This window comes from Phascolarctos cinereus, unplaced genomic scaffold (assembly GCF_003287225.1).
Source record: "Phascolarctos cinereus isolate Bilbo 61053 unplaced genomic scaffold, phaCin_HiC Scaffold_726;HRSCAF=1367, whole genome shotgun sequence".
Classification (NCBI taxonomy): Eukaryota; Metazoa; Chordata; class Mammalia; order Diprotodontia; family Phascolarctidae; genus Phascolarctos; species Phascolarctos cinereus.
In genome coordinates this window covers 39718249-39788980 of record NW_027556098.1, presented here as the reverse complement: position 1 = coordinate 39788980, position 70732 = coordinate 39718249, and the positions used below count along the sequence as shown (strand labels likewise).

The window sequence follows — 70732 nt, the reverse complement described above, 5'->3', positions numbered from 1 at the left end:
ATAATGGGTTCTGTTTTTATTGCCTTCTCAATGAATGAAGAAGTTAGGAAGAGGAGAGAATCTGGAACTTAGAAAAAATCTGTGCTAAAAAAAACCCAACAACTTCAGTACTCTGATTAATTCAATCATAATCCATAAGTACAGAGAATTGAAGATGAATTAGGCCGCTCACCTCTTCCCAGGGAGGTAAAAGACATAAAAATGCAGTATGAGACACATTCTGAATTTTGCTAAAATGAGAATTTGTTTTAAAGAGCAATGCTTGTTCGTTGTAAGGGATTTTTTAAAAAATTATGATGTGGTGTGTCAGCGTGAAAGGAGAGATAATAAATATACAACCCAGGTCCTTCTTGCTTGCAACTGCTCCTCTCCACCCTGGAACTGTGACTCAAAACTGGTAATGGGTGACATAGCTGCCAGCTGTCACTAGTTCTTTCTCCCAACATTGTATGAAGAGTCTCTGGGATCTCTTTCTGCCCTGGTGGTTGCTGGCATTCAGTCTCCCACCCTCTTATTGTCCTTAAATGCTGGAATGGTCCCCACTGCTGTCATTGGACTGCACTCCTGGCCAGTCCCTACAGACCTTCCTGTCTTCCTAGGGTGCTCTGGGCTAGAAAAATGACTCAGTGGCTTTTTCTTTGCTTTCTCAATCAGAATTTGGTCTGGTGTGTTTGGTAGGTTTTTGTGGAGGAGTTGTGCTGGGTGAGCTGGGTAAAAATTCTGACTCTCACTCTGCCACATTAACTCTGTCCTAAATAAAAATTTTAAAGGGAAAAATGTGGACACTCTGGAAATAGACTAACATCAAAGTTTTTTTTTTCAGTTTCCTGTTTTCTTTTAATTTTAGATGCATTATTTTATTTGTGCAAAAAAATTTTAGGTAATCAAAATTATCCATTTTACCTCCTGTGAGCCTCTCTATCTCATTTGGTCATAAATTCTTTCCTTATGCATAGATTTAATAAGTCATTCCTTCCTTCAAAGTTTTTTTTTCTCTCTACCTTGTTTTCATTGTGTAAACTGTTCTAGCTCTGCTTACTATGCTCTGCATCAGATCACAGAGGCCTTTTCAATTTCTTTTTAAATTATTCATTTTATTTCTTACAGCACAATAATGTTCCAATACATTCATATTCCACAATTTGTTCAGCCATTCCCTAATAGGTGGGTACTCCCTCCACTTCTTGGCTATTACAAAATAGCAGTAATAAACTTTTTTCTTACAAAGATAGCTGCTCCTTTTCCTCCTTCTTTGATTTCATCAGGGGCAAAGATCTAGTAGTGGTATAGTTGGGTTAAAGGCATACACTGTAAATAGTTCCAAATTATTTTTCAGAGTGGATGGACCAATTCACAACTCCACTTAAAATACATCAGTGTACCTGTTTTCCAGTAGTCCCTCCACTATTTGTCATTTTACTCTTGTTAACTTTAACACTCTGATAGGTGTAAAGTGGAACCTTTTATGTTTGTTTAATATATGTTTGTCTTATTAACAATTATTTGGAGCATTTTTTACATATGGTACTTCCCCCTCTCCTTTCAGCTTTCATTTATGTGTTGGCTTCCCTTTTAGAATGTAAATTTCTTGAAGACAGGGACCATCTTTTTGCTTGTATTTGTATTCTCAGTGTTTTGCATAGTGACTGGAATACAAGTAAATTTTTGACTGACTGATTAAACCATTTTGTTTTTTCTCCAATTCCAATGACTTCTCCTCCTATCAGATGAGAATTATGCCTTATATTTCAGTGAAAAAAAATTGAGGCCATTCACCCAGAATACCTTCTTTTGACTTCCTGCTCATCTAATATCATTCATATAACTATTGTCACTATTTCTTCCTTCACTCCTGTTAACACATAAAGAGGTTGCCCTTCTCCCTGCCAAGCTAACCTTTTTAAATGAACAAGTGATTCTATTTCATCCTGTCTTTTCCAGCAGATTGCTCCCACTATCATCCTACTCACTCAAGTATCTTCAATCTTTTCCTTTATGCTTCTCTAATGTCTACTAATACACTCATGTTTCCCTCATCCTCAAAAAAAATCCTCTCCCTTGAGGCTTGCTAGCTAACATCCTCTATCTTTCCTCCCTTTTGTGGCTAAACTCTTTGAGAAAGCCAACTATAATAGGTGCCTCCACTTCTTTTCCTGACTCTTAATTATCTTCAAGCTGGCTTGCCATCCTCTCCAAAATTGCCAATCTCTTAATGGCCAGATCTCATGGTCTTTTCTCAGTCCTAATCCTTGACATCTCTAGGTCCTTTGACATTATCAATCACCCTCTTATTGATATTCTCTTCTCTCTAAGGTTTTCATGATACACTATCTCCTGATTTTCCTACCTCTAAGACTGCTTCTTCTCATTCTTCTTTAATGAAATGCCTAATAACCATGAGTGTTCCCAAGGCTCTGTCTGGAGCCTTCTTCTCTTTTCTCTCTATACTATTTTTACTGGGTGATTCATTAGCTCCCTTGGATTCAATTATCAATCTCTATGCCAAAGATTCTCAGGTCTACTTATCAAGTCTCAATGTTTCTCCTGACCTCCAGTCTTACATTCCCAACTGCCCACTGGATGTCTCAAACTGGATATTATGTGTGTGTGTGTGTGTGTCTACATGTGTGTGTAGTGTATATATCCAGTTCTGAACATGTTGAGTGTGTGTTTGTGTGTGTATATATGCACAAATGTATATATATATATATATATATATATATGTATATGCATATTCAACATGTTCAGAATTACATTATCTCTTCCCCCAAAATCCTTTCTACCTACTATTACTGTCAAAGGATCTTTGTCCTCACCCAGGCTCACAATCTAGGTGTCAACTTTGACTCCTCACTCTTGCTGTCCATGTCCGATCTATAGGTAAGGCCTGTCAATTGAACCTTAATGGTATCTTTCACATCTGACCTTTTCTCTCTTCTGACACTGCCACCATGCTGGTACAAGCTCTTATCATTTGAACCATTTATTGAAATAGTCTGCTGTTTGGGCTCTGTCTCAAGTCTCTCCCCATCTTCTATTGAGATGTGAAATTGAACTATTTAAAGTACAGGTTTGACCATGCCACCCCTCTATTAAATAACCTCCTGTGGCTATCACCTCCAGGACCAGATATAAAATCCTTTGTTTGGCTTTTAATGCCCTTCATAACCTGGCCCTCTCTTACCTTTCTATTCTTCTTAAAATTTACTCCTCACCATGTGATCCAGTGACACTCTTTTGCCACTCCTTGAACAAGACATTCCATGTCCCAATAGTAGGCATTTTCAGTCTTACATGCCAGTAATGTTCTCCTTCCTCATCTCTGCTGCCTGATCCCAGATAAAATCTCCCCTTTTACAAGAAGCCTTTCTTGATATTATTTAATGTTACTGCCTTCCCTCCAATTTATCCTGTCTATATTTTGAATGTATATAATTGTTTGCATTTTGTCTCCCCCAATAGATTGTGAGCTCCTTCAGAGTGAGAGCTGTTTCTTGCATTTCCCTGTGTCACCGGTGCTTAACACAGTCCCTGGCAGATAATAAATGCACAATAAATGCTAGTTGACAGAGTAACTGAGCTCTTTCAGTTTATGAAAATCCATGCTACTGTGTTCACTTGCTTCAGAACGTTGTATTACCTAATATGTTCTACTGACTGAGCTATTTTTAAAATCAGTGTAAAATTAGTGTAATCATTTCTTCTTTGTAGTATAGACTGAGAGCTGGTACTTACTGGCAAACCATGTTTTTTGTTGTTGATATCATTCCTTGAAATTCTTGGTTTTTTCTTCCCCTATAGGAATTTAGTTCTGTAAAGTAATCCTTCGGTAGTTTGATTTGTATTGCACTGAAAAAGCAAATTAATTTAGGTCCCTTTTGACATATTGTAATATTTAATATATTGGCTTAATCTACCCATGAACAATCACAATTCCTTCAATTATCTGAGTCTATATTTCTGCTAAGAGTGTTTTAGTACTGGATTATTAATAGTTTCTGGATATATCTTAAGAGATTCACTTCGGTAGTTATTTTGATTTTTTTCTCATTCTGGCTTTTGTTGCATTTTGGTAACATAAGGAGTATTGATTTGTGTTGATGAATTTTATATTCTGTAACTGATGAAGTTATTAGATCAATTAATCTTCTGCCATCTACTTTTATGTGCCCTACCCTTTTTCTTGATTTTACTTAAATAATGAATTTTCTATTTATATTTCACCCCCTACTTTGCCCTTCATCTTTCTATGATGAATTAAGTATATAGTTCAAAATAATTTTTTTTTTGCTGCACCATTTTCCTAGAAATTTTCCTTTGCTTTGTCCTCTTTTTCTTCTTTTTAAGTTGTCTGATTTTTGTTCTCCAGTTCATAGACTTTCTTCTTTACTCTGTATCCCCAGGGTAATTTCTGGAGCATCAAATTTGAAACCCCTCTTTTATCCCATTTCTTTGCTATTGTATCTTACTCCATCTCCCTCCCCCCAACTTTTTTTTTTGGCTGTGCCTCATTTTGGAAATATCAATTCATGAGGCAAGCATCTCTGTGTCCTGAGTAATGAAGCCCAGTCCTACCCACTGCTTTTATCATAATCCCTCACCATTTCTACAGGCAGGTTATCCTGCCTGATTTTAAGTTCCCACCACCACATTGGAAGCTATCTGAGATTTTGTATCTTTTCTCTTAGGGCGCAGTTGAGTTCTTTCCTTGTAAATGTGGTCTCCCAATGGGAAAATTCCCCAGGTGAAACCTGTCTCTTCCCACAGGCATACATGACTCCAACCTACTCTTTTCCTTTCTAGGCAAAACATCTCTTACTCACCCATCCTATTCCCTTACTTTCATTACTTTTATTCTATTCTCTCAGAGTTCTCTCTCAATCTCCCCTCTGCTCCACCACGCCTCGCTCCCATTCAGATGTGCTCTAGGAGGGAGTGAATTTCCAGCTCCTTTCTGTACCTTAATCTCTTCTCTCTCCATTTGTGTATTTTGCAACTATTACCTCTTCCATGAAATATTCACTTACAAATATTCACAAATATTTCAAGAAATATTCACAAATTCATGGAATTTTGCCCATGGAATAATATTTCAGATTTTCTTTTTCTACTCTTGGTTCTCTGAGGTCTCTGTAAGTCTTCAGTCCTTGAGGTCCTCTTTGTTCTTTGATGAACCTTCTTTATTATTTCTTCATCTGTTGGTTCAATTACTTTTTTAAAAAATCCCTAAAAAGTTTTTAAATTTAGGGAATAGATTTTATTATTTAGTCTGTTCTTGAGAAGTATATTTACCTTTTTTGCATTCCTCTTTGGTGTGTCTGCAATTTAAATGTTCTGCTTACCTCTGGATTTTTTTTTTAAAGAATGCCTGAAGTGTTTCCTTTCTGTTGGAGTTTCATCTTTTTAAAAAATGGTTTTTTTTAAATTAATGATTAACATTGAAGCCTGAATTCTTTTGCTTTGGGGAACATATGATTACACTCTCCTTTTTGATCTGTCATGACTGTGGAATAATCTTGGTTTGTTCAAAATGGCATTCACTTGCACTTTCTTTTTCTTTTCCCCTTGAAACTGGGTCTCCCTATCTTAACCACACTGGGACACAGGCCCAGATCCTATTACTGAATGGCATGGAAGCTTTTGACCTCTCTGTTTCTGACCCAAGTTGGTTTTCTCCTCCTTAGGACGCTATGCGACTCCTGAGGGTTCAACATACTAGTTTTAGTCTTAGTGTGGACATCAAATTGTCTACAGCTCAGAACTCCTGACCTCAAACAATCCATGAGTCTCAACCTCCCAGAAACAGAGATAACAGGATTGCTTAGTCACAACCAATTATTTACCCACATCTGAAATAATTTCTCCTGGCTGATTGCAAAATGTATACTTTGTTACTAAAACGATGAAATTAAGCACTACCAGCCGGAAGTTTCAAGTTTGTGTTTTTTTTCCTCTGGTGGCAATTTGAGGATTCAATTAGTACTTTGTTAACTTTGTTCAAAAGATCTGAGCAGTTTTCTTGCATTATTTCCTGTAGAATGATTTTCGGGGATTCTTAATTTGTCATGTTCTCCTGGGAGACCTCTAATTTTTAAGCTATCTTTGCGTATCCTTTTTGAGGTAAATTGCTTTAGTTTGTACAGAATTCATGCAATCATTTAAAGTTGTTGCCTTTTGCTTCTTTTCTGCCAAACTGCCTACACATTCAGGGTGCATGGGGTGTTCAAGGATGATTAGCATGTCTGGTATGAGAGCTTGCCAAGCCTTTTTCAGGGTTTTCATCCACCTTTGGCCAGTTCCAATTGGGCAATGCAGCTATTTCCTTCTCCTCCCTCTCTTCCCCCTCTCCTTCTTTTTCTTCTCCCTGTGCCTATGTGGGGAGTCACAACCTTACATGTGGGTACTCTGTCCAGAGGAATATAAATTTTGGTCACTTACATTTTGCAAGGTATTGGGGGCTAGTTTTTCTTCTCTACTTATTCTATTTTTTTTAACTGGGACAAACTTTTGTCGCATGTAGTTCTTCATTTATTATTTCTTGAAATTTAGCTCTGGAAAATCAGGCTTTGATAAAGCCCTTTGGGATTTAAATGGAGCAACTTGACCATGCCTTAAACTGATTTCACTGATTGACCACCAACAGGTCCCAGCCTACACCTCATTTGCTCATTGTTTGGGTTTTGATGGTTCAGAGTGAATATACATAGCAATTATTTTTGTTCTGGCCAGAAACTCTGAGGGTCTTCCCCTCCCAGTGAAGGCAAACTAGGTATCTTTTGCCTTAATTTTTACCTAGCCCTTAAATACTGAATGGGCATTATCTCAGGCAAACTGAGACCTAGGAAAGACCTTAGCTGAAAAAGGTCAAGGTCTCCAACTGTATCCAGGGCCAACGACAGTCAACCTGACCTATTTCTTGTCACTGAACTCCAATGACTCTGGAGGACAGAGTGAGGCTAACGACTTTGCATAGCTCTGTCTCACTTGCAAGTCAAGACTTCATTGGTCCTTTTCAAGAATGAAGAATAAGCAACAATAAAGCTGGTAATCAACTCTCACCTGTGGTTCCAAGAAGCCACATCTATTCACCTGCCAGTACTATGACAAAAAGCCCATCATTTTGGGAAGACTTTAATATATTAAAGACATAAAATAATGTGACAAAGGAAAAAAAAAAGAACAGGGACTCTGCTGAGGAGGGAGAGGCTGGAAGAAGGGGGAGGCCTTTGAGTATATGAAAACAGTGAGCAGAATTCCCTGCATGCCCTAGTTTGGGACAGACTACTTTCTGCAAAATTTACAGCAAAAAATAAAATAAAATAAAGAACAAGAAGGCATCTGAAAACGAGGGAAATTTTACCATAAATTCTCTCCTCATTTCTGCATTGACATGCCAGCTCCTGGTATCCATGGTTTTTCCCATTTATGGTAACATCCAGGAAGTAGTATTTCCTGAGACAGGTCCATTCCAGTGACATTATCTCTTAAACAACCCTCCCTACGTTTAGACATTTATTCACTTAGATGGACACTTCAGAATTTTAACCACAAACGCCTGGCTGAAGTTTGAGGAAAAATTGCAAAATATGTGGCCCATGTATCCATTTGTTTCAATAATGGGAGTCTTTGTAATAATAATAGCAACTCCCATTTCTATAATGATTTAACATTAACAAAACACTTTTCCTAAGACAAGCTATAGGGGAGATCATAGTACACGTATTTTTCTCGTCAGAAGGAAACTGAGGCTTGGAGAGATGAAGAAACTCCCATGGTCACACAACAAATGTCAGAGCTCAGGCTCAAACTTATGCCTTCAGACTCCAAGATCACTAAAACAAACAACACTCTTTCCCCGAGACCTATCGCCACTACCATCAAGATCAGATATGGCTTTTTACATCTGTCAGGGCCCCCACTCCCAGACTACTCCTTTTTTCACTCCTCTTTGCTTATTATTAGGAGACACCTTGTTTTCCAAGGCTAAGGCCCAGCAAGCAAGCTGTGCCCGAGCTTGGCGTAACAATAGTCCTTTGCCCTCATCCTTTGGATGTGCTCTGTTGCAGCTAAATTACAGAACAGGCTCAAACCAGCCCCAGGTGGTCCCCGAGCTTGGGCAAGCCCCTACAGGAATCACATCCTGGTCATGAAGTCCTGCTGTGAATAGACTTCTTTGTCCCTAGGCAAAGCACTATTATGTTAATAACTAATTATTAATCATGTTCCACATTTTTTTTTCTATTTTCTGTAAAGGCCCAACTACTGTTAAGGTTAGTCTCTGAAGGACATGCTGATTGATGACATTGCTCCAAGCCCTCAAGGAACATGCTCAGCGATGCTGAGTTAGGGTATAAACAGAATCCAGGCTGGATGAGCCCTTACCCTAGGGAAAGGAATTCCTGTCCTTGATCTCTTCCATTAGTGTTTAGGATTACCCAGCTCATGAAGGAGAAAACCAGCCAGAGGTCCAGATGGAAGTGACTTCCCCTGCCCAGCATGTTGGAGGCAGGAATGTCATGCTCAGGCCACATTCTTAGCCCATCTGCTCATTAAATGTCCACCAATCAAGGTTGAGTTTCACTTGTCAGGGGAATTCCCTTTCAGAAATGATTTAAGGTGTTTCAGGGTCTCCCTTAGCATCTTTGGTTAGTGAGAAAAACCACTGACCATCAATTTATTGGTTGTAGGCTAACTTATTTAATAAATTGATTATTGATTACCAGAAACTGTCAGCATAATGTGCAGGGGCACATCCCAGTAAACTGTGTTAGGAAATGGGCTAAACCAAGTGAGGATAACCGTTACATCTCAAACCTATAGGTGAGTTAGGGGAGTGTCTACCCCAAAGCATGTGAAGACTTCTGGTGGAATGGGTGGATGAGAACAATTTGTTCCAATGGCCATGAAGGTGGCTCAAGAAGCTGGGGAGCACTTAGAGCCTGGCCAATCACTGAAGATATCAAGGTCATACACATTGCATTCCAGGCCACAGCCAGTCATCTTGACTTTTATTTTGCCACTGGATGACTCTGGAAGAGAGTGAAGCTGACAGCTTTATGCAACACTGCCTCACTTAAATCCAATTCAATTACAAGTCAAGCCATCATCCTGTGATGTCATTTGTCCTATAATTTTTACATTCTGAACCAGCAATTCTCTCAAAGCCTTCTTTGGAGAGATCATCAGTCATGTCTTTCAAGTTCCGGACCCTAATGTTTCTTCTGCATTTTCATTCTGCATTAAAAGTGTATGACTTGTGACCTAAATGCATTCCAGGTCTAGGAATTTTATTTTTTACCCTCTCTTCATGTTGACAATACTGCTACCAAGGTGGTAAATCAAAACTGACAGAGCATACTGCAAGAAGTTAGTCAGCTTCACAAAGTGACAGAGTATAAGAAAGACAAGGATTCTCTTTATGCTCAGAGGGAAAGGCCCTATAACTGGAAGCAGAGAGGCTGTGGTGGTCAAACACATACAATTTTTTTTTTAAAAGGCTAAGACCACAAAGATTGTGTGGCAATTGAATGTGTCAACTCCAACTGCAGAGGTAAGAGAATGTTGCCCATTACCAGTAAACATTTTGAACTATGAGGAGACAAAAGTCCGAGTGATCCAGTTCTAAGCTTCATCTTTTTGTTTTGCTTTCATAATAAAGACATTTAAAATGTTGGACATACACTATTTACATAGTTTGGCTTCATATTAAATGTTTTGGGAAGAAAAAGGCTTAAGTCAACCAAGCCATACTATGTGAAACTTTTCCCATATAGAAAAAGTTAATCAGTGCTTGGAGATGTGGCTGAGTATGCAACTTTTTTTTAAGGCAATCACACACCTAGAATGTGTCACGTGTTTGGTCTGAGGCCGGATTTGAACTCAGGTCCTCCTGATTCCAAGGCTGTTGTTCTATCCACTGTGCCACCTAGCTGCCCCCGAGTATGCAACTTTGAACATTAGATTTGAATTTGGCTCATACAAATGTGTGCTAATATATCCTAAAACTCAGTTATTGACTGCCTATATGCTCAGGCAACCTGGGGATGATGGGGAAATAGGGACATAAAATAGTCAAGATACATATAGTTTATAGCTTAGTTCCATTGGAGTCTAGCATACCTGTAGTGAATTCATCAATTTCAGGGTTGCCCAATTTCATGCTATCTTAATGTAGTGGCTACTTCTCACAGGTACTCAGGTCAAGTGGAGAACTAGTTAATAGTAACCTAAATACTTTGTAGTAGGTCATTAAAGGGATGGTTTGCTAATTGAGAATTGCTGACGGGTTAATTATGTGATTAGGGGTGGGAGTGGCAACTCTTTAAAAAGATAACTTGTAATAGAGAAGACTTGGAAAGTTACTGATCTTATACTAAAACTTCATTCTATAATTGTTATTTTATTGTCATTAATACTAGCCTATGAGCTCTATGAAGGCACAATGATGTCTTTCTTAAACTTTGTATCTTTCCCCAGTCACTAGCACATTGCTGTTTAGATAGGAGGTACTTAATAAGTGTTTGAATTAGCTAATATTGTTAGCCATTTAGGAAGGTTTTTGCATACAGAATTCTCTTTTTGACCAGGGAGTTCTAATTTTTTTTTCAAAATATATTTGCTCATAGTCTTCTGGCTTTTCTTTAGGTTTTACTTGCTTTTAATTATATCTTTATGAGCTTCTTTGTTTGCCTGCTTATGAGCTAGGTTATTATGCTTGCACAGGTGTCTAAAACTGAGTATCTTCAGTCTCCTTGTTTGCAAGGCGGGCTGTGTGGGACCTTAATCAGGGTCCATGTCCAGAGTAAAATACAAGGAAAGAAAATTAACCCCAGCTGTGTTTCCAGTATGTGATAGGACCAACATCTCTCAATATTCCCTCACGAAATGGGTTAGACTAAATTTTTTCCCCCCTAACAAGTAATAAAGCTGTCCCCAGACTTGACTGGCCTGTGGGGTCAAGGCTCAAGCTGTACCTCCTTTCAAACAGTTTCTTGGTGGTCTGTAGCCATACTGACAAGCCTTCCTGTCATCTAAGGACATAAAAAAGATCACCTATAGGGAGGGTCAGCGCTGTTCAGATTTGGTAGAGGAACCAATGAAGCAATGAATTATCATTAGATTAAAAGACAAAATTTTAGTTAGAAATTTAAAAAAACTTATTTATTCATAAATAAAATTCAACAATGATTTACTGTATGAAGATATAGCTACAAAATATGCAGGACTATAAAACAGCTCTTTTTTCCTTCCCTTCACAGCCATTTTAATCAGAATTTTAAAGCAACTTCAAGTGGTTGATGTCAAAAGGAAAAAGCATCACCACTTGAAAACTAGGGCATCAGTATCAGAATAGCTTGTTGGAAATTCTGGTATACACATCAATGAATAAGATTAAATGTTACTGAATTCTGTTATTTTCAAGGAAAATCACCAATTCAGTCTGTATTTTTAAGTTTTACAAAATGTGATATAAATATTTTTTCTTATTTCAAAATCTCTCCTCCTCCTTATTGTGGTAGAATATCACAATAACCCAGGACACAAACATAAATATAAACACTAAACTGGTATATTCAATTTGGCAAAACAAAAAAAAATGCTCCAAATAACAAATCTAAAAAGAGTATAAGAAAAAATATATTTTTAAAAACTTCAGGCTTAACTATATTTAGTGTTTTACAGATAAGGCTGTTATTTCAAACTGATTCTATTCCATGGCATCTTTCACAAATATTTCAGCAAGACATTAAAAGCTAATAATCAATTAATAACATGAAAAATATAGGAACCTGTTTTGCATTACTTCTAAGTCCTTTTGGTAGGAAAAATCTAAGTAATCTAAATATTTATACTCACACAAGTACCAGTGTAGATGATACACACAGACTGTATTGAAAAATTAAAATGGCTGAATTTAGTGGAAAACAGAATGGCAGATTATTTTCAGAACAATTTAGTTCTTTACTATATTTCCTCTTACCTCCCAAGTCAATTTTCCACTAATGGTTACATTTAACTTTTGTTCCACACAAATTACTCTTACAAGCACCAATTAATGTTACATGCAAAATTATAGCATTCATTATGTTACGGTACATTTAGGAACAAAGTCTATATTATGTTTCTGAAATATGAAAGAGTGCTATGCATTGCTTCCCTAACTGTAAAGTCTAAAGACAAAATTACTTATTTTTTAGACAAAAATACAGCTAAAACTACTGCTATCCCTTTATATGGTTCCATTCAACCAAAAATGTATAAAAACTAGTTTTAAAGAAAAACATTCAATTAATATTAAAGCTCACGTTTCCAACTCTGAAATACATAACATATAATTTTTCCATTGCTTATTTTGATAAGAATGTACAGCCTTTACGTTAATTTTTTTAATGTAAGAAAATGAGTACTCAATACCTAAATTCTCACGTTAACAAAGTATACATTAAAACATTTTTGTGATCTTCCTATAAATCCATTTCTGAATAAGGTAGACAACTTGAAAAGTTATAAGGAGCTGCAAAAATAAAGATAATTTATTTGTAACTATCAATTTGTCCCTTGCTGTGGAAATGCTGACATTAACAAAAGTTTCTTAAAAGCTCATTAGAAAATAATGAAAGCAACTAACATTTCTGTTGTTTTATGCAAGAAAATTTACTCAGGTCACATGAATGGAAGCATAGTTTATTTCTTACTCAACAAAATAAACACTTTCATGTCCAAATGGTATTTAAGATCCTATATTAAAGAAAAAAGAACAGAAAAAAACATTAACTGCCATGTAAATATTTCAGATTCAAAACTTTATTTGGAGATCTTGTGTCCCTTGAATGGATAAGAACATTAATTTAAAAACATAAGACAAAACATCCTCAAAATTAGAAATTTTACTTTAATATTAACCCATACTTAAGATTGTATTTAGATTTTTAAAAAACTGTAACTGATTTTTAAAAATACTTAAAAATGTTCAAAAACCAAGCATAATAATAACTTGTGATATATAATCCTACAGTCCAAAAAGATACTTCATTAATGCACTTTTCCAGATGAAATTAATCTGATTAATAATTATGCAGGCAATAATAATTTCTGGAAAGTATCTTCTTTTTGACAACAAAAGTATGTAATCTTTTCCAAGTGTTCAAGATTTGAGTTACATTATAGAAGAAACACTAATAAACACCAAAGCCTCTAGAATTAAAAAAAAAGATACTACTATTTCCCAATTTTATCTTTCTGATGCATAGATTTCCTCTCTCATGTAAAAGTAAAGATAGCAATAGTTAGCTTTCCTAAGTTTAAAAAAAATCAGTAAGGATAAAACAGGATACAATTATGAATATTGTTTTAGATTTTTAAAATGACTTAGAATAGCTCTTCATATGGGAATAAAAGACAAAATTTCATATAAGATTAAGAAGTGTACAAATTCACTTACTTTTTCACAAAAAGGTGTTTCCATGTATTATAATAAAAGAAATTTCAATACTAACATTTTCTCTCCATTGGTCTGGAATATGAGTAAATATAGTTAAGAAAGGTGTAGTGCTCTACTAGAGCAATAGCAAATCCTTTTCTAGTCAAAGGAGTTTCTTCCCCCTACCTGCCAAAAAGAATACGCTTTTTAAAACTCTGAAATTTAACTCATATTATCTTTACAAGGATTAATTCAATACTTTCATATTATTCCACTCTACTCTGACAAAAATTAACTTTGGACCTTTGCCTTCATTTTTAACAATTTTTTTTACATCTTTCCACTATTATTACTACCTTTTGAAAAGGATAACCCCCAAAGCAAAGAATTTTAACACAAATCACAAAAAATAAGTGGACAGAAAATACATATGTATATATATTATATATGCCATTCTAGAAAAATGTAGTCTGGTGCTTTTCCCTCAGCTTTGAATTATAGCATATATAATGTTATTTTAAAATATAGAGTCTACCTACTTCATGTTATTTGATAGCTATGTGCATATTCCAACTTTTTGTTCAAAAGTACAATTAGTATTATAATGAAAAATTAGTGCCATGTGTATGATGTTCCTTTTTATCTTAACTATCTGTTTCAGTGTTTCAAGTTCTAATACATTCCATCTTAAAAAAAAACAAATAGTATCAACTATGAGAAACACAAAACTTTGAAAATCCATTCAAATGTTCTTTGTATTTGAATGCTATAGTTTACATTACAACATAGTGGAATACTGTTTTATTACAATTACTGAAGCTATTGTAAACTGTTAAATCCTCTTATTAAGCAGTACATTTTAATTTCCCAAGCCTTCTTTAGCATTTAACCACTGTTAATAACAGTACTTAACGACTGGTAGTTTCTCAGCTTCATATCAACTCAAGTATTACTATTACTATGTTGACTTTGCTTCATTAAAATTTTGCACAAGAATAATATAATAATAATAAAAAAAATTCCACATGACCATAAGATATAAAAACCTTTCTATTAAATGTTAGGGTAACTCGTGAAAATTGAGATTTATACTTACTGCTAAAGGATACTAAAACCTAAATCAATACAACAAAATACTAAATCCACTTCTTCCCTATAAACTTAACTTCAAGAACATGACAAATATTTAAGAATGTGACAAGTATTTAATGGAGCTTCAACAGAATATATGAGTGTTCAATATAATTGAAACAAGAAGTCAGTTATAGTATTCTGCTAATTTTAACTCACTGTTAGCAGCCAAGATTTGAAAATTATAGTGACTTCATGGAATGAAGAACTATACATACAATAAAGATAATATAAAAATTCCAAAGTTAATAAATTTATTCTGCTATTAGATCCCAGACCACAAAACTTTGTTTTTCAGAAGCCTATTTAGAATTCTATCTTCTAACAGCAGTTAAATTCATCTTAAAACCCAAGAAGTTCCAACCTTTATTTTTTGCCATTTTTGTCTCTTACCACTTGTTTGAATCTTTAAGTTGAATTTCTTAAGTATTCTGGAAATAATTTCCAATTTCTTAACAGATGAGTCTCTTAATTGTTAATTGTGTGTTTGTTCATGACTCCAAAGACTAAATGCAGTCTTAAATGTCCTATGACAAAGCTTACACATATATTGCCTTTTAAATGTGATTGCTGAAAGGGGTGGGGCATGATAAAAGAGTGTGTCTGATTCTTGGGGAACAAACAGTTTCTCAGTAGTAGATGTACTCTCAGACAAACCAGTAGGGCTGTCAGGTTCTAAAGGCTGAATTTTGGGCAGTGCTGGAGGCAGAGGTGGTGGTGATGGGGAGTGAGCTGGGGGGCATGACTCAGGATCTTTACGTACAGATTCTTCCGTAGTCTGGGACATATGGGACTGGAAATGGCTCCAGAGACGAAAGTTAGTACGAAAAGCTTTGTTGCATACGTGACAAATAAATGGTTTCACAGAGCACAAAAGCTCCTGGTGACGCTCTAACTGTTTATGTACAGTAAACATTTTCCCACACTTTTCACAGGGCCATACACCAGAGTCTTTATTACATACTCCATCTTTTGAAGCTAAATTAGTTCCAGATGCATCATCCTGAGTATCTTCTACAGGCTCTTCCTTGATCTGAATTTTAAGTTGTTTAGAAACACTCAGGTCTTCAGGGAGACATGAAGAGTCTTCTGAATCAAAATTAATTTGTTCTGAAGAATCACTGAATACTCCATCTTCTTTTGTGGTAATAAAATGGTTTACTTTATTTAGCTCAGACTGGGGCTGCAGTTTTGAAGTACTAGTAACATCACCATTGTGGTCAGCAATAGGAAGAGAAAAGTTTTCTGGTGGAGCCATGGTATTCTGATTATGAACTTCAACTTGGTGGCGCCAAATACTAAAAGAAGATTTAAAAGTACGCATACATTCAAGGCAAGTCAGCTTTTTATACTCACATTTACTTTCATGTTCATGCTTCAGTTCTGGGGAAAAGAATCTAAGGCTGCAATAAGGGCAAACTGTAGCATTTCTGCATAATCGTTCATGGTTTCCTTGTTCTAAAAGAGAGGAGAGCTTAGCATTGCAGAGGTGGCACTGGTAAGTCTCCTTTTCTACTGAACTTTCATGAGGAACATGTTCTTTTTGTTTGGCAACTTTATTTACTCCTAGTGGTTTTTCTCCTGGGTGCATTTTTATGTGTTGTTTAAACTGAGAAAGAAAACGGTATGCTTTCCCACAATAAGTACAAATGTATGCTCCTTTGGCTCTGGATCTTAAGTTCCTTTTGATGACTTGCTGTGCTTGTGAACTGGTTTGTCCCTGAAAACCTGATTTGCCACGCCTTAATTTAATAATCAGGGCTTTTTTAATTTCTCTCTCTCTGACTATGTCAATTAATTTTCTTTGGAATTTTTCATCCAAGACAGCATGTGAACTAGAAGCTGGTGATGGATTCTTCACAATCCCATGCTGTGTCTGACAATGTGTCCAGACTTTGAAGTTTGTATGAAATCGTTTGTGACAAATATCACAAGCATAAGGTTTTTCAGGGTTATGGTACATATTAACATGACGATGAAGACCTGCTGTGGATCTAAAAATTTTAAGGCAATGCTTGCATTTAAATTTTCTATTTGGTCTAGTTTCCTCCAACTCACTATATTCATCTTTACTAAAATCTGAATCTGGGAACTCAGCATCTAGGTGAGTAGGGCTTGAGTTTTCTTCAAAATTATCCTCTGATCCAAGAGAACCATGCTCATTTACCTTCAGTTTTTTAAATGGTAACCTTCGGTCAGCTTGAAATCTCCTTTTTGCTATGACTCTACTTTGGTGACCTTGATCATCTTCTATCTTAAAAGAGAAGTTTTTATTAACTGATGCTGCTGCATCTCCTATAGTGACCCTGATTATTTCAGAAGGATCTGAAAGTGGACTGCTAGGCTCAGTTTTTATTCGTACCTCTGTAACAGGTGAGGCTATCTCCCTTTCTGATGACTGAGAGGCACTGAAGGACCTAAGGCGATGTGGGTGTATGACCTGTGTCTGGTCAACTAGCACTGTTTTTTCAGTAGACTCTTTCAAAGATGACTTTTGAGATGCAGCACTAAATGTTTTCTCTGGTGCATCATTTGTTATTGAAGATGGTCCTTGTGAGGTTTTCAAACTAACCGAAGAATACATAGGAACCTGACTATCCACTGATAATGACCGTCGGAGAAGACTCTTAACAAGTGGGCCACTTCCGTCGATACTTTGGTTTCTAGGACCTGGTCCACTAGATGGGATCACTAATCCTAATTTTGAGTAGTACAGTAAATTTCTATCTTCCCCTTGACTGCTTCCTTTGCCAGTTTCTTGTAACAGATATGGAGCCTCTGATGAGCTACAAAGAGACAAAACAGGTGGCTGTGGTTTTTTCAAAGACATTTCTATAGCTTTCTCTCTTAAAGGCTGACTACATATTCCTTGTTTATCATCTGAAGTTTCTCTGTCCTGTAGGGGTTTTGAAGGTAACACTGTATTTCTTTTTACCAAACCACTTCTACACTGATCATCCAAAGATCCAGAAGGCTCAATAAGCTTGGGATAACACAAAGAACTTTCTTTTGGCCACCTTCCTTCATTTAATGACAAATTGTGAAGTGGTTCAATTGGTTTTGTGACATGTGGTCTACTCATATTATTCTTGACTGCAATGCTAGGTGAAGGCTTTGAAGTATGGCTTAGGTCATGTTGAATTTGACTAGCATTCTTTCCCTGTGCTTCAATTCTGCTTTGACAAACAATAACACTTCTTTTTTGAGAGCTACTTTCATCTCCTTCTTGAAATATTTTTTTCTTATTGGGACATGCTGGAAAAGAGATTTGTGGTGTCTTGGAAACAATGTTAGTAAGGAAAGAAATACCAAGACTGTAGCCAAGTTCTTGCACAGCAGCAAGGCTGCTTTTCTCTACAAATAAAGATGAAGAGTAAATATAATTTAATACATTATCAAAAGTATCTGGTTCACAGAAGTCAAGTTGAAATACTGTTTGGGACTCATTTTCTTTATTTGTGAATAAAGTCTGAAAATATTCACTGCTGGCAGCCAAGACGTTTTTATGAGCTCGAAATTTTTGGTCTCCCACTATTAGAAGAACATCACAGAGCTGTCCTTTGAGACGCTCCTCATTTAGAGCGCTGAGGAGAGAAATGGCATGTGCTGGATTTATATAATGCAGAAGTCCCTCCATTGTTTGGGTTTATCTGAAAAAAAAATTGTATGAACAATGTTAAATAACATTGAAAACACATACAAAATGTCATGTTTCTTCATGTGAATAAATTACATTCTAACTAATCACAAACACTGAAGAATTATTTAAAATAAAGGTATAACAAAGGTTTAACAAGTATTTTCAGACAGAGAGACTCCTTGAACTAGAGACTAAAAGGGCCACACCAATAAGGCTTTTATTGAATAAAATTCCTTTCAAAATATGCCCAATAATATTTCTTCATGAATTTATCATAGAGGAGAAAAACCTACCTAAATTAGAAAAAAAATCTGAACTATACCACTTAAGAAATGTGGTTTTGTCTTCTACAAAAGTTCTATTCCTAACCCTCATCCTGATACTGAGTTGACCCCAGGGTCTAAAAGGATATGGTAGTACCATGCAAACTGTACTATATGTGTTTTTTCAGATAGGTACAAAGAGGCTGGTCACTAGGTGACAAATTCTTTGGGTTATGAAACAAAGGTAAAATTGGCTCTAATCTTACACAAGGCCCTTTTTCTTCTGTAATGACAGTGGCAAAGTTGTGGAAGATAGAGGGAAGGGGGATGAAGAATCAAAGGTTTTAAAGGTCTACAAACTTAACCTGTTTATATTCTAAATGCCAAATCTTTTTTCAGTGACTTATTAATAGTGGAACTACATCATAGCGACATTGATTTTTTTTTCTCTATAAATGAAACTGGAAAATAAGAGAGTTGAAGCTAAATGAAGACTGGTTCATAAGCTCTCCTACAAAAGGCAGATAAAAGAGATATGCAGAGTTGGCTTTATCATGTATCCAAAGACTAGAAAATATAATTTTATGGGAAATTTAATCATCCTGTTTTGTAGTATTCTTAATGAAAATAAGCAAAAGGTTTACTATGAAGATAAATAGGTTTTGAGGCATCTGTTCTGCTGAAGAAAAGGAAATAGAGAAGTCCTATGAAGAACTCAAATAAGACCCTCCTGTGACTTCAATGCAAAGAAAATATAGGAGAGGAGGCAAAAAAAAAATTACAGTGTAAAATGTGATTCAGGAGAGTTGAAAGAGGTTGGACCTGGCAAGGACTCAGAAAAATTACAAAAATGGAAACTGAATATACCATTACAGACTGGAAATTATTGTTTAAACGCATTTGGTTCATTCTGGAATAAGCTGAGAATAGTCAAATTGTCAATGAATTAGATCAAAAGTTAAAGTGAACAAAAAACTAGGATAAAAATAAGATATTAAAATAGCTCTAATATGAGCTATTTAAATTACATGACACTGAAAATGGATAAAGGAATTGAAATCAATATAAAACTATCCCCATTTCCTATGGAAGTTGAATTGATATAAAGAAATCACCCCAAAGAGAGCAACAAAATCTATTTCTAGGTTCTAGGTACCTCAAGGGTAAGCACTTCATCTTATTAAACTAAGCAATATAGCATTATTTAGTATATGTATATATTATACTAAATAATATTATATTTTATGTGTATAATATATTATATTACAATTATATATTAAATATATTTCATATATAATATAGCAAGATTTAGTAATAAAGCAATAATAATTTAGCAGTAATAATTTTATTAGCAATAATAATAATTTACTAATAGAGCAACAGCAACACTGATTTAGTCATATAAATACATTTTCAAAAATCTTATGAAGAAGTAAAGCAGAAGCACAAGTACTGACTCCAAATAGCAAGATGTTATGGAAAGAAAACTATGCTTGCAGAATCTGATGCGAAATCCAGTTAAACTAGATCATGCCTAGAATGTGAAACAATGTAAGTGGAATTTCTGTAACAATTCTGCCCACCAATAACAACAGAACAACAGCTGAACTCTACACACTTAAAGAAGAACTAGAAATGGCATCAAAACAAAAAGAGGCCAAAAACAGACAGACCAGATGAAATTAGGAGTCTATGGTAGAGGTGACACAATTTGGAAGAAATTTCACAATCTATTTTCAAAATGTCTGAAAGAAAGTGATTAAGGGGGCAGCTAGGTGGTGCAGTGGATAGAGCACTGGCCCTGGATTCAGGAGGACCTGAGTTCAAATCCAGCCTCAGACACATAACACTTACTAGCTGTGTGACCCTGGGCAAGTCACTTAACCCCATTGCCTAGCCAAAAAAAAAAAGTGATTAAGAAAGTATCCATTAACTAGCAAGCCACATGCCTAATTTCTTATCTCTACAAAATCTCTGTGAGAACACTTGATCCTTTATATAACCTTATCAAGCCATCCTTGATGAAAATGTGAAAAGGCAACACACAAGCTTTTTCAAATTATATTTTATAGCTACATTCTATAGCAATCTAATCCAACAAGCATTTATCAAGCACCTATATGCAAGATACTTGTATTAGGTCGGATATCTTTTCCACCACATAACTTAAGAAAAGTCATAGAGAATACAGCATCCTACTGTACTTATTTTTTTTTTACCATAAATACAGCTTTAAAAATATTTCATCTTACAAAGTTTATGTGAAGTGTGTGAAAATTGTACAAGAGTCCTTGATAGATTCACTGGAGAATTTCCTTTGACAATCCTCTGATTATTAATATCATGGGAGGTATGAGATAGAAAAATGGTGAAGTCTCCAGATGTTCTCGTTTATGGATGATGATCAGCTGATTTTATCAAGTTCTATAACACTAGTCTCCTAAATGAGATCAATAACCACTCAAGAATTTAGCTTAACTATCCCCAAAGCAAAAACCAAAGGAATAAGTTATAGGAGCTAATGGCCCATTATAAAGGCAAGGTTAAGTCCTAGTGGTGCAGCTAGATGGCTCAGTCAATATAGCACTGGGCCTGAAGTCAAGAAGACCTGAGTTCAAATGTGGCCTCAGACAATTACAAGCTGAACAAATCACTTAACTTGTCTTAATCCACTGGAGAAGGGAAAGGCAAACCACTCTAGCATCTTTGCCCAAAAAATCCCATGGATGGTATTGGCATGCTATGGTCCAAGGGATCATGAAGAGCTGGACTCAACTGAACAAATAAGTCCTAGTAAAAGCTCATGAGAGATTCCATGACAGTCCTGGAGCACAGGCTTGAAAACTGTACCCAGGAATCCAAACTTACCAAGTCATTAGTATGGAGAATAAACACTTACTATTCAGCTTAAGTCTGTAACCTATTAAGGGTACAGTCAATGATAGATTACAATGTTGACTGGCCATAGCTAGCCAGCATCAGGACCTCTCCTTGTACCTAAAGACTGGATAAAAAGGATTACCTGTACCTAGCCAGGCTAGTAGTCAATTCCTCCACCTGAGCCATTAACGCTGAATTCCCTAGTGCTATACATAAGGAGACCAGACTCACCTTGAGGAATTCAGATGATCTCCCTGTAAGTTTTCACAGGCAACTGCCACTGAGGGACCACAGTCTTCCTATCTGTTCCTTATTACTTATAGGATAAAGGGTGCCAGACCCTATACTGGATTGCTTGATGCCCTGCCTTGAGATCTATATCATCACCAAATGGGATTTAAAACAAGGGAATCAATCACTCAATCAATAAATATTTATTAAGTACCTACTCTGTGCCAGGAACTGTACTAAGCCCTGGTGACACAAAAAGAGGCAGAAGAAGACAGTTCCCATCAAGAAACTCACAATCTAATGGGAGAGATAATATGTAAACACATATGTATGTATGTATGTATGTATGTGTATATATGTATGTATGTGTGTGTATAGGATAAATAGAAAATAGTTAACAGAGGAAATGCACTGGAATTAAGAAGGGTTGAAGAGGCTTCCAGTAAAAGGCGGGATTTTAGTTGCGACTTTAAGGAAGCCAGGAAAGTTAGTAAGTGGAATGGAGGAGTTAAGAGTATTCCAGGCATGGGGGACAGCCAGTGAAAATGACCAGAGCCAAGAGATGAAATGTCTTGTTTGTGAAACAGCCAGGAGGCCAGTGTCAGTGGATCAAAGAAATAGGTAGAGAAGATTGAAGTGGAAAGAGCTATCCAAAATAATTCTGGAGACTACTTTATTACCACTGCTTTGGGAAAGTAAAAATAAGCCAAAAATAAACTTTTACTTATTCCTGACCTTCCTGTTAAGTAGAAGGCATCTAACACCTCCAACAGTTACTGGTAAAATACCAAAGAATACCTATTGTCCAGACTATAATATGTAATTCAATGGACGCTCTACAGAGTTAGTTCATGTGCGCGCAAATGTGCATGTGCGCGTGTGTGTGTGTATGCATATCTTAGACACTGCAGATGCACAAGAAGCTGGCCTCAGACTGAGCAGGCAGAAAAGGGTGCTCTAGATCATATTTGGAAAACTAGACAGTACTTTCAATAACTCCTTATCTTGACCCTTTGACCAATTCAACTCTACACTGTTCTCTTCCTTTGAATTATTTGCCCCTTTAGCCTACTGAAGATCTTGTGCTGCTAAATCCCATCATCATCTGCCTTCCTTCCTGTTCACATGATGCTGAACAAAGCTGGAGAGAATCATGAAAATGTGCTGACTGGGTCCACTACAAATTTATGTTACATAATCTAAAATGGGCCATCACTGTGACAAGGCAAGGACCTTAATCAATTCATTGTCCTCACCACACCCTATTTTAAATTTTTTCATCCTTCCTCAAGTTTCACACAGCTCCTCCTCCCAACACTTTATCAGCTGATAAATGCACATTTCATGTACATTTCACTGAGAGTTCCCTATTCTCTCCAACTGCTCACTTCACATCACTCTGATGTCTTCCATTACTATTGATTATTTCACCCTATCTCATAAGTAGCCATTCTCCTCACCAAGTCTCCTCTATGCACAAGTGATTCCATTCCATCTTGTCTTCCCTAGTAGACTGTCCCCTCTGTCACCCCAATTCACATGTTGCTATTGTTGTTCAGTTGTCTTAGTCGTGTCTGACTCTCTGTGACCCCATTTGGGGTTTTCTTGGCAAAAATACTAGAATGTTTTGTCATTTCCTTCTCTAGCTCATTTAACTAATGACCAAACTGAGGCAACCAGGGCTAAGGGTCCAGCGTCACACAGCTAGTAAGTGTCTAAGACTGAATTTGAGCTCAGGTACTCTGACTCCAGACCCAGTGCTCTATCCACTGTACCAGCTAGGGGCTCAAGTCATGTACTTATCTTCAATCTCTTCCCATCTACTGGCTGCTTCCTTATTGCCTTGTTACAAAGACATCCATATCTTTCCCATCCTCAAAAACCCTTACTTGATTCATCCATCCTCAATAGTCCTCACTTATATGGCTAAAATCCTCCATAAGATAGTCTCCAGTAGGTGCCCCCACTTCCCTTCCTCTCACTCTTTTTTTAACCATCTACAGTCTGCATTCCAGCCTCATTATTCAATTAAAACTGGTCTTTCCAAAGTTACCAAATATCTCTTAACTGCCAAATCTAATGGCCTTTTTCTTAATCTTCATTCTTTTTGATCTCTCTGTAGCTGGTGTCAATCACCCTCTTCAATTTGATACCCTCTCCTCTTTCTAGGTATTTTTAGCACTACTCTCTCCTCATTCTCTTCTTATCATTAGAATGCTCCTCAGTCTCCTTTGATGAATGTCCATGTTGTGCCCACTAAGTATAGCAAACCACATCTTCCATCACAAAATTGTCTGAAAAGTGCAAAAAAACCCCAAAACAAAAAACAAATCACCACTACTTGATTACAAAAGGTATAAAAGAGCTCTCCAAAAACCAAATGTCTTTGCAGAGTCCAAATGGAAGAGGGATTTCCTATAGATGATGAAATCTTATGACACTTGATAGCATGATGCCCCAGAACACCCCAAGGCCTATTTAATGAGATTATGACCTCTCAACAGAGATCAGGCTAACAATTCACAAAATAAAGGCCAAAGGAAGGCTACTGGGGGCACAGCCAGGACGGCAGAATAAAAGCAGGGACTTGCTTGATCTCTCCCCCCAACGTCCCTCTAAATATCTCTAAAAAAAAGACTCTAAACAAATTCTAGAGCAGCAGAACCCACAAAATGACAGAGTGAAACAAATTTCCAGCCCAAGACAACCTGAAGGTCAACAGAAAAGGTGTGGTGCACCAGTCTGAGAGAGGAGTGCAGTCCAGTGCAAAACACACTAGCACAGACTGGGCCCCAGCAAACCTGGAGCAGGCTTCTGGGGACTGAATCACTAGCAGCTGAGGTGGTTTCCAGACTTCTCAATCCACAAACACCAAAGACAACTTAGAAGGTCAGTAGGAAAGGTCTGTCAACCTGGGAGAGAAAGAGGCGCAGTCTGGAGCCCTGGGGCCTTGGCTGTGGCAGCAGCTACTTCCGGAGCTCCTGGCCCACAGATGGTGGAGGGATCAAGTGGCTGATCAGAAGGGGATTGCAGGGGATCTCTTTGCTGGTGCTAAGGCAGGATTCTCTTGCTTTGCCTGTGCTTGGATCTCGGTCGCAGTCCTGGGTGGTGGTCTTGGGGAAAGGAGGAGCACTGGAATGGCGGAGCTTGTGGTGGCAGTGGAGAAGAAATCCTCACAGTTCCAAGGCAGAAAAGATTGCTTGTGGTCACTCAGACAAGAGCACAGGCCAGGAGAGGAATAAACACCTCTCCTTAGATCATACCACCTTGGAAGAACTGAAAATTTACTGGTCCCTAGAAATATCTCTGAAAACAGCTGCACAAAATCCCTCCACACTGGAAGCAGAGTCCTACCTAAACAAAGAGTTTAAAACTCAAGTAACTGGCTAGGGAAATGAGCAAACAGTGGAAAAATACTCAGACCACAGACCAAAACATAGAACCAGAAGAAGACAACAAAGTCAAAGCTCCTACATTCAAAGCTTCCAAGAAACATATGAATGGGTTTCAGGCCATGGAAGAGTTCAAAAAGGATTTTGAAAATCAGATAAGAGAAGGAGAGGAAAAATTGGGAAGAGAAATGAAAGTGATACAAGAAAATCACGAAAAACAAGTCAACAGCTTGTTAAAGGAGACCCAAAAAAAATACTGAAGAAAATAATGCCTCAAAGGAAGACTACCAATTGTCTAAATGATGGCACATGGTTGAATGAGTAGCTCATTAAAGTTAACAATTAGTGTCTATGCCTTGGTCAGGCAATAAAAATGAAAACTGCCTGTGTCCAGAATTAATAGGATGAGCAGGCTAGACTGCATTTGGAAAATCTTTCAATGCTTTCAAAGATTCCAAATTGTTCCCTGATTATAAAAGCCATCTTTTTAATGGAAATTCCTCTTGTAATGTCACATGACTGTAATTAAGGTACACCACAATCTCCAAGAAATTAAAATTATAGGTTATTGAAAGGGCAATGGATAGATGCACAATAGGTTTAAGCAAGCTGAAGGATACTACCAATAGTGAATTGTGTGCAAGATATTATTTAGGAAATCCATTATAGGAAAAAGAAGGGGCCCAATAATATAGCTAGAATGAGGGAGATAACAGAGAAATAGCTCAAGTGTTTCAATAGTAGCCAGAGAATGTCCAAAAATAACTAAAGGAAGGCCTCTACCGCACGGGATAGATTCTCTGTAGTAGGTTTATGTGAGGACAAGGACAAGAATCAAGAATAGAATACAGGGATGGTGCTATCTATACCACTGAATTTACACAGATGAAATTTTGAGAAGTGCTTCCTAAGCAAATCTATTTTTCTGTTTCATATAGGATTAAACTTCAGTCTAGCTCTCATCCTAATTGTAAGGAATTAATGGGACCTAAAATGTTCTGGATATGTAAAAGTGACACATGAGAAGAAAGAGAAATGGGCCTTACTTGCACAGACTTTTATTATAGATATATCCGACACACTCTGGTATCTATTAAGGTGTTTGTTGTGTGCTTAAAAAAAAAAAGCATAGATTCTTGAATCACAGAATCTAAGTTGGAAGGGATTTCAGAGGCCACATAGTTCAACCTATAAGTGAACAGGAATCTCCTATAACACCATGAGGTAGTGGCTCTCTTCATCAAATAGCTGAAGACCATCTACGAGAAGTATTATTTCACATTTTAATTTAAGGTAAAACTTCCTAAATCTATCTCTCTGAAGTTTCCATCCATTGATCCAGAGTCTGTAAAGCCAGAACAAAACTAATCTGTCTGTATAGTCTTCAATATCTAGAAATAGTTATTATATCCCGTCCCTCCCAACCCCCATTTCCCACACCAAGCCTTTGCCTTGCCTAGACCAAACAGCCTCAATCCTTTCAAGCTATCATCAACAGGCAAGTTATCCACTCTCCCCAACATCTGAGTCACACTCTCTCAGCCCTCTTATTCTCTCCAGCTTTTCTAAGTCCTTCCTAAAATGTGTCATGCCATAAACATCACTCAAAATGTAGTTTACTATGTTGCATAATAGACATCATTTCTTAAAGTAGTCTATGTCTGAATGAACTTTTTTGGCTTCCATATGATACCATTGGCTCATATTAAGGTAATATGCTACAACAATTTCTTCTTCAGAAAAACTGCTGTGTAGAAATGTCTCCCCACCCCCACTGTACTTGTGCAGTTGATTTTTTAAGCTCTAAAGCAAGATTTTAAATTTATCTCCATTAAATTTATTATTTTAAAAAATATTTTATTAGGAACTTGACAATTATCAAGCATGAACATTTAAGTATACAAAGGCCAAAAAAAGATTACATTTAAAACTGTGCATCTTCCACATTCAGCTTATTATTTTTTAAGTAACATCACCTTTAATACAACAATACCAATACTGAACTTCTTTGTCTTCCTTCTGCTATGGTCTGTGTGTTTTTAGGTATTTTGTTGACACTCTTTTCTTATTTTTTCATCACTATCATTACTATCCCCAATGAATTTTTTTAGTTTAGGCCCAATGTATAATTCAATTCAATAAATATTTATTAAGCATTTACTTTGTTCCCTGGGCATACAAAGATGAAAATGAAACAGTAACTACACTAATGGAACTTCCATTCTATTGGAAGAATTTAATGTGCACTTAGATAAGTAAATACAAAAATATATAAGGTAATTTCAAGGGGTAGAAAAGCATCAACTTAAGAGCTGGGGGGAAGAAGGAAATGTTTTGTATAACAGTTGGCACCTTTTTTTTTTTAAAGGAAATTAGCAATTCTACAAAATAGAGGTAAGGAAGGATATAACAGTTCTAAAATTCAAGAAAGGAGTTCAGAGGCATTTCTATTTTTTTAAATTAAATTAAAATCTTTTTTTTTGTTGTTACATTTTAAGTTCCAAACTGTCTCTTTTCTCTTCCTCTCCAGCCCAGAGTAGAGAAGGCCACCACTTGACACATTTATAAATACATGCAAAACTATACTGTGCATATTTTATTTATCAAGTTTCTTTTTCCCCTCTCTGGAGGTGGATAGTATCTTCCTCCATAGGTCCTTTGTACTTCATATAAGTACTTATAGTACTCAAAATAACTTGGTTGTTCACAATTATTCTTTGAACAATATTGCTGTTATCATATATAAGTATGTATATGCTGATTTTACTTTTCATTGTTTCATGTAAATCTTTCCATGTTTTTCTAAAATTTAACAAGCTCATCATTTTTACAGCACAGTGGTATTCCATCACAATCATATACCACAATTTGTTCAGCCATTCCCCAGTTGACGGCATGCTGGCAATTTATAGTTCTTTGCCACCACAAAGAGAACTGCTATAAATATTTTAGAACATATAGGTTCTTTTCCTTTTAATCTGATCATCTTAGGAAACAGACCTAACAGCAGTATTGCTGAGTCAAAGGATATACACAGTTTTATAATTCTTTCAGCATAATTCCAGGTCAAAATGGTTGGATCAGTGGACAGCTCCACCAACAGTGTGTCCCAATTTTTCCACATCCCCTTCAACATCTGTCATTTCCCTCTTCTATAATTTTAGCCAATTTTCTAGGTATGACATGGTATCTCAAAGTTGTTTTAATTTGCATTTCTCTAATCAATAATGATTCAGAACATTTTTTCATATGACTATATATAGTTTTGATTTCTTCACTGAAAAACTGTCTGTTCATATCCTTTGACCATTTATCAACTGGGGAACAATAAGTCATATTCTCCAACATTTGACAAAGTTCTCTATATTTTTGAGATATGAGACCTTTATCTGAGAAACTGTCTACAAAATTCCTCCCCAAACCCAATTTTCTATTTGCCTTCTAATCTTGGCTAGATTGATTTTATTTGTGGAAAACCTTTTTAATGTAATCAAAATTATCCATTTTATATCTCACAATGCCTTCCATCTCTTGTTTATTCAAAATTCTTCTCCTATTGATAAATCTGATATGGAATGTCTTCATCGTTCTTATGATATCTCCGTTTATAGCTACATCATTTGACCATATCTTGGTAAATGGTATAAAATATTGGTCTATACCTAGTTTCTGCCAGACTGCTTTCCAGTTTTCCCAACGATTTTTACTAAATAGTGTATTCTTATCCCCAAAGCTTAAATCTTTACATATGTCTACTCTGTAACACTAATCCACCTTTCTATTTCTTAGCCAGTAGCAGATAGTTTGATAATTGGTACTGCTAAACTGCCTTCCTTCACATGTTTTTTTTTTTTAATGAATCCCTTTGATATTCTTGACCTTTTGTTCTTCCAAATGAATTTTATTATTTTTTCTAACTTGATAACAATATCTTTTTTGGTAATTTAACTGGGATGGCATTAAATAAGTAGATTAGGTAGAACTGTCTTTTTCATTATATTGACTCTGCCCACCCATGAACAATTAATATTTCTCCAGTTATTTAAATCTGATTTTTATTTGTGTAAAGTTTTCTTTTTTTTAAACAAGTATGTTCATGTAGTTCCTGGGTAAGGTATTTTGTACTGTATAGAGTCATTTAAAATGGGGATCTCTTCCAGGGTTTTGTTGGTGACATATAGAAATACTGATGATTTATATGAGTTTATTTTACATCTGGCCACTTTGCTAAAATTGTTTCAACTAACTTTTTAGCCGAATCTCTAGGATTTTCCAAACATATCATATCGTCTACGAAAAGAGTTTCATTACCTTACTTTCCATTCTGTTTCCTTCAATTTTTCTTCTCTTATTGCTCTTGCTAGCATTTCTAATACAATATTGAATAATACTGGTGATAATGGGCATCCTTGCCTCACTCCTGATGTTAGTAGGATGGTTTCTGGCTTATCCCCATTACAAATAATGCTTGCTAATGGTTCCAGGTAGATGCTTATCACTCTAAGGAAAAATCCATTTCTACCTATACTTTCAAGTGTTTTTAAATAGGAATGAGTGTTGTATTTTGTCAAAAGCTTTTTCTGTATCTACTGATATAATCACATGATTTTGGTTACTTTTTATTGATATAATCAATTATGTTAATAGTTTTCTTTATGTTGATATCATCCCTGCATTCCTGGCATAAATTGCATTTGGTCACCATGTATAATCTTTGTGATATATTGTTATAGTCTCCTGGCTAGTATTTTATTTAGAATTTTTGCATCCACATTCATTAATGAAATTGGTCTATAACTTTTTTTGTTTTTATTCTTCCTGGTTTAGGTATCAACACCATATCTGTTTTATAAAAGGAGTATGACAGGACCCTTTCTTTGCCTATTATTCCAAATAATTTAATACTGGAATTAGTTGATCTTTAAATGTCTAGTGGAATTCACACGTAAATCCATCTGGTCCTAATGCTTTTTTTCTTAGGAAGCTCATTTAAGGCCTGTTCTTTTTGTAAATAGGCTTATTTAAAAAATCTATTTCCTCTTGTTAATCTAGACAACTTATATTTTTGTAGATATTCTTCCATTTCACTTAAATTGTTAAATCTATTGGCATATAATTGGATAAAACTACTCTTGATAATTGTTCTGATTTCATCTCCTGCCTCTACTTTAACAGCTCTTTCATTCATATTTCATTTGTATGAAATAATTCCTCCATTTTACACCTCCCTACCCAATTTTATTTTTTAGGATCATCCCATCATAATCAACTCAATCCCAAGCCTAACTACCTAAGTAATAATAATATCTTTAAGAGTTAAAGATACCTTAAGAAGTAAACATTCTGATCTTAATAAGTCCTTTATAATTGTTATTAATATTTACTTTCTTACATTTCTCCTGAGGCTAGTAGGTCAAATTTTCATTCAGTTATGGTCTTTTCTTCACAAATACCTGAAAGTCCTTTAGTTCATTAAATATCCTTTTTTTTTTCCTATTCAGGATAATACACAGCTTTGCTGGGTTATTCTTGGTGCAAGCCCAGCTCCTTTGCTCTTTGGAATCGTTCCATGGCTTTTTTAATGTAGAAGCTGCTAAATCCTGTGTTATACTGACTGTAGCTCCACAGTATTTAAATTGCTGGGCTTTTTTTTTTTTAGTTGCTTATAGTAGCTTCAAAACTTAACTAAGATATTTCTGTAAGTTATTTTGGGATCTTTTTCAAGTGGTGGTCAGATTTCTTTCTATTTCTATTTTACCCTCTCATTCTAAAACTTCAGGGCAATTTTTCTTGAGCTCTTGAAGTATGTTGTCTAAACTTTTTTTTTATCACAACTTTCAGGTAGTCCAACAATTCTTATATTGTCTCTCCTCAATCTGTCCTCTAAGTAAGTTGTTTTTCTTTTTCTTTTCTTTTTAAAAAAATTTTTTTTTTTTGCTTTTAGGCAATTGGGGTTAAGTGACTTGCCCAGGGTCACACAGCTAGTAAGTGTCAAGTGTTTGGTCTGAGGCCGGATTTGAACTCAGGTCCTCCTGACTTCAGGGCCGGTGCTCTATCCGCTGCGCCACCTAGCTGCCCCATAAGTAAGTTGTTTTTCTAATGAGATGTTTCACATTCTCTTCTATTTTTTGCATTCTACTTATTTATTTATAATTGTTTAATATATAATACATATAAAATAATAAATTATTATTTAACTATTTAAACATTAATTATATAATTACTTATTATTTCTTGGTGTTCTGTGAAGTTATTAACTTCCCTTTACCCAATTCTAATTTTTGAGTTATTTTCTTCCATAAGTTTTTGGATCTCTTTTTCCAACTTTCTTTTCATTACTTTCTTAATTTTTTTTGCCACGCAATTGGGGTTAAGTGACTTGAGAGTCACAGAGCTAGTAAATGTCAAGTGTCTGAGGCCAGATTTGAACTCAGGTCCTTCTGACTCCAGGGCTAGTGCTCGATCCACTGCACCACCTAGCTGCCCCAGTTTTCTTGATTTTCTTGCATTATTCTTATTTTATTTTCCTAACTTTTCCTCAACCTCTCATTTGATTTTTAAAGTCCTTTTTAAGCTCTTTCAAAAACTTTTTTTGGGCTTGTGACCATTTTGCTTTTTCCTTTGAGACAGAAGTAGCTAAGTTTTTATTTTATCTTAAATAATATTTTAGCTTCCCTCCCAATTACACATAAAAACAATTTTTAACTTTGCTTTAAAAGTTTTGAGTTCCAAATTCTATACCTCCTTCCCTTCACTTCCCCCTTATGAGAGGGTAAGCAATCTGATGTTATACAAGTGCAATCATATAAAAACATTTCCAAATATTAATCAATTTGTGCAAGAACACATACAGACAGACACACACACAAAGTGAAAATAGAATACTTCAGTCTGTATTCAGACAACATCAGTTCTTTCTCTGGAGGTGGACAGCATTTTTCATCATCACATCCTTTGGGAGTATCTTGGAACATTGTACTTCTGAAAACAGAAGTCATTCACAGTTCTTCATCATACAACATTGCTATTACTGTGTACAATGTTCTCCTGCTTCTCCTCACTTCACTCTGCATCAGTTCATAAGTCTTCTCAGGTTTTTTCTGAAATCCTCCTGCTTGTCATTTCTTATAACACAATGATATTCCATTACAATCATATACCACAACTTGTTCAGCCATTCATGTGCATTCCCTCAGTTTCTAATTCTTAGCTACTACAAAAAGAGCTGCTATAAATATTTTTGTACAAATAGGTTCTTTTCCTTTTTTGGGGATCTCTTTGGATACAGATCTAGCAGCAGTATTGCTGGATCAAAGGGCATGAAAAGTTTTGTAGCCCTTTGGGCATAGTTGAAGTAGCTGTTTTATCTTCACTATCTTCGTCTAAGTTTGAACTCAGATCTTCTCTATCACCATAATAGCTATCTATGGTTAGGTTCTCTCTCTTTTGCTTACTCATCTTTGTTTTATTATTTTTAGCAGCTTATTTTTTTCTGTTAAAGTCAGGCTCTAGTCCCAAGATGTGAGGGATAATATCTCAGGCTTCAAGTTTTTTGTGCTGTTGTTTTCTGAGTTCTATTTGAGGGCCTGACTTCAGGTATTTCTCTCTGCCCCTGAGCCACAAATCAGGACCCCCAGGAATGCTGTCACCACAAACATACTTGCTCCCTGCAGTCCCTCCTTCAGTTCATCCCTCTGCCCTGGAACTAAAATCAAGGACTTCACTCTCCTGCAAGTGCCCATAGCCCTCTGCAACCACATCCACTTGGCGTATGCTCTCTCCTCTTTGCCCACAGCCACAGCCTGGGACCATGTCTGATCACCTGGGTTTGGCATCCAGAGGCAGTGGAGGGCCATGCAATTTTCCTTGATCACCTCCATCATTCTCAGTGAGGCTAAAGCTCCCAGGCTTGCCTCCCTACAATACTGGAATTAACTGTTCTTCAAATGTTTGGTAGAATTCACTTGTGAATCTATCTGGTTCTTGGTATTTTTTCTTAGGGAGCCCATGCATGGCTTGTTCAATTTCTTTTTCTAAGATAGGGTTATTTATTTAAGTATTTTATTTCCTCTTCTGTTAATCTGGACAATTTATATTTTTATAAACGTTCATCCATTTCACTCAGACTGCTAGCTTTATTGGCATATAATTTGGCAAAATAGCTCCTAATAATTGCTTTAATTTCCTCCTCATTGGTGGTGAATTCACCCTTTTCATTTTTGATACTGGTAATTGGGTTTTCTTATTTTCTTTTCTTTTTAATGAAATTAAGTAGTTGTTTACCTACTTTATTAGCTTTTCCATAAAGCTAGTTCCTAAGTTTTCTTTATTAGCTCAATGATTTTCTTACTTTCAATTTTATTAATCTCTCTTTTGATTTTTAGGATTTCCAATTTGGTGTTTTAATTTTCTTGCCTCTGTACAGACTGTGGCGATATTTCCTCAAAGTTTTTCAGGTCAACTTCATGAATTATGTAGAGTGAAATACAGTATTCAGGCTACTACTCTCCCTTAATCTTGCTACAATATTGGCTCATTTTCTTTTCAAGTTATACAAACTTCTTACCACAATGTTTAGAAACTGCAACTTTTTTATGAGTGAAATACATTGTTTTACTTGTTTTTGTGTTAAATAAATATGATCACAATTGTTAAAAATAAAGGTTTGGAGTGGGGCCTACAGGTATTCAGAGGTTTCACATTCATGGGGTCCTACACCCCTAATCCCCATGAATGTCAAGGAATGACTGTATATTACAAAGCTGTAATCATCAAAACAATTTGGTACTGGGTAAGAAATAGACAGGCTTATCAGTGGAACAGAGTAGGTACACAACATACAGGAAAAAAATGAACATGGTAACCTAGTGCTCGATAAACCCAAACTTCCTAACTACTGGGGCAAAAATCACTGTTTGACAAAATGAATGCCTACTACAGCAAAAAAACCCAACAACAACAACGACCACCTGGAAATTAAGAGAGAACTTTCCTATTGAGAACTGATTAAACAAATCACTGAAATGAATATAATGAAATATGGAGCCATTAAAAATTTAGAAAATGGACAGTTTTAGAAAAAACTGGGAAGACTTCTATCAACAAAAGCAGAATGAAATGAGCAGAACTAGGAGAATAATTTATATAACATAATAAAGGAAAACAATTTTGAAAGACATCAGAATGATAATCAATACAATAAGCCATGATTCTAGACGAATTAAAATGAAACATGTTATCCACATCCTGCCAGAGGTGAAGGACTTAAAATGCAAACTGAGACATACTTTTGAACATAGCCAATATGAGAATTTGTTTTGAGGAACCAGACATATTTTTTATGAAAATTTTCATTATTTAAAAAAATTATTCAGTAGGGGTGAGGGACTAAAGAGATATAATAAATACTTATAAAAATGAATGAATAAAATTATTTTTAAAATGAATATATACTATCAGGTCACTCCCCAGGTCAAAAATGGATATCCACTACCTACAAATTAAAGTACAGTAAAGTAATTAAAGGCTTGACATTAAAGGCACTCTACAATTTGCTCCTAACTTATTTTTTACCTTCCTTCTCACTATTTTCATACTTAAATACTCCAAGTGTTCCCCAAACACACCTTTAGAATTTTATCTTCTGTTCACATCATTCTCCCATTCTGGAAGTCCATTCTCCCATTCAAATACCGCCTATTTTAAATGTTCAGCTGCAATTAGATGGAATCAATTTGTCTAACCCTCACTAACTCTCAAGCCTCTCTAAAATAGAAAATCTGTGCTGGAGATAAAACAATTTTAGCAGTCTCCACAATCTAGGATACCAAGAACCCAAAAAAGATAAAACCTTTATGAACAAATGCCTACCTTGAACTCACTCAGCTCTGTACCCCTCTTCCCCACCTCCTACCACACTTCTAGCAAGGCAGCACAAGCTGACCCAACGTATAGGCTTGCAACAGAATTCCACTCAGGCCTCCTCTCTCTTCCCAGTGCCTCAGAGATGCCAACTCTAAATGGCAGAAACTTGCTGAGGCCAAAATAGCCAATACCATGACAACCTTCTGTACCTCGCCAAAGTGGAGGAAAGAAGTGCAGGCCCAGAATCTGCACTGAAAACAGAGCTCAATTCTACACCTGACCCCACCCAATTCCCAGGGCTGGAGAGACACAAACTCCAAATGACAGAAATTTGCTGAGGCTGCAATAGTAGCAGTGTAGCAGTTTTCCATGCCACTGGGCCAGAGAAATGAGGAACAGAGGGCATGAGGACAGGACATATGTGTGGAAAGTTATAAGGCAATCCACTAAACTTGAGGGAGAAAGAGCCTAGCATCCAGCTGGGCCCAGCTTTGTCCTCCCAGAAGTCACTTGAGGCAGAGATCAAGGCTATTGATCCATGAATTGCCCAGAGCAGGAAGAGGTTGTGATGCTTCAGGAACCAGGCTCCAGAGAAACTAGCATCAGAGAGGGACTCAGGAAGAGAAAAACAGGAGAAAATAAGGGAAAAAAGACTAAAATTACTAAAAAATCTCAGGAGGAAGAAAATGACCTTGAACATAAAAAGATAAACTAACAGAGAAAACATTAACAGAATAAGGAAATAATGGCCTCTAGTTCTAGTAAATGAGTTCTGGCATCTATAAATAGAAAATGCAAAATAAAAGAAAATGATTGAATACCTGGTGAGGCAGGGGACCCGGTAGATTTTGAGGAGAGCACGAAGCCACAGAATGCTGTTCCTGAGTAGTTCAAAAGAGAAATCAGAATTATTAGAGCAGAATTTATGTGCTGCAAAATGGAAATAATTGGCAGAATGGAAAAACTTTAATCTGTAATGCCACTCTCACAAAATAAACATAAGACAACTCACTAGGAAGGCAAATACATGGAAGTGAAAAACAATCAGGAAGAAGAGAAGAAAAAAGCAGTAATATATTTAAAAAGTATGCTTTTCATACAAACAAAATATATTGATCTCAAAGAGAGGAAGCATAAAGACAACTTGAGAATTACAGGTCTCCTAAAATAACAAGACAAGTCAAAAAACCTGAACAGCATAATTCAGAAAACACAAGAAATACTGTCCAGAACTTCAGCACACAAAAATAAAGTGCTAATCAAAAGGATCCGAAGGCTGTCTCCAGAAGAAAAAAAAATCCAGGGCTTCAAACTCTAAGACATATCATGGTTAAATTTTAAAATTATTTTGAGAAATGACAGATTCTGCAAGAGACCAGGAGAAAGACTTTCAAATAAAAAGGAAAGGAAATTTAAGTAACGAAAGATTCTTCTACAGCATCTAGTAAACCCAGGAGATGATGGAATACTGTATTCTGAAGAGCAATAGAGCTCAACATGCAGCTCAAGGTGACTTACTCTGCAAATCTGAGTTTAACCTTATGCAAAAAAAGATGGACCTCAAAAATAAAGAGGCATTTAAAAAATTAATAGAAAGAAAACCAGACAAGAAGAGAATTATTTGCTTCACAAATGCCCTAAATAACAGAAAATACAAGAAGAGTAAACTAATAGAACAACCAGGGACAACAATAACAAAATAATAATAAAGGCCATTAAGAGACATCCTTTGAAATACACACAAAAAGACAAGGGTGAAAGCAGAAATCAAATACAAGTGAGAGTAGAGAAACAGGCCAGAGACTAGCCTGCACAATACCCTATCTACAAGTACATAAATGTTTTTTGTGGGACTAAATTACAAAATGTAAGGGTGTATAAAAACAAGGGGGGAAAGAAGATAGCAGACAGTATGTGATGTGCCTTAATCAAGTCAAAGGGAAAATAACTCCTGTAGTCTCTTGGGGAAGAGGGTAAAGGAAAAGGAGAGATTAAAAAGGAGAAATGTTATTCAAATGGTGTGAGGTGGATGCCACTGATGAATATTCTTGTGGGTAAAGAAAGATCTTGTATAAAAAGAGATAAGGACCTTTCAATGGTTATATCTGCAGGGATTTGGTACCTTCTACACACCACTCATCCTGCCCCAGGAAAAGGGGAATCAGAGCCCCTGAGAGCAACTGACAATGCAGAAGAGTAGAAGGGCATGGACTCAGGGAAGATTGAGGCAAATGGAAGAGAAAAAATGGCTAAGAGGAGGGCAAATGTCAGTAAGCCAGAGACAAAGGAAGAATCCTACCAAAAGTCAATATCCTTTCTGTCACCTGCAAGAACTGGTATTTTTTGAAACGTGAGGCACAAGAGAAAAAGGGGACCAACTCAAGAAAGCAGAAGCAAAATGTTTATAAAGGGCAACCCAAAACAAGCACATTAAAAGTTTTAATTCCATGATGAATACAAAGAATAAAGAACTAAGTAAGTATAAAGGCCACAAATTAAAGAATATAATTCTAGAATGGAAAGAAAGGGAAGATAAATAATAAGGAGAGTAAGGGAAAGAAAAAGATGCAGAAAATGAAATTCTGAAAATTAACCAACAAAAAGAAATTGAAGGGAAGCAGAGGAAGGGGAATTCTACTTAATTCTATGTTAATCCTATATAATTGAGAGAGAGAAAAAAAAGAAAAGAATATTTAAATAACAGATAAAAGAAACAAATAATCAAAACTTCAAAGGGTAAGGAGTAATAAATGGGAAAGGGATACAGCTCAAGGGTAAAGGGAAGGGACAGTATCAATAGTGTCACACTGAAAAAGATTAAACTGGGGAGCAGGTAGGTGGTACAGTGGATAGAGCTTGGCCCTGAAGTCAGAAGGACCTGAGTTCAAACCTGGCCTCAGACCAAACACTTGTGGGTGTTATTAGCTTACTAGCTGTGTGACCCTGGGCAAGTCACTTAACCCCAATTGCCTTTAAAAAAAAAGAAAAAAGAAAAGAAAAAGATTAAGCTAAAAAAACTGAAGAGACACAGTACTGTTTTGATAATACAAGAGAAAAGAAATCATTACTTAAAAAAAAATAGAGATAAATGGATGAAAATATAAACCTAATTCTCACATCGGAAAATGTGAATGGATTAAACAATTCAATTTCCAAAAATGACTGTCTGGATAAGAAAACAAAACCCAAGAATCTGCTGCCTACAAGAAACACATTTTTAAAATAAAGGTATACATAGAACAAAAATGAGGGACTGGAAAAAAAATGTTGATATGCATTAAGTGAATCCAAAAAGCCTGCAGTTGCAACCATGCAATCAAAGCAAAAATAAATATTCAGAAAAAGGGGGGCTGAGATGAGAGATAAATGAAGAAACTACATTATCTACATTATGCTGAAAGGAGCCAAAGATAGCAAACCACTATCAGCATTAAACTTATATGCTCCAAATACCTTGGCATCTAAATTTATAAAGGAAACTGTAATGGAGCTACAAGAATACACAGACAGTAACACAATAATGCCAGAAGAATTCAGTGTGTCTCTCTCATTTTTGGATAAGTCTAACATAAAAATAAACTAAAGAGAAAATACAGAATTAAATAAATTGCTGGAAAAACTAGAGATATTAGCTTATGCATCTTTTAAATGAGACTGTAAACGATTATACGCATTTCTCAGCATCACACAGAACTTTTACAAAAATTGACCATGTATTCAGCCACAGAGACACTGCAAACAAATGTAAAAAGGTAGAAATAGTAAACACATCCTTTAGAGTCCATAACAATAGTAACTGATTCAGAGACTTAAAAAAAAAAAGACAAAGACCCAAAATGAGACTCAGACTCAACAATAAAATACCAAATAATAACTGGGTCAAAGAACAAATCATAGAAACAATTAATAATTATGTGCAAGAAAATGATAATGATGAAACATACCAAAATTTCTGTGATGCAGCAAAAGAAGTCCTCAGGGAAAAAATCATATCCCTATAAATATATATTAAGAAGATACAAAAAGAGAGGATTAATTAACTGAATTTGCAGTTTAAAAAATTCTAAAGCTAACAAATAAACCTAAAATATGCACAAAGGAGGGCATGTTGAAAATTAGAGAAACAGGGCAGAGACAAGATGGTGGAGTGAAAGCAGTGACTTGCTTGATATCTCCCCAAAACTCCTCCAAATACCTGTTAAAAATGGTTCTAAACAAATTCTAAAGCAGCAGAACCCACACAAAGACAGAGTGAAACAAATTCCCATCCCAAGACAACCTGGATGGTTGATCAGAAAGATATATTGAGCTGGGAGAGGAGTGCAATTTGACCTGGGCACGCAGGCCGCAGTGAACCTGGAGCAGGCCTCAGGGAACTGAATTACAGGCAGTTGTGGCAGTTTCCAGACTTCTCAACCCACAAATGCCAAAGATAACTTAGAAGGTCAATGGGAAAAGTCTATGACCCTGGTGAAAGAGAGAAGCTAGTTCCCAGACCAATTCCCCGCACATGGCCCGGAGGCGGTGGCTACTTCCTGAGCTTCAGGCCCACAGACTGAAGGGGAATCCAGTGGATGATCAGAGGGGGATTGTAGGGATCTCTTTGCCAGTGCAGGATTCTCTTGCTTTGCCCATGCTTGGATCTGGGTCACAGTTCTGGGTGGCAGCCCTGGGGTGAGAAGGAGCACTGGATTGGTGGAGCTTGTAGTGGCTGTAGAGAAGAAATCCTCCTCACAGTTTTAAGATAGAAAAGAGTGCTTGTGGTCACTCATAGACCAGAGCACAGGCCAGGAAAGGAGTAAACACCTCGCCCCTTATCATACCACCTTGGAAGAACTGAAAATTTACAAGTCCCTAGAAGTATCTCTGAAAACAGCTGTACAAACCCCCGAAGTTTGGGACAGTACATTCTCCACATTGGAAGCAGACCCTACCTTGACAAGTAATTGACTGCAAATATGAACAAACCTCGCAAAAAGAGTAAGACCATAGAATCTTTTTTTGGTAACAAATAAGATCAAAACATACAACCAGAAGAAGACAACAAAGTCAAAGTTCCTATATCCAAAGCCTCCAAGAAAAATATGAATTGGTCCCAGGCCATGGAAGAGCTCAAAAAGGATATTGAGAAGTAAGAGAAGTAGAGGAAAAACTGGGAAGAGAAATGAGAGTGATGCAAGAAAATCATGAAAAAACAAGTCAACAGCTTGCTAAAGGAGACCCCAAAAAAATACCAAAGAAAATAACACCTTAAAAAAAAAGCCTAACCCAAATAGCAAAAGAGGTCCAAAAAGCCAATGAGGAGAAGAGTGCTCTAAAAAGCAAAATTGGCTAAATGGAAAAGGAAGTCCAAAAGCTTACTGAAGAAAATATTTCCTTAAAAATTAGAATAGAGCAATTGGAAGATAGTGACTTTATGAGAAATCAAGACACTGTAAAACAAATCCAAAAGAAGGAAAAATTAGAAAATAACGTGATAGAAAAACAATTGACCTGGAAAATAGATCCAGGAGAGATAACTTAAAAATTTTTGGACCATCTAAAAGCCATGATCAAAAAAAGAGCCTACACATTATCTTTGAAGAAATTATCCAGGAAAACTGCCCTGATATTTTAGAACCAGAGGGCAAAATAGAAATTGAAAGAATCCACAGATCTCCTCCTGAAAGAGATCCCCGAAGGAAAACTCCTAGGAATATTGTAGCCCAATTCCAGAGTTCCCAGGTCAAGGAGAAAATATTGCAAGTAGCCAGAAAGAAACAATTCAAGTACTGTGGAAACACAATCAGGATAACACAAGATTTAGCAGCTTCTACACTAAGGGACTGGAAGGCATGGAATATAATATTCCAGAGGGCAAAGGAGATAGGATTACAACCAAGAATCACCTACCCAGCAAAACTGAGAATAATCCTTCAAGGAGAAAAATGGTCATTCAGTGAAATAGAGGACTTTCAAGCATTCTTGATGAAAAGACCAGAGTTGAACAGAAAATATGACTTTCAAATACAAAACTCAAGTGGAACATGAAGAGGTAAACAGGAAAGAGAAATCATAAGAGACTTATTAAGGTTGAATTGCTTACATTCCTGCATGGAAAGATGATATTTGTAACTCATGAGACCTTTGTCAATATTAGGGTAGATGGAGGGAAAAAATTATATGTATATATACAGATAAATAGATAGATGGATAGAGGGCACATGGTAAGCTGAAGATGAAGGGGTGATATCTAGAGAATAAAATTAAGTGGTGAGAGAGGATTATACTGGCAGAAGGAGAAAGGAGAGGTAGAATGGGGTAAATTATCTCACAAAAAAAACAGAAAAGAAAAGTCTCTTACAGTGGAGGGGAAATGGGGAAAGGTGAGAGGGAATGAGTGAATCTTATTCTCATAGGATTTGGCTTAAGGAGGGAATAACACACACACTCAATTGGGTACAGAAATCTATCTTACCCTATAGGAAAATAGGGGGGAAAGGGGACAAGAGAGCAGGGAGATGATAGAGGGGAGGGGAGACTGGGAGAGGGGGGGTAATCAGAAACAAAGACTTCTGAGGAGGTACAGGATCAAAAGAAAGAATAGAATAAATGGGGGGGCAGGATAGGATTAAGGGAAATAGAGTTAGTTTTTCACAACATGACTACTATGGAAGTGTTTTGCATAACTGCACATGTATAACCTGTATTGAGTTGCGTGCCTTTTCAATGAGGGTGGGTGGGGAGGGAGGAAAGGAGAAAACTTGGAACCCAAAGTTTTAAACACACATGTTTGTTTAAATTTAAATTTAAATTTAAATTTAAAATAAATGTTTCCAATTGCAACTGGGAATTAAGAAATATAGAAAATGGGGTACAAAAATATATCCTGCCCTACAGGAAAATAGAAGGGGAAGAGGATAAGAGAAGGGAGGAGGGAAAGACAGAAGGGAGGGCAGACTAGGCAGAATGCATGCCATCTGGGAGGGGAGGGGCAAGATGGAGTGAAAATTTAGAATTCAAAATCTTGTGGAAGTGAATGTTGAAAACTAAAAATAAATTAAAAAAAAAAGAAAATTAGAGAAAAAAATCTGGTTCTTTAAAAAAGACTGATAAAATGATGTATGTTAAGCCAATTTGACTAAAAATTAGAGGGCGGAAAATATAATCCAATAGAATAGCAAATAAAATGAAATTACAAGAAGAATCAGAAGAAATAAATCATAACAAATTATGCACAGATACACCCTAGGCTAACAAAATTAAGAGGAAAAAAAAAAGAAACAGAGGAATATCTTCAAATACTAAAAATTCCTAAACTGACAGAAGATGAAACAAAGATCTTAAATAACCCTATCTCAGAAAAGCAAATTTAAACAGCTGCAAAGGCACTAAAAACAACAACAACAACAAAAAACTCTGCTAGTCCTGATGGATTCACAAGGAGAATTCTATCAAAATTTTAAAAGACAAATAGTAGCCATACTACACATTTTTTTAATTGAAAAAGTATCCTATAAAGAATTATTTTCTGCAATAAACACAATCCTAATAACTAAAAACCAGGGAAGGACAAAACACAGAAAGAAAACTACAGACAATATCATTAATGAATACCAATTAAAATTTTTAAACAATTCTGTCAAACAGACTACAGCAATTTATCTAAGGAATAATTCATTATAGCCAAGTGGGAGTGATATGAGAAATGAAAGAATGCTTCAACACCAGGAAAATAATCAATAGAATAAATTACATTAAAAACAAAAACATCCAAAGCCATGATTAACCTATTCAGACATCTTATTTCCCACCTGAGTTATACTCATTTTAGATTTCTGACTTCACCAAGTCCCCAGTAAACTTATCAATGAGAAATCTTATGATCTTGAAAGGCTGAATCAGTCTTGTTATTTATACTTCATCAATGCTTTCTGCCCCCTTGATTGTAAGGGAGCCAAAACTCCTCCACTTAAGGAGGGGGGAAATGACAGACATCTCATTTCCCACCCCTGGCTGCACTCATTTTGGACTGCTTTAACTTCTCCAGCAGCACTTGTTTTGGACTTCCTTGACTTTTCCATGATGGTCCCAACAGGCATCTCCTAACCCCCTTTCCTGCTTCCTTTTTGCTCCTTGAGGTCAGAGACCATCTTTCTTTTTAATATTTTTATTTCCAGCAATTAATAAAGTGCCTGGAACATGGTGGGCACTTAATGTTTACTACTGACTGCTGATATATTTATCTCAATAAAATACAGAAAAAGCCTTTGACAAAGTACAACACTCATTTTTTATAAAAATAAAAAACCCTACAAAGTATAGTAATAGACGTACTTCAAAAACGAAAAGCAAGTATCACAGGAAATGGGGATACACTAGAACCTTTTCCAATAAATACAGAAGTAAAGCAAGGATGTCCACTCTCCCTACTATTATTTGATATAGTTCAGGAAATTCTAGCAATAGCAATAAACCAAAAGAAAGAAATTAAACCCATAAAGACAGGTAAAGAAGAGATAAAACTATCCCTGTTGGCTGATAGATAATATGATAGTATACTTGGAAAAATCCTAGGAAATCAAGAAAGATACTAATTGAAACAACTGAGAGCTTCAGCTAAATTTCAGGCTACCAAATCAACCTTCAAAAATTGACTACATTTCTATGTAATAGATAAAATTCAAGAAGCAATAAAAGAAAAAGAAATCCTACTCCAAATAACTACAAAATGCATAAAGTATCTTGGGGTCAATCTACCAAAATACACAAAAGACATACAGATTTACTTACAAAGTGCTATTTAAAGAAACAAAGAACAACTAAAACAGCTGGCGGAATATTCAATACTTGTGACTGGGCCACTGCCAATATAATAAAAAATTAAAATAGTACCGAAGTTTGTACTTTCAAAGATGTGCCAATCAAATTATCAAAGGGATACTTTATAGAACTTAATGAAATAATAATAAAATATATTTGGAAAACAAAAGATCTAAATTATCAAGGAAAATGAGGAAAAGAGATAAACACAAAGGTTGATTAGCTCTTCTAGACTTCAATCTATATTATAAAGCAGTATGAAACCCAAACTATCTGGTACTGGTTAAAAAAAAGAGGATAGATCAAAAGAACAGACTAGACAAGGAAAAATAAAAAACAATGTAAGATAATAATTCAGTATCTGATAAAGCAGAAAACAAATTATTTAGAAAAGTTCTCCCTATTTGATTAAAAAAACCTTCTCACCAAACAATAAAGAAGTCCGGAAAAAATTAGACTTAGACCAGCAAACACCTTACATAATATTCCACAAAACACTATAAATGGATATGTGAACTTAATATTAAAGTTAATAGTATTTTAAAAAATTAGAATAGTAGCAGATCATATACCAATTACAACAACTGGTAGAAGAGGTATTCTTAATCTAACAAGAAGTAGAAGCATTAGATAACTTTGATTACATGAAATTGAAAAGTGAAGTGGCAAAAATGTCCCTTTGACCCAGAGATTTTATTACTAGTTTTACATCCCAAGGAAACCATTGATAAGAAAGTCCCCATCTATACCAAAATATTTATAATAGCATTTTTGGTGATATCAAATTATTGGAAACAAAGCAGATGCTCACAGATTAAAGAATGGCTAGAGAAATTATGATATAAACTTAAGGGGATATTTGGGTGCTATAAGAAATGGTGAATATGATGAATATAGAAAAATGTGAAAAAATCTCTATGAACTCAAAGAATTAAGTAAGAATAATTAAGAAAATAATTAGTAAAACAATATAAGACAATAACTACAAGGTAAGTGGAAAGATCCACATACACAAAATAAAACATGAATCTTATAAAATTATAAAGAATAAGCATAGCTTGAAAGAAGAGATAGAGGTCAATCCCAAACTAATCCTCTGAGGAAGTGGGAGGGCCACAGGTATTGCACATTGCACATGGTTTTGTACTTTTTTCAATATATTCATCAATTGTACTGATTTTTTCCTTCTTTTTCTTTAGTTCTTTTTTTGTTTGTTTAAAAAATATTATTTGTTATAAAGGGAAAGCTTTCTGGGAAAAAAAGGGCAGATTCTGGGAAAAAAACTGCTGCTATAGAAAACAAAAGATATCAATGAAAACATTTTAAAATGCTCAAATAAACTGGCAAAGAACAAAACATGGGATGTCAACGTTAGGGCTCTGAAAAGAATAAGGTCTCAGTTCCAACATCTAGCCACAGTCTGAAGCTGTCAAAGGAACAGCCAGGGTAGGAATCTCAAACCAAAGGCAAACCTACAGTTCTTTCACTCTGGACAGCAGTTTTCCAGTTGGCTGACAGGGGCCGAGTCACACAGTAATACACTATTGATCAGACTGAAAGTAAGATTAGAAACTTGCAGAACTCAGACCAGGAGGGAAGCAGTCAGATCACACTGTGAAACACTGAAAGCTTACAGGTCCTTAGTCCATCCTTGAGATTCTTGAATAACACAATACTCAATATCCCAAGAAAGCAGCACCAGAACCAGCCCAGTCTTTCCCTACAGAAGTATTCTAAGCCCAGCCCTAATATCAAATCTGAGGCCAAGAAGCTAGCTTTCTTAGAAGAACAGGCAATTATGGTAGCAAGGGTTTCTAGAACGGAAATAGAGAAGAAAAGAATTATTCCAATATATCCACAACCAAGCCTCTGAAAAAAACACAACTTGCGCACAAATTCAACTAGAATTCCTGAAAGAGATAAACCAAAAGTCGCTTTTTTTTAGTTCAATTCTTTTTTAGAGGTAAAAAATGCTTTTATAAATGAAATAAGAATGCTTGAGGAAAAATTTGGAGAAGAATTAACGCGTACAGAAGAAAGAACTGGAAAGGAAATTAACAGCTTGGCACAAAAGTTACAAATCCTTGCAAAAGCAACAAAGTCTCTGAAAAATCAGAACGGACTAAATAGAAGCAAATGATTCCAGGAGACAAGAAGAAATATTAAAGCAAAATCTAAAGACTGAAAAAGTGGAAGAAAATGCAAGGCATCTCATAGCAAAAATAAATGTACTGGAAAACAGATCAATGGAAAAAAATTAAGAACTGAACTACTTAAACACCATGACCAGAAAAAGGGAGTCAGCACAGACATCATATTTCAAGAAATCTTCAAAGAAAACTACCCAGATCTCTTTTAGCCAGAGGGGAAAGTGCAATATAATTAGACATCTCCTGAAATGAAAACTCCCAGGTACATTAAAGACAAAATCCAGAGCTTCCAGGTTAAATAAATACACAAAGTGATATAAATCAATGAATGAATGAATAAATAATGAATTTTTAAAAACCCAGAATGGATGAATTAATGAATATGGCAAACATCCAGAAAGTACCAAGAAGCCACAGATAGAATCACATAAGATTCAGCAGCCACCACAATAAAAGAACTGAGAACTTGGAATATGGCAGTCTGGAAGGCAAAGGATATAATCATACAGCCAAGAATAACTTATTTGGCATAACCGAGTACAATGCTAGAGCGGAAAATGAATCTTTAATGAAACAGAGGATTTCCAAGCATTCATGATGAAAAGACTAGAGCTGCACTGAAACTTTGAAGTTCAAACATAGGAATTAAGAGAAACTTACAAAAGTAAACATGAACGAATAATAAAGGACGAAACAAATACATTCAAATATGAAGAGATTAAACATGAGTCCTCTCTGAATTCTATCATCATCAGAAATCATAGAAGGAGTATAATTAGAAGGCCTGGGAATAGTTTTGCTATGTCTTGTTGACCTTAAGAGTACCTCATTCTCGTCTGAACTGGTAATAGAGAGAAAAATACACACACACACATAGACACACACGTACACAGAGTTGGTTATAGAAGTAAATTTCATTCAACAGTAAAATAGGAAGGAAATGGGAGAAGGGGGAATGGGGAAATAGATGTAGAGATTAAGGGAGAGATGAGTCCTAAGTAAAACAAACTCTAAGGATATATAAAAAATATTTATAGTTCTTTTGGAGATGGCAAAGAACGAGAATCTAAGGGAATATCTATATAATGGCTGAACCAGTTATGGCATATAAATGTGATAGAATTCTATTGTTGTAAGAAATTATGAAAGAGATGGTTTCATTAGAAACCTGGGAAGCCTTATATGAATTGATATGGAATGAAGTGAATGGAACCAGCAGAACAATTTACATAATGACAACAACGTGGTAAAGAAAAACAATTTTAAGACTTAAGAGCTCCAATCATTGAAATGGCCAACCATGATTCCAGAGGACTAAAGTTAAAACATACCACTCACCTTCTGATAGAGACGTGAGGGACTCAGAGTATAGAACATGACATTTAATTTTTCTGGACAGGGGCAATGCAGAAACTTGTTTTGCTGGCTTATGCATATTTTTGATGGGGGTTTTGTTTTTCTTTTTTTATCAATGGGGATGGTGGTATTTAATGTAGGGAGACAAGGCAGATTTTGGCTGATTTAAAATATATGTGTGTGAGTATATATACATATAGACATATAAATTTTTTTAAAAGAAATTGTGAATATGAAGAGAAAAGAAGCATAGGTAGACTTCTATGAAATGACGCAAAGTAAAATAAGAAGAAAGGAAAACATACATAACAATTAAATAAAGTAAATGGAAGGAACAAAACACTCAAAACCAAAACTGTATACTGTGTTTTACCAAGCTTAGCACTGAAGAAGAGATGAAAAAATATATCTCCTTCCCTTCTTTGCTGTAGGAAACTATGGGTGAGCATAACACATCGAAATGAGATGGGTTGGTTAGTTTTGCTAAAAAAATTTTTTTTCTCATTCTTTGTTACAGGGGATAGCTTTCTGCATATATTTGGTTTTTAAAATATATTTTTATTTATTTGATTAAATATTTCCCAATTACATGTAAAAAATTAACATTCATTTAAAAAAATTTTGAGTACCAAATTTTCTTCCTCCCTCCTGCCCCTCTTCTATCCCTTGAGAAGGCAAGCAATGATATCAATTATACATGTGAAGTCTTGCAAAACATATTTCCGTATTGGTCATATTTGTGTATACATATTTTTGCGTATACCTATTTATGTGTAATATACATAAATATATATACATACATGTATATCTACAGACAGGGCAAAATATATAAATATGGATATATAAAATGGATATCTATGCTCATCTGCATCTATATAAATTAAAGTAAAAGAGAAACAAAAACTAAATCCTACCCTAGCTCCATTCCAGAGTGAGCTCTCCTTCTTTCTGAAATCTGGAGATCACTTATTTGGTGCTTCTCACTTGTGCCTTGTAATATTATTTTTAATAAAAAGATGACACATCTTTCTAGTAAGATTATATATTCTTAAAACATAGGAGAGTCTGTCTCCAAAACTTGTCATTCCCACAGCAGCTAACCCAGTGCCTTGGCACACTACAGATGTTCAATGACCATCTGGTTATACTCCCTAAGCTATAAGCTCTTCAAGCAGTGATCATATCTCCTATAACATCTCTCCCATATCACTCAGCCCTGTACACAGTACATATTCAGTAGTCAGTGATTACTTCTAATTTTTAAAAAAATTATATTAAAAGAAAAAACAATAACAAAAACAATTCTTCCATTAATCAAAACTCAAAAGTTTCTATTAGTTAAATGTGTTATAATCTGAATCTGTGGAGGTAGTATACTCAAAATGCTAAGCATGGACTATTCCCACATTTTGTCAGCTTTGCCAATTTGCAGGATGTGAAGTGAAACCTCAACACTGCTTCAATCTGCATTTCTCTTATTATTTGTGACTGGAAGCATTTCAAATCATTGTTATAGTTTCACATTCTTTTGAGAAGTGTTCATATCCCTTTTCCACTTGTCTACTGGCAAATGGCTTTTAGTCATATATTTATTTATGTGTGTATACATATACAAACAGACACACAAGTTAATTGTTTATATTATATTGGATACCAAACTCTATCAGAGAAATTTGATTATGAAGATTTTTTTCCCATTTAACTGCTTCCCTTTCTTTTTCCTAGAGCCATTAATTCTGTCTCTGTAGAAGCTTTTCACTTTTGCTTATTTATCTTTTGCAATTGCCTCTATCCTTTGTTTGGTTAAGAATAAAGCACCTATAAATGACCGTTGTAATCTAGTGTTTTAGAAACCCAGCTTTTGGGACAAGAACTATTTAACAAAACCTGCTGGGAAAACTAGAAAACAGTATGGCAGAAACTAGGTACAGAACAACATCTTACAGTATATACCAAGATAAGATCAAAATTAGCACATGATTTAAACATAAAGAGTAATATCAAGGTTTTATGATACAAATATGGTGCTGATACCTAAACCGGGAAGTGTTAAAACTTTAGAAAAAGAAAATTATAGACCAATTTTCCTAATGAATATAGATGCAAAAATTTTAAACAAAATATCAGCAAATAGATCACAGCAACTTATCACAAGAACAATACACTATGACCAGGTAGGATTTATACCAGGAATGCAGGGCTAATTCAATATTAGGAAAACTATCAGTATAATTGATCATATCAACAACAAAACTAACAGAAACCACATGATCATCTCAATAGATACAGAAAAGGCTTTTGACAAAATAAAACACCCATTCCTATTAAAAATATTAGAGAGCATAGGAATAAATGGAGTCTTCCTTAAAATAATAAATAGCATCTACCTAAAACCTTCAGCAAGCATCATATGTAACAGGGACAAGCTAGAAGCTTTTCCAATAAGATCGTGGGTGAAACGAGGATGTTCATTATCACCACTGCTGTTCAATACTGTACTGGAAATGCTAGCTTTAGCAATAAGAGAAGAAAAAGAAATTGAAGGTATTAGAACAGGCAAAGAAGAAACAAAACTATCACTCTTTGCAGATGAAAGGATAACATACTTAGAGAATCCAGTAAAAAACTACTTGAAATACGAAATCAAGGAATTGTTTACTTGTCAGGTCTATGGAGAAGGGAAGGATTTATAACCAAACAAGAAAAAGAGAGCATTACATGATGTAAAATGGACAAATTTGATTTTAAAAGGTTTTGCACAAACAAAACCAATGCAACCAAGAAGAAAAGCAAAAAGCTGGGAAACAATTTTTACAGCAAGTGTTTATGATAAAGGCTTCATGTCTTAAATACATAGACAACTGAGTCAAATTTATAAGAATACAAATCATTCCCCAATTGACAAACTGTCAAAGGATATGAACAGGAAGTTTTCAAATAAAAAAATCAAAGCTATTTATAATGATATAAAAAAATGCTCTAAATCACTTCTGATTAGAGGAATGCAAATTAAAACAACTCTGAGTTACCACTTCACACCTATCAGATTGGCTAATATGACAGAAAAGGAAAATAATAAAAGTTAAAAGGAATGTGGGAAAATTGAGACACTAACCCACCGCTGGTGGAGTTGTGAACTGATCCAACTCTTCTGGAGAGCAATTTGGAACTATGCCCAAAGGGCAATCAAATTGTGCATACCCTTGGACCCAGTAATTACCACTACTAGATCTGTATCCCAAAGTGATTTTTTTTAAAAAGGGTGTGGGGAGTGGGAGGAAAGGTCCTATTTATACAAAAAATATTTATAGAAGCTCTTTTTGTAGTATGCCCATCAATTGCGGGATGGCTAAACAAGTTGTGGTATATGACTGTAATGGAATATTATTGTAAAATAAAAAATGATAAGATGGATGGTTTCTGAAAAACCTGAACAGACTTATATGAAATGATGCAGAGTGAAGGGAGCAGAACCAGCAGAACATTGTACACAGTAACAGCAATACTGTACCATGATCAACTGTGAGTGGCTTAGCTATTGTCAGCTAAGTTGATCACTATGATAGACTATGAATGACTTATAGTTCTTACAAGCAATACAATGATTCAAGACAACTCCAAAGGAGTCATGATGAAAAATGCTATCTATCCCCAGAGAAAGAACTAATGGTGTCTGAATGCAGATCAAAACATACTATTTTTCACTTTCTGAATTTTTTCCATGGTTTTTCACATGGATCTGTGTCTTCTTTCACAACATGACTAATATGGTAATATGTCTTACATGATTGAAAATGTATCATCTATATCAAATTGCTTACTGTCTCAGGGAAGGAAGAGGTGAGGGAAGGAGAGAAAAAATTTGGAGCTCAAAATTTGTTTAAAATACATGTTAAACAGCAACACTGTGCTATGATCAACTATGATAGACTCAGCTCTTCTCAGCAATACAATGATCCAAGATAATTCCAAAAGACTTATGATGGAAAATAGTATCCATATCCAGAGAAAGAAATATGTAGTCTAAATACAGATGGAAGCATACTATTTTCACTTTTTTTTGTTTTTTCTTTCTCATGGCTTTTTTTTCCTGATTCTTATTTCACAACATGATTAATGTGGAAAAATGTTTAACATGACTGTGCATTTATAACCTATATCAGATTGTTTGCTGCCTGGGGGGGGGGGCGGAGGTGGGAGAGAGGGAATAAAATTTGGAACTCAAAATCTTATTAAAAAATGAATGTTGAAAACTGTCTTTAGATGTAATTAAAAATAATGTTAAATGGAAAATACATATATATGTTAAAATTGTCTTTACATATAACTGGAAAAAATATTATTTAAAAAAAAAGAATAAAGCTCCTACCCATTGCTGTGAGAAGTATATGACCTGCTCCTCTTCTAATTTTTTAATAGTATGATCTTTAATATTAAGGTTCTTTCTAGTTCAACAATCATATCTATCAGTTCTTTTAGTACCTAAGGATGTAGTTCATCAGGGCCATTTGATTTGAACTGGTTAAGAAGTACTTTCTTAGAGGCAGATAGGTGGCACAGTGGATAAAACACCTGCCCTGGAGTAAGAAGGACCTGAGTTCAAATACAGCCTCAGGCACATGATACTCACTAGTTGTGTGACTCTAGGGAAATCACTTAATCCTGATTGCCTCACTCCACCCCCCCAAAAAAAAGTACTTTCTTACTAGTCTCCTTACTTTTATAGGGTTCTAACTCTGTATTAGCCTAGACATATTTGTCTTTTCTAAACCAAAGAACATTTTCTTTGGTAGAGAAAACAGAAGTAAATAGCTCTGCCTTCTCCCTTGTCAGTCATCATTGTCTCATCCAAGTTGAGCAGCAGTCCCATCTTTTCTTTGATTTTAGCTTTCCTTACCAGCCACAGTTCATTCAAACTTTAGTATTTCTAACACTATTTTCATAGGATTTTACTAAGCATTTATAGTATTCATCCTCTGTTACCTGACCTTGTTTTCCATGCTGTATGTCTTTTCAAAATACTAAGTTAGTTGGTTGAAACTGACCTGCTTGCTGGTCATCATACACAACATTTCACCTCCTATCTCAGTGTTCATACCTCTTTTTTTTTTCTGGCTAGGCAATGGGGTTAAGTGACTTGCCCAGGGTCACAGAGTTAGTGTCATGTGTCTGAGGCCGTATTTGAACTCAGGTCCTCCTGAATCCAGGGCCGGTGCTCTATTCACTGCGCCACCTAGCTACCCCGTGTTCATATCTTAAATGTATACCCACCCTACTTCATACAATCTCTAGCTTCCTTCAAATTCAATTCAGTATCTCCTCATAGGGGAGACATATCTCTATCGCCACAGTTGCTAGTGACCTCCCACTGAACATTACTTTATGTGTATTTTACATATATTCTATATTTACTTATCAGTGTACATGGTTTCTCTCCAACAGAAGGTAAACTCCTGGAAGACAGGGTTTGTTTTGTATTTATCTTTCTATTCTCATAACCTAGAACAATACCTAGTACAGTGTAGGCACTTAATAAATGTTCGAATTGATAAATTAATAAAATTTAAAAAAAAGAAAATTGGATTGTGTAAAAAATAAAAGGCTGTCCTTTGCCCTATGCAAAAATAAATAAATGAATAAATAAGTAAATAAATAAAAATAAATGTTTGAATTGAGAGTGAATTTATACAAAGTATTATAAATCTAGAGATGAAAGAGATATCTAGTCTAACCTTTCTGTTTTACAGATGAGGAAATGGAGGCCCAAGCCAGAGGTGGGAATTGAACCACGCTGTTCTTTCCACTATGCCACTTTTAACTGATACTGTGAGTTCCTTCTACATCCACATTGGACCCTTTGGACCACAGGTTTTAATCTGGGGTTGGTAAAGTTTAATGGGCAATAATAATCACATTTTTATTTTTACTAACCTCTAAAATTTAAATTTTCCTTCAATTATGAATGTAGGTGACAAAACACAATAAAATTAGGCTTCACCAGACACAAGAAAAGTTAAGAATTCCTGCTTAAGACAATTCCCTTTTTTCCTCTTGATGGGAACTGCTTTTCTTTGTCTCTTAAAAATTTCCTTCTTGAAAAATTCTTTATCCATCCTGGGCTGCCTTGCCCTTTGGAATTCTGAACCAAGAGTTCCTCCTATGCTTCTTCTGAATCTTTTAACATTTGCTCTCCCAGGAATTTGGAACTATGCCCAAAGGGCTATAAAAATGTGCATACCCTTTGACCCAGCAGTAGCACTTTCTAGGGCTATATCCCAAAGAGATCAAACAAATGGGAAAAGGACCCCCGTGTACAAAAATATTTATAGCAGCTCTTTTTGTGGTGGCAAAGAATTGGAAATTGAGAGGATGCCCATCAAGTGGGGAATGGCTGAGCAAGTTGTGTACATGAATGTAATGGAATACTATTGTGCTATAAGAAATGAGGAGCAGGGACTTCAGAAAAACCTGGAAAGACTTGTATGGACTGATGCTGAGTGAAGTGAGCAGAATCAGGAGAATGTTGTACACAATAACAGCCATATTGTGCAATGACTAATATAGATAGACTTAACCCTTCTCAGCAATACAAGGATCTAAGACATCTCCAAAGGCCTCATGATGGAAAATGCTATCCACAAAGAAGAAAGAACTATGGAGTTTGAATGCAGATCAAAGCATACTATTTGCTTTTTTTTTCCTGTTGTGTTTTGTTTCTACTTTCTGGTGGTTCCTCCTATTGGTTCTAACTCTTACTTACAATATCACTAATGTGAAAATATGTTTAATAGGAATGTATATGTACAGCCTATATCAGATTGCGCACAGTCTTGGGGAGGGAGGTGGAAAGGGAAGGGGAGAAAAATTTAAAACCCAAAAGCTTATGGAAGTGATTGTTGATAAAGCAAAATAAATTAATAATAATAAAAAAAAATTGCTCTCCCCAATTATAAGGTCTACATCAACTTTCCTGTCCTCTATCACAAAATCTAGGAGGGAATGGTTAAGTTCCCTTCCCCAGCAACCATCAATGGAGTGAAGGCAGAAAAAAACCCAAACACATTCATTTCCTGAAAAGTAGTACATGAAAGTACTTAACATTAAGATACTGATTTTTTTCTGTGTACTTAAATTGGCTGTGATTGCAAACTACAAATAAGCTTATAATTTACAAGCATTATTTCTGAAAAATATATTAATATGCTTAAACTGACTGCTACTATACTCATAACTATTTAAGCATTAATAGAAGTAAAATCAAGTTTTAGTGAAAAACTGCTCCAAGAAATAAAATAATCACCCTCCCCCAAAAAAACAAAAACACCAAAGAACTGAACTAATTTAATTATAACTCTTTCTATAAACTTCTGAAGACTTGGGCATTGATTTGGTGGCCAAGGCCAAGACATTACATTAAAAAAAAACCCAATGTATTTATCTTAATTGTCTAGGGAAATCTGAAGCCCTTGATATTTAGAAGAGGCCAATTCCTTACTCAAAGTCAAATCCTCACCTTCATCTTTCCTGTTCTGATTGTGGATATCAGATATCAGAAAATTTACACTATAAACTTAATAAAAAGACATAAGGAATTTCCTTCCATAATGCAGGTGATTTATTTCATTGCTTTTCTGTACTTTAGACCTTAAAAAAATTTTTTTCCCTTATAGATTCCTACATTATCTCCGTCTTAAACATTCCATGTTGAAACTAAGGTAGGCCCTAACAATTCCAGATATAATACCTACTTGTTTCAAGGATCTTTGATTTCTTTTGATTTCACCACACTGAGACCATAAACCATCAATGGCTGCAGGAGCTAAAAATTTCACTGCCCTGTGACCAACTTCTTCAAGAGCCCCTCCAAACTTTGCCAGCCTGATCTTCATACCTCAAATAGATAATCTACCAACAGCTGTACTGCATTATTGTGCACCTAGGTGGGACCTGCCAGAGTTGCAGCTCCTCGGATAATACAGCGTGGCCCACTTCCTTGCGAGACTGCAGAGTAATACTGTAGGGTGACGTTTGTATCAACCCAATAAAACACACGCCTATCGTTGAGGAATAAGTACTTTTGATACATCTTGTATCTGAGGTTTAAATGAAATCATAGAATCTGTGTGTCTCAGATCTCTCTCTCACTCACTCACTCTCACACACATACCCCCTTCTTCTCTCTCCCCCCTCCCCCCCTCCCTCCCTCCCTCGCAGAGGCAGTAAGGGAAGGGAAGGAGCATTTATTAAGAGCCTGCTATGGGGCACTGTGCTAAACGCTTTACAAATATTCTCCTTTGATTCTCCAGAGAATAAAATGCTGGGCTCTGGGAATTTAAACAAGAGATGGACATCCCTCTCAGCGGAGTCCGGAGGCGTCTTTTTCCGGTATTTCGAACTGCTTAGACGAAGGAGGTGTTTCACTCGGGGCGCTGGGGACACCACGGGATTTGGGGGGTCTTTACAACGAAGCGGGCTCTCTCTGGGGGGGGGACGGAGGCAGCCCTAGCCAGCAGCCGCAGGACCAGGGCGGGCTAAGCAGCAGAGGAGGGAGATGAAACGGGGAGCGGGAGCAAGGAGCCCCAGCTCGGGACGGGGGGCGTGCTCGTTATTTCCCAGGTTCTCTCCCACGCCCCACAGCCCGACCCCGCCCGCAGAGGATCGTAGTTTGGGGGGGAGGCGGTGACACAATTCCACATTAACTCCAGCCTTGAACGTGAACACGCGCTCTTTACATGACGGCTTTCAACTGCTCTACGCAAAGAACATGCGCCGACATCTGAACGCTGTCGCGTTCATTTAAACAAGGTGGAGGGGGTGAGGGAATGTTAGTTAAGGGCCTTCGTTTAAAAAAAAAAAAATAAACTCAGTTAAGGAACAGAGAGTGCGCAGTAAGGAGAACGAGGTTAATAGTACAGAGCGTGCGCAGCATGAGGCACACTCGCCTGTGAGAGGACAACGGGCATGCGCAGGGTGACCCAGAACAAGGCGCACGCGCACTGAGGGACCGCAACCCTCTGGTGGAAAAGGGGGGGGGAAGAGGCGAGAGATCACCTCAGAGTTACGTCAGGAAAGGCCGTGTTTTACTGGGAGGCTAATGCCGACTACAGACCCCAGAAGTTTTCAGAGAGCGAGAGATTTGGCGGTTACTCACCAACCCTTAGCTCGGAGTCGGACCACAGGCCTAGGTCCGCTGACGCTTAGCTCGCGGGCGCCGCCGCCGCCGTGATTCCATCCATCTTGAATTTGACGTCATCCCACACCAGGGATGAGGTCATCGCAGGCAGAGCTCGTCACGTGCGCAGCGTTCCCATTGGCCGCCGCACGCCCCAGGGGGGCCGGGGGGGAACTGTGGCTAAGGCCGGCTTGGCTCCCAGCCTTAGGATTTGAGGGGTCAGGGGGCGGGGGGACGGGGCACTGGAAGTGGGTACGTGCTCACGTTTCCTAAACTTGGGGAAAGAGACGAGATCGGGCAGCGTGTGCTGGAGTCAGTGGCTGGACCCTGCTGCTAGTCACTAGGAGCCGTGGTACTCCAGCCGCAGCTTGATGCACGTTTGGGCCCGTGTATCCTCCCCTCTCTCCCCTTCCCACGCGGCTTCCGCCCCTGAACCCGTTTGTCAAAGCGGAAAAAGGCCGCGTTCTCCATTTGGAGGATTGGGGTTACTTTTGTTCTTTTCCTGATAAGCAGCGGGGCCCACGGGATGATGTATGTATTGAATGGTGTGGCAGACGGAGAAACGAAGTCCTGGGTTCAAATGCTACCCCTGCCACTTTACACAAGGTGGAAGACCATGTGATCGGTCTCACAACCTCAGTTTCCTTATCTGTTTAAAAAAGGGGGGGGAGGTGCCTTCGAGGTCTCTTCCAGCTTTAAATCTATGATCCTATTGGAGTGGAAAAGCTGCCCAACACCAAAAACAGATGAAGCCTCTCAAGGCTGTTTAAAGAGGAAAACTGAGAAATTTGAGGCTTTGAAATAGTTTTGAGCAGCCTGAGTCCGTGTAACATGTAGATGCACTCCCTGAACCACAGACTAAAGTATAGCTACTGTGTCCCACTGCCCCCCCACCCTCACCCCCATGAAGGGTGGATTGAGGTGGGAGAAGGAAAGGTTTCCGGTTCTTGTTAAATTGCACGGGTTGACAACTTTCTAGGTTACCTCCTACACAAAAATATTCAATCCTTTATAGGAATATTTTCGGTTTTGTTCAAGCATTAGAATGAGACTAAATTGAATGGATAGTTAACCGAAAAGTATTTATTAAGCACTTGGCAGGCATACCGTAGCTGAGATGTCGTTGGTAAGAGAAGTTCTCTACCAGTGCAAGTAAAGCATACCCTCAATTAATAATCTTGGAGAATTAGCATTGGAGCATTGAGGTGTTAAGTGATTTGTCCAAGTCTATAACACATTGCTACTGTTTACAAACATAATCATTGAAACAATCCCTATGGCTAAGAGGAGACAACTAGGACACAAGTAGTAATTATGACAACTCAACTTTATACATTGCTTTAAGGTTTATGAAATGATTTACAAATATCTCATTTTGTTCTCACTGCAACTGTGGGAGGTAGGTACTATTGTTATCCCCATTTTCCAGATGAGGAAACTGAGGTAAAGGTTAAATGACTTGCGCAGGGTCATACGGCTAGTAAGATTTGAACTCAGGATAGGAATCTTCCTGACTCCAGAAAGCCTGGCACTCAATCCATTGTGCCACCTAACTATTAAGTGTCTGAAGTTAGATTTGAATTTGAACTCCAATCTATCCTAAATCCAGGTCCAGTGCTCTGCAATGTGCCAATACAAAGTATTAAAATGCAAAGTAGTTGGAGAAGGGAGTACTAGAAGTTGAGGGATCAAATAAGGCCTCACCTGAAAGGTGGTACTTGAGTTGAGTCTGGAAAAAAGGGAGGGATTCAGTGGGGTATGCATAGAGTAGGAAGGTGCTTTGGAGGCAAAGGGTAGGTATAGCAATTGGGAGATGAAATGTGTGAAAAACAGAGAAGGCTGATTTGGCAAGATTAGGGGTCGAGGAGAAAAGAAGAATATACAATAGTTTGGGACAGGCTAACCAGGCATTTTTACTATATTTTATTCTAGAGGAAATAGAAACCACTGGCACTTATAGAATAGGGAAGTCATATAGTCAGATCTGTGCTTAAGGAAAATCACTTTGGTATCAATGTTAAAGATAGACTGAATTGAGGGGACTTCAGGCAAGGAGTCCAGTTAGGAGGAATAGCAATAATCTGGGTCAGAGGTGATGTGGGCCTGAATTAAGATGATACCTGTGTGAGTAGAAAGAAAAGATTAGGATGCAAGAGATGTTATAGATGTTAAAGATGGGCAGAAGACAAAGAAGTTTAACATCTACAGGCTGTTTGATTATACATCTGTAACTGAGTGTATCATGAGAAAGGTTTAATTACTTTGAGTATGTGTGTACACTGCAACTAAGGAGGGTAGATTCCACTTTAGCCATTTCCCTTTAAAAATTAATTTTCCTTACTACAACTATTCCTCAGCATGAAAATATTAGAATTTTAATGATCTGCATGTTGAAAATAAGTAAATGAAAGCAAAGCTTGTTAATATGTCATGGAAATATTGTATTCATAGCTGTAACCTACTTGCTGAATGTAAAAATGTGGATATTTTTAAGAATATTAAGGATGTATTACAAAGTCATTTTGCTGACATTCTAGATTGGCTCATTTCTGCCTAGCCAATACAATTAATTACTACATTTTTAAAAGCTGAATTTCTAAAATTTATTTTTTTCCATTAAGAAAGATCTATTTTCTTTCCCACTCACCTTTCCTTTCCCCCTCCCATTGGAAAAAGAAAAAAGAAAAACAAGGCCCTTGTAACAAATATGCATAATAAAGCAAAACTAATTCCCCTTTGGCCATATCTAGAATATGTTATGGTGTGTACCCTAAGCCCATCCCTTTTCTATCAGAAAGTAGGTAGCAGGTTTCATCACAGGCCTTCTGGAATCAACATTGGTTGTTGCATTAATCAGAGTTGTTATTGTATGAATTATTTTCTGTTTTTTGCTCATTTCACTCAGCATAAGTTCATATAGGTATTACCAGGTTTCTCTTAACCTATCCCCTTCTTCTTTTAGCACAGTGAATTCCCTGACATCGTGGTCCTCTTTCTGGTAGGTGCTGTGCCCAAAAGGAACGAAAATTTTAATCTCTGAAACTTTTTTGTTATTGTTGTTTTGATTTTTTCTCTTAAACACCAGCCTTAACCCCAGACCACTCCAGCCCCAGACCAAGCCCTACTTAGTCATTGTTTGGGCCCTGATTGGCTCAGAATGAATGTAAATAATAATTATTTCTGTTTTGGCCAGAAACCCTGAGGGTCTTCCCCTCTCAGATCTGTTTTTTTCCAGAGGCCATTCTTTGTCTCATTTTTATTAAGCCTTAATCACTGAATAGGCATTGCCTCAGTAAAACTGAGACATTCTAAAGACCTTAGTTTGAAAAGGCCAAGGTCTCCCACTGCATCCTAGGCCATCTCCAGTTGTCCTGATGCATATCTGGCCACTGGACCCAGATGGCTCCGGAGGAGAAAGTGAAACTGGTAACTTTGCACAGCCCTCCTTCACTTAAATCCAGTTCACTTGCATGTTGTGGCATCATCTCCTTGATGCCATGGTCCTCTTCAAGAACAAAGGACAAACAGCAGTAATCTTTTAGCACAATAGTATTCCATTCATTCGTATATCATAATTTCTTCTGCCATTCTCCAAGTGATGGGCATCTACTTAGTTTTCCAGTTCTTTGCCACCACAAGAGTTACTAAAAATATTTTCATACATATGGGTTCTTTTGCGCTTTTTAAAAAAAAATCTTTTTGGAGTATAGACTTAGTACTGCTATCACTGAGTCAAAGGGTATGCAGGTTAGTAAATTTGGAACTAGAGTATAGTTCCAAAATTCTTTCCAGAATGATTAGACCAATTTATAGCTTCACCAACAATGGATCTAGGCATTTTCTTTGACAACTAAATTAATGTTAAATCAATATACATTTATTATTTTCTGGATAAAGCAATTGACTTTCTTAGGTTTTTATACAAAAAAATTTAAGTATGTTTTGCATTTAATTCATTGAATCATTATGGTTACTACTAATTAGAATAATTTCAGCTTTTTATTGTAAATGCTCATGAGAATAAGATTCTGCATAACAACTGTGAAAAATGATTCTCAGAGTTTCCCCCCAGCCAGTACCACTTCTCTAAAGTTCTTTACAAAGACATTACTGATAATCTTATCCTGGTCAAACTCGAACCCAAGCCTGAATTGATTTAATCTGCTCAATCTGGTTGGAGACAGATTCTTTTGCTTAGATAGCCCAAGACTGCAGGTGGTGTGATAGAACAGGTCACGGATAAATGACCTAAGTCAAGTAATCAAGACCTTATTTTAATATAGCCCACCTCCCGGTGTGTTGATCAATCAGTGTTGATTGGCACCCATTGGAAACCCCTACTCTTCGAAGGGCATATAACCCTGTGCCCCCCAATTCCAAATTGAGCTAGTTGTGAACTGGCCCCCTTAGGGGGGCCCAGTTTTGTATTGAACTCACATGCAATGCATGTCAGGACAGCTTGAGAGAAATTAAAACGTGGACACATGCACCCTAATTTTGTTTGTCTCTTTCTTATAATAGACTGTAATTTATTGGGATTTGACAGAAGAGATGCACCAGATTTATTTAATATCAAATGCAGAGAGTTTTTCTTATCCATTTGGGACATTACAAACTGGAAAACTGCCTTGTAAACTTCCTTGAAAGCTTCTAGACTATATGATAAAACGAGGTATTTCAGATAGGGAAAAGAGCTTGGCTCAATCTTTTTCCCCATCCCTCAAATTCACGAAAACCCTTTGGAGTGCAAGTTCTTCAAGTACAGATGAATTTGCATTTCAGACAAGAGGCTTGACTTGGAAATTTATTTTTGTTTGAAAATATAATGTAAAGAGATCAGTTTTGAATATGGAGGGAATGTTTGAGGATAAAAATGAGAAACTGTGACACACAACTGAGGCAACTTCACACTGATTTGTTTAAATTAGCTAATGCTGAAAAATAGCAAGTGGATTTTTAAAAACATTCTTTATGAACTTTGTCTTCTCCCCTTCATATCAAAACCCTTTGACATCAAATGAGATTCAGCCAGTTCATTTGCTCACCACATATTTAATTTGAGGATTTTCCCAAATTCCTCGTTCTTTATGTTGGTTCTTTTAGCTTTACCGTGAATTCCACAAAGCTATCGTTTGAACCAGGAAGAAATATTACTAATGGCCTGGAAGGACCAGGCATGCCACATGTGGGCGCACACTTGTCCAACCTATACATACCTTTTTATTCCCAATTTCTGATTCTAATTTCCCTCAGCTGTTTCCCCATTGGCTGGGTACTATAGAGGTCACAGCCTATCCAAAGCACCTAATTTCTCCTCGTGAGTCTCTGCACTTATTTACATCACCCACTCCCCACAATTCAGGGACCCAGGCTCTTATTTGGGAACACCTTTTTTGATGTTAATATATATCTAACCTCAGAACCAGTTTTTAGGCTAGTTAGTCTATTCACCTACCAATAGTGTTTTCTTATTCTAATTTATGGCTTCCTTTGTTCAACTTCCACCTAACCCCTAGATGGCGTTTTTTAGGGACTTTTGTGAAAATGAAAAATAGCTGTTTCTCACAGACTTCAATCCCAGTTTAAAATGACTCCAATGCTCTTGAGTGTGCTGTCACATAGGTGTCTATACCCTGATGAATGATATGCAGAAGCAACATCCCCAACCACATTTTCCACAATCCTCCTTTTTCCTTTTATTTACTCTTTGTTGTACTTGCATCTTAATTCATTATGTCATAAGAAAATTCTAGTTTTGATCATAATTAGGGTTTACCTCAGTCTCTTCATGTAGTAGGACCAACCCTTTTACATAAGGTATTATGCAACAGCCTACAGCTATCAGTACCACACCTATCACTAGACACTGCCATTCCCTTCCACTTGCTAAACCATGATTCTAACCATCCTGTTAATGAATTATCTATCCCTGAGTTCTCTGCCAATTCTTCATCTAAAGTGGTTAGGCCTTGCAATGCCTTAGTAACGATTCCATCTGGGGCTGTTTTGTTGGGAAACGTTTCATCGAGGGGTTTTGGGGGCTTATGTGGGAGAATATAGGAGAAGAGAAGGGAGAAATTAATCAATGCATTGACAAATCAAAAGGGGCAGTCCCCTTAGTAAGTACAGATACAGAGGCCCAAAAGTAATGATAAATTGTCCATTTAAGGCTTCAGAAATCTCCTTTCATACAGCTGTCTGGTGTTCTGGATGTCATCCATTGAAGTTTTCTGGGCTAAGTGCTGTTCCAGGAGTATCCAGCACACTGTCTTCTTGTAGAGATCCTCTTTCTTGTGTCCACTGTCCTGCAAGATTGATCTTAATACATTTTTTTTAAGAGAGGCAGTTGGGGTCACACAGCTAGTGAGTGTTATGTGTCTGAGGCCAGATTTGAACATAGATCCTCCTGACTCCAGGGTCAGTGCTCTATCCACTGTGCCACCTAGCTGCCCCAAAATCTATTGTTTGTTTGTTTTGGGGTTTTTTTTGGTTTGGATTTTTTTTTTTTGGTGAGGCAATAGGGATTATGTGACTTGCCCAGGGTCTCACACAGCTAGTAAGTATCAAGTGTCTGAGGTCAGATTTGAACTCAGGTCCTCCTGACTCCAAGACCCAAGCTCTATCCACTGTGCCACCTAGCTGCCCCAATTTTAACACAATTTTAAATTGCCTTGCCAAATAATGAAAGTTAAATTACCTTGTCAAATAATGAAAATAATTTAAATAATGAAAGTTAACTCAACCCTTATGTCTAACTTTGGCCAATTGTCATGCTGAAGAAACTCAAATTAGAAAAGAAGTAACAGAAAAATTAGAACCTAGTTTTATGCTTTGCATTAATTCTAGTTTTATACCTTGCATTAATTGCAAGTATTTTTTAAATTTTGCATTAATTCATTATTTGCTCTTATTCATATTCACTCATCAGGAGGATGATATCCACTAAGGAATTAATAACAGACTCCAATACATACATAAATACATTGAGTAATCAATTTAAAAACAGTACATATCGAGTAATAAAACAATTCCAACTTCTGGTCATGTGCAAATAAATAACCTTAAAGTGGATACTTCAATAAGAGAAGAAGAAAAAGAAATTGAAGGTATTAGAATAGGCAAAGAAGAAACAAAGCTATCACTCTTTGCAGATGATATGATGATATACTTAGAGAATGCTAGAGAATCAAGTAAAAAACTACTTAAAATAATAAACAGCTTTAGCAAAGTTGCAGGACATAAAATAAACCCACATAAATCATCGTCATTTCTATATATTACTAACAAAGCCCAACAGCAAGAGATAGAAAGAGAAATTACATTTAAGCTTACTATTGACATTATGAAATATTTAGAAGTCTACCTCCCAAAACAAACCCAGGAACTATATGAACACAATTATAGAACGCTTTTCACACAAATAAAGTCAGATCTAAATAAATGGAAAAACATCAGTTGCTCATGAGCTAATATAATGAAAATGACAGTTCTACCTAAGCTAATTTACTTATTCAGTGCCATACCAAACTACTAAAATATTATTTTATAGAGTTAGAAAAAATAATAACAAGATTCATTTGGAAGAACAAAAGGTCCAGAATATCAAGAGAACTAATGAAAAGAAATGCAGGGGAAGGTGGCCTAGCCATTCCAGATCTTAAATTGCATTATAAAGCAGCAATCATCAAAACTGCTTGATACTGACTAAGAAATAGAGTGGATCAGGGGAATAGCTTAAGTATGCAAGACACAGTAGTCAATGACTATAGTAATCTATTATTTGAGAAACGCAAAGACCCCAGCTTCTGGGATAAGAACTTTGAAAAAAGCTGCTGGGAAAACTAGAAAAGAGTATGGCAGAAACTAGGCACAGATCAAAATCTCACACCATATACCAAAATAAAGTAAATGGGTTAATGATTTAGATATAAAGGCTGATACTGTAAGCAAACTGGGAGAGCAAGGAATAATTTGCCTATGAGATTTATGGAGAACAGAAGAATTCATGACTAAACAGGAGATAGAGAACATTATGAAAAGCAAAATGGATAACTTTTATTACATTAAATTGAAAAGTTTTTGCACAAACAAAGCCAATGCAACCAAGATTAGAAGGAAAGTAGAAAATTGGGAAAGAATTTTTACAACCAGTCTCTCTGATAAGGGCCTCATTTCTAAAATATATAGAGAATTAAGTCAAATTTATAAGAACACAAGTCATTTCCCAATTGATAAATGGTCAAAGGATATGAACAGGCAGTTCTCAGATGAAGAAATTAAAGCCATCTATAGTCATATGAAAAATGCTCTAAATCACTATTGATTAGAGAAATGCAAATCAAAACAACTCTGAGGTACTACATCACACCTATCAGATTGGCCAAGATGACAAAATAGGAAAATGATAAATGCTGGAGAAGATGTGGGAAAATTGGAATACTAATGTATTGCTGGTAGAGTTGTGAAATGATCCAACCATTTTAGAGAGCAATTTGGAACTATGCCCAAATGGCTATAAAAATGTGCATACCCTTTGACCCAGTAATAACACTTCTAGGGCTATATCCCAGAGAGATCATAAAAATGGAAAAAGGACCCCTGTGTACAAAAATATTTATAGCAGCTCTTTTTGTGGTGGCAAAGAATTGGAAATTGAGAGGATGTCCATCAATTGGGGAATGGCTGAACAAGTTGTGGTACATGAATGTAATGGAGTACTATTGTGCTATAAGAATTGAGGAGCAGGCCAACTTCAGAAATACCTAGAAAAACTTGTATGGTTTGATGCTGAGTGAAGTGAGCAGAACCAGGAGAATGTTGTACACAATAACAGACATATTGTGCAATGACTAATATTGATAGACTTAACCCTTCTCAGCAATACAAAGATCTAAGACATCTCCAAAGGCCTCAGCCTCATGATGGAAAATGTTATCCACAAAGAAGAAAGAACTATGGAGTTTGAATGTAGATTGAAGCATACTATTTGCTATTATTTTTTCTTCTGTTGTTTTTTGTTTCCTCTTTCTGGTGGTTCCTCCTGTTGGTTTTAATTCTTACCACATCACTAATGTGAAAATATGTTTAATAGGAATGTATATGTATGCCCTATATCAGATTGCTCGTTGTCTTGGGGAGGGAGGTAGGAAGCGAGGGGGAGAAAAATTTAAAACTCAAAAGCTTATGAAAGTGGTTGTTGATAATTCAAAATAAATTAATAATAAAAAATAAAGTTTAAAAAAGTGGATGCTTCTTTTAAGGCATTTGCAAGATAGACCACAAGCCATTCTTCTTTTAATATTAACTAATTGTAACAAACTGAGACAACTTTGATATTAACTAAGTAACAGAATAATATCCTGGTTTCACAAGCCCTTGGCCTAATTATCCCCATACCATTATGAGGAATCAAAGGTCCTTCACTTACACAGGAACATACTAGTAACAGATGTCATGGCTGAATACTTAATTCTAAAATTCTAGGCCAAATAGCTCGATCTTATACTTGCATCTTACTATAATAACCTCAGATGTTTCCGCATCAATCTACTATCTAATAGATACGATGTCATGCTTACAGAACTTGTGATTATAGAAATTTGCCATGAACTAAAGTAAGGGACCGATGCTTCCCTAACTTCATGTCGATTCTAGGCAGAAGTTATATGATGGCCAGTTGCATTGAGCCAAGCTTAAAGTCTGCCAGGTATCATAGTGGGGAAAGTGAGTCAGGAGAATCCTACCTCAGCACTTGCTGAACAGTGTTCTCTCGACCTTCCAATGAGAGCACCCTCTGCAGTTCATAGCTGCAGCTCATAGATTCCCCACAGGGTTGCTAACATCAAGGGTCAGTAGCTCAATCAGTTCCCTGGTAACCATACCTGGAGTTAGACTCAGAATAATAGTTCATTAACAGCCCCTAAGATCTTTCCTGGAGTTTCATTAACAGCCCCTAACATCTTGGATAGCAAATTTCCATCATCAGGGTTTCAGGTGTGACTAGAATCTCACATTAGTTCGGGAACATCTGAGCCCTAGGTAGTTTGCATGCATTCCTACACATGTTCCAGTTCCTGATTATGTAACATCCTGAGTAAAATCAAATTTCCATTAAGATCATAAGTTGCTACTCTAATAGATTTGCATCTCTGTTTCTCAAACTTATTTATTGTTCTCTGACCATACTTAATCTGAAAGAATGAGACACTTTCAGGGATTGAATCTTATACATGTGAGAAGTTCAAACACTAATTCTAACCCTTGCTAGGCCATGGAATGAATTCAGATCAAAACAGCAAGATCTTTCCCACTTACAACTCATTACAGTAATTGCTTTAGTATTAATACCTCTGACACTGCTCTCATTGAGCTGCTGATTCTGACTCTGTTTCTCAGAAAGTACCCATTAAGACCAGTCCAAGGACACAACAAATCTAGGAAATACAAACTTAGGAAAACAAACTCCAAATTCACAGTAGGTTTGGACATAATTGTCATCAATGTCAAACTATTACTTGCAACAAAATTAGCTTGCAAATGGAAATTTAGTAGGCCCTCTAAAAATCACAGAAAAGATTTTGCAAAACATTTCTTCATAAAAGTATTTCTAAGGGCAGCTGGGTGGTGCAGTGGATAGAGCACTGGCCCTGTATTCAGGAGGACCTGAGTTCAAATCTGACCTCAGACACATAACACTTATTAGCTGTATGACCCTGAGCAAGTCACTTAACCCCATTGCCTAGCCAAAAACAAAATCCTCATAAAAGTATTTCTCAGCTTACAATTTAATCTGTTATTATAACAAACTAAATTAATAAAAGGAGATTTTACATGGTCCTTTCTTTGCGCGATTACCAAGTTAGCTTTCACAAAAATACTTTTACAAATACTTAATTTAAACAATAACTCCAAATAGCTTAGTTAACAATCTTAACTTTCATAAGTGAGAACCAAATGATTTTAGCTGAAACTTCCCTTTAAATATAGACAAAACTTGGAAGTTCATGTTTCTTAAATTACAGTACTTAAAAATGTTACAACGCATGGTCAGATAGAATGACCTAACAGCTTCTTAACCCATTTCTTTTTCTCTTTCTCTGACAGTACAATTCTTAATCTAACAACATCTAGATTACAAGAGAAACTGCTTTTCTTTTTTTCTTTTTTTTATTAATTTATTTTGATTTATCAACAATCACTTCCATAAGCTTTTGAGTTTTAAATTTTTCTCCCCCTCCCTCCCTCCCTCCCCAAGATGCAATCTGGTATAGGCCATACATATACGTTCCTATTAAACATATTTTCATATTAGTGATATTGTAAGTAAGAGTTAGAACCAATAGGAGGAACCACCAGAAAGTAGAAACAAAACACAACAGGAAAAAAAAAGCAAATAGTATGCTTTGATCTGCATTCAAACTCCATAGTTCTTTCTTCTTTGTGTATAACATTTTCCATCATGAGCCCTTTGGAGATGTCTTAGATCCTTGTATTGCTGAGACGGGTTAAGTCTATCAATATTAGTACCTAACTGATTATATTATGCCCTTCTTGAGCCGAATCTGATGAAAATAAGGTTCAAACAATGCTTATATCCCTCCCTTCTTTCCCTCTGCTATAATAGGTTTTTGTGCCTTTTCCTGTAATGTAATTTACCCTTGTCTGCCTCCTCCTTTCGTTTTCGTTTATGCTTTTCTTTCTCCTTTCTCCTTTTCCCTCCTCACTGATGGTTTGCTTTTGACCTCCGCCTCCCTCAGTCCCACCTCCCTTCTATCCCTCTCCCTTTTCTTTCCCCTTTTCCCTTCGATTGCCTATAGGGCATGTTAGATTTTTATACCTAACTGATTATGTTATTCCCTTCTTAAGCCAAATCTGATGAGAGTAAGGTTCAAACAGTGCTCATCTTCCTCCCTTCTTTCCCTCTGCTGTAATAGGTTTTTGTGTCTTAGATCCATTTAACTCACTTGATTAGATTTTTTTCATCATTACATCAAAGTCAATTTATACCCACCCCCTTTATGTATACACCTTTAACATTGTGTAATAACAATACAGTTCTCAAAAGTTACAAGTGTCATCTTCCCTTGTAGGGATATAAAGAGTTTGTCCTTATTAATAATATGTTGTTACCTCCTGTCCCATTTACCTTTTTATGTCTCTCTTGAGTCTTGTATTTGAAGATCAAATTTTCTGTTGAGCTCTGGTCTTTTTATCAGGAAGGTATGGAAGTCCTCTATTTCACTGAATATCTGTCTCCTTCCCTGAAAGATCATGCTCATGGGGCAGCTAGGTGGCACAGTGGATAGAGCACTGGCCCTGAATTCAGGAGGACCTGAGTTCAAATCCAGCCTCAGACTAAATGCTTGACACTTACTAGCTGTGTGACCCTGGGCAAGTCACTTAACCCCAATTACCTAAAAAAAAAAAGATCATGCTCATTTTCACTGAGTAGCTGATCCTTGGTTGTAATCCAAGCTCCTTTGCCTTATGGAATATCATCTTCCACACCCTACAGTCTTTTAATATAGAAGCTGCGAGGTCCTGTGTAATCCTGACCATGGTTCCATGATATTTAAATTATTTCTTTCTAGCTGCTTATAGTATTTTCTCTTTGACTTGGTATTTGGAATTTGGCTACTATAATCCTTTCTATGGTTATTTTACCTTCTGGTTCTAGGACCTCAGGGCAGTTTTCCTTTATGATTTCCTGAAAGATATTGTCCAGGCTCTTTTTTTCATCGTGATTTTTAGGTAGACCAATAATTTTTAAATTGTCTCTCCTGGATCGATTTTCCAAGTCACTTGTTTTACCAGTGAGATATTTTACATTTTTATCTATTTTTTCATTCTTTTGTTTTTGTTTGACTGATTCTTGCTCTCTCATAGAGTCATTAGCTTCCATTTGCTCAATTCTAATTTTTAACAAATTGTTTTCTTCTATTAGATTTTGTACCTCCTTCCCCATTTGGCCAATTGTATTTTTTAGGGACTTGTTTTCTTCAGTGTACTTTTTTCCAGTTGGCCAATTGTATTTTTTAAGGACTTGTTTCCTACAGTTAATTTTTGTTCTTCCTTTTCAAAGCTATTAACTCTCTCTTGCATACCTCTCATTTCTTTTCCTATTTTTTCTTCTACCTATCTCATTTGACTTTTAAAATCCTTCTTGAGCTCTTCTAAGAAGGCTTTTTGAGCTTCACACTAGTTCATATTCCCTTTTGAGGTTCCAGATGTGGGTTTGTTGACAATGTTGTCCTCTTCAGAATTTCTGCCTTAATCTTCACTCTTCACATAAGAACCTATTGTACGTTTCTTTTTGCTCATGGTGTTTGCTTATTTCCTGGCCTTTAAAGAGATTGGGCTCTCCTGCTGGGGAGCAGAGGGCACTGATCTAAGCTTCCTGTGTTGGGAGCCTAGGGCCTAGTTGATGGCTTTGTGTGCTGGGATGTCCAATGTTGGCAGTTGGAGGCTGTAGGATTCTGGCAGCTTACTTGGTATTGGGCTGGAATCAGCAACACTGGAACCCTAGGAGTAGGATTGGGTAGTGTGGCTCCTGGAGATTTCCTGCTCGCCCAGGCCTTTCCTTCCTTTTGCTTTCTTCAGCTCCTTTCAGATGAATGTTGTAGGGTGTTTATGCTCCTGGGGCCCCTTGGAGCACTGCTTCCCTTAGTTTTGCTGAGGCACTGGAAGAGCCAATTGCTGTAGAATGCCGAGGAACCCAGTGGTTTTCCAAGTTGGTTTCCACAGGTTCCCCCTGCCCTCAATGAGGCACTCGGGGTCCAGGTGTTGGTGTTAGCCTGCTCTACTACCTGGGCTTCAGGATCTCCTCCTGATATGCGGAGGTGGGGCTTTCCACTAGCTTGCTGGGATGCCTCCCATACTGTACTGCTTCTCTTCCCTCAGAATAAAAGAGGCCTTTCCCATTAATCCCTCAAGCTACCTGGACTACTGAACTGCTGCACCCCGTCTTTCTTCTGGTTCAGCTATTCCAGGATTTTTCTGGGAGTGATATTTTCTAGGCTTTCAGGGGTTAATAAGGGAGAGTAAGAGAGACTCACCCCTTACTCTGCCATCTTGGCTCCCATGAGAAATTGCTTTTCTAACATAATAGGTGATACAATTGTTTATCAAATTGTGCAATTTAGGGATGTAACGATTCCTTATACATTATAATGTATTTGAAACTTGAAAGAATCCATTATCAATATAAGATTTTTTCCCAATTCTATAACAATACAATTTCTATTTCATTCAAGAGTTAACCCCAAAATTGCTGTTGCCTCCACAATCACTCAAGTGTTGGAAGGCAGCTAGTGATTGTGTAGAAACAAACAATATTCTTTCATAGCCAATTTTTAAGCATTTCCAGAAGAAAACTCGATGAAAAACTACATTTCTTTGCCTTCTAAGATCAGAACTTTTAACTTCATTTAAA

General features: G+C 36.4%; 1 protein-coding gene across 3 annotated transcripts; it reads right to left on the bottom strand.

The window, feature by feature from the left end:
* Positions 1 to 11132: 11132 nt before the first annotated feature.
* ZBTB21 (zinc finger and BTB domain containing 21) lies at positions 11133 to 56391 on the bottom strand. Of its 3 annotated transcripts, XM_020976254.2 has the most exons (4): positions 56281 to 56391; positions 38766 to 38816; positions 35643 to 35702; positions 11133 to 18201 (listed from the first exon to the last, which is right to left on the bottom strand). In XM_020976254.2, the coding sequence occupies exon 4, from the start codon at positions 18186 to 18188 to the stop codon at positions 15027 to 15029; it is 3162 nt and encodes a 1053-aa protein (XP_020831913.1). In that variant the 5' UTR covers positions 18189 to 18201; positions 35643 to 35702; positions 38766 to 38816; positions 56281 to 56391; the 3' UTR covers positions 11133 to 15026. The 3 variants fall into 3 exon arrangements, with proteins under 3 accessions (XP_020831913.1, XP_020831914.1, XP_020831915.1); XM_020976255.2 differs by lacking the exon at positions 38766 to 38816; XM_020976256.2 differs by lacking the exons at positions 35643 to 35702; positions 38766 to 38816.
* Positions 56392 to 70732: the final 14341 nt, after the last annotated feature.

Bases quoted from the DNA above. Each gene is read 5' to 3' on its own strand.
- ZBTB21 (XM_020976254.2), bottom strand. From the start codon at position 18,188: ATGGAGGGACTTCTGCATTATATAAATCCAGCACATGCCATTTCTCTC.